The following is a 72,089-nucleotide window of genomic DNA, read 5'->3' as shown; positions in this document are numbered from 1 at the left end:
TTCTGCTGGTATATTACAGGATGTTTGTTTTAGCAGTGAAAGCAAAAATATTGAAACAATTTGGCAGGGGGATAATCCTTGCACTGAGTCCTGCATATGCTCGGATAATGTTTACTGACTGTCTTTCACAGATACTGTGCATTTGATCAAAGACTTAACTGACCTATTGTGTTTGTGCCGTTTACTTACGCTTTGTTAAATAGTCATTCTCGTGGTTTATCATGCCTTCAGTTACTGGCCCATATTTGGGAAAGGGCAAGTTTACATTAACCATATAATAGAGCAGAGTTCCCAGAGACCAGACACTGCTTGACATGGCGTGGTATCTGCCCCTGTTGCGGACCTCAGGTGGCCGATAAGCCGGTGCCCCTGTAAGCAAGACAGTTGTTGTGTGATAGAGTCACATGATCAATAAGTCACTACAAGCAGATTGCTTCACTACACTATGGTATGAAAAAAAAACTCACCCAAATACTCTTCATATGCATAGGCCGTGTCTCTTAATCGGTCACAGCACCCAAAGTCGATCAGCTTCAGCAGCATGTTGTTTTTATCCACGAGGAAGTTGCCAGCGTGGAGGTCAGTATGAAAAGTCTCATGCTTAAAGCAATGTTTTACAGCCATGACTGCCTGACGCATTAGGATGCGTGCTGTTGATTCCAGCAGACCTCGTTGAAGTTTAATAAACTCATTCAAGGTCATGCAAGGATCAGGCCGCTCCATGACGAGTATGAAGTAATCCGGATCCTCATAGCTGTCATAAAGTTTGATCACATGAGGGTTTGGATCCTCCTTTAATGTGTGCAACACTACTAGTTCTGTGAGAACCATTCCAGATCCAGGCTGAAGAAAAACATTAGTTGTTAATAAGTTGCTCTTTAGACAAAAACATTTTGTTTATGTATTGTACCTACAGTAGGCTTAATTTCCACTGCTTTTATATTTATAAACATAAACAATAAAGCCTTTCCATCTTAATATTATTTGGTGCTTATAGCATTTTAGTGTCTGTTAAACTGTGCTTCATGTAACCTACAGTTATATTATTACAGTAATAAGCACTTAAACAACTACTGTAACTTACCATGATAAAGTAACGGTTTGGTTGCCTTCGTTTCACAAATTTGATAGCAACCTGCAAATAGAGAAAACCACTGAGTTACAATCTGTTAACTGATTTAACAAATGTTTTGATCAAACCTGTACAAAGCAAAATGTTTGTTGAAATAAGTTTGAGTGCCCTACCGGTTTGCCATCGGCTTTACTGGTCCCCGGAAACACAGCGCCAAAGCTACCTTTACCAAGCGGATTATCTGTATCAATACAATAATCATGACACAAGGTTCCTGAAAAACAGACAGAAAACATGAAAATGTATGCGGTTGCTAGAACCTTTGATTTAGTATAAGAACTCAAACAGCAACAATGCCACATTTCATGTTTATGAGTTGACCAACAAGAATAAAGTTAAGCAGAGTTCAGAGCAATTCAGGGGTTTGTTATTGCAACCCATCCTTACAGTGTTGTTTCTAAAGGACAGGCCCAAAGACTTCCAAAGGGGCCATAAGATGACTTGAAAGGATTTAAAACATAAAACAAGCAATGAAATAAGCTAAAACATATCTGTATATTTCTATATGGTGAGTAGGGGATCCGTCAAATATTTCTGTGGAAAATAAGAGGCCATCAAAACGATTAAGATCCACCAATTTAGAGTAATCATAACAGTAGACTCACTGTGTGCCGCATTGATCTCCTCGCTATATGCTTTCACCTCGGTATCAGCTGTCTTCTTTGGAATGGCAGGTTTGGTTACTGCCTTCACCTTCTTATCACGATTATGAAAAACAGCCGTCTTTTTGGGGATGGCAGGTTTGGGGTCTGCCTTCACCTTCTTATCACGCTCATGAAAAACAGCCGTCTTTTTGGGGATGGCAGGTTTGGGGTCTGCCTTTAACTTCTTACCACGCTCATGAAAAACAGCCGTCTTTTTGGGGATGGCAGGTTTGGGGTCTGCCTTCACCATGATACCACAGGGAATAGCAATAGGTTTTCGAACTGGATTGCCAACAACGGTGCCAGCCTTTGCCTTGGGAATGGTGCCAGTCTTTAATTTGGCATTGCCTGGATTATTGTCAGCCTTCTGATAAAATTAAGATAAAATACATATCAATTATGTCCACACATTTCTATTTAAAGCAATAAGCACTATATTTAAATAAATAAATAATATAATTACATAAAACAATGTTTTTCACAAACTTGTTTTGATAACTTACAATATTAATGCAAGGGTTACGTGTCCATTTTGAAACTTGCTTGATGTTGACCTGCAAATACAGAAAGAAACATGAAAAATATGCTTGCGAGTTTATTTCTCACCTGACACTCTCCACATAACTTTCAAGCTTTGAGAATCTACAATCGGTTAACTCGGTTAATGTTTTGAGTAAACATAAATCTTTATGTAAAGAGCACACTGTTTGCTGAAAGAAATTTGAGTTTGTTACCTGTTTGCCATCGGAGTCTTCTCTTTCTTGGTACACCTTGCTGGTAAAGCCAATCGCCCCAACCACCTCATCTGAATCAATATTATAATCAGAAAGCACAGGTCATGAAAAACACAAAAACTTTGATTTAAATAAACAACAACAGCAGGAAGGTAAACAATGACAGTAGACTCACCGCTAGTAGATGAGGTTAGCTTCTTTGGCTTGGGATTGGCAGAGATGGTGTCCGTCTTCTCCTTGGGTTCACATGGATTAATGAAACCCTTTATTAACAAGTAAAATAAAAAAAGGTTTGAGTAGACTATATCAAAAAGTAGCCCTTCAGAAGGGCTAACACAATGTTTTATCCATTGTGGTAGCCCTTGCCACAAAAGGTTGGAGACCCCTGCTCTAGAATTTACACATCAATGATAATTTGAGTTTGTTACCTGTTTGCCATCAGATTCATGGCTTTTTGGGTACATCCTGCTGGTAAAGCCAATCGCCCCAAGCACCTCATCTGTATCAATATTATAATCAAAAAGCACAAATCATGAAAAACACAAAAACTTTGATTGATTTACATAAACTACAACAGCATGAAAGGGAACAATGACAGTAGACTCACCGCTAGTAGATGAGGTTAGCTTCTTTGGCTTGGGATTCGCAGGGATGGTGTCCGTCTTCTCCTTGGGTTCACATGGATTAATGAAACCCTTTATCAACAAGTAAAATAAACAAAAAAGTTTTAAGTAAACTATATCAAAAAGTAGCCCTCCAGAAGGGTTACCAAAATGTTTTATCCGTTGGAGACCCCTGCTCTACAATTTACACATCAATGATAATTTGAGTTTGTTACCTGTTTGCCATCAGATTCATGGCTTTTTTGGTACATCCTGCTGGTAAAGCCACTCGTCCCAAGCATCTCATCTGTATCGGTATCATAATCAAAAAGCACAAATCATGAAAAACACAAAAACTTTGATTGATTTACATAAACTACAACAGCATGAAAGGGAACAATGACAGTAGACTCACCGCTAGTAGATGAGGTTAGCTTCTTTGGCTTGGGATTGCCAGGGATGGTGTCCGTCTTCTCCTTGGGTTCACATGGATTAATGAAACCCTTTATTAACAAGTAAAATAAAAAAAGTTTTGAGTAGACTATATCAAAAAGTAGCCCTTCAGAAGGGCTAACACAATGTTTTATCCGTTGTGGTAGCCCTTGCCACAAAAAGGTTGGTGACCCCTGCTCTAGACTTTACACATCAATGATAATTTGAGTTTGTTACCCGTTTGTCATCAGATTCGTGGCTTTTTGGGTACATCCTGCTGGTAAAGCCAATCGCCCCAAGCACCTCATCTGTATCAATATCATAATCAAAAAGCACAGATCATGAAAAACACAAAAACTTTGATTGATTTAAATAAACTCCAACAGCATGAAGGTAAACAATGATAGTAGACTCACCGGTAGTAGATGAGGTTGGCTTCTTTGGCTTGGGATTGGCAGGATTGGTGCGAGCATTCAGCACAGTATCGACTGAATCGTCTTCGCTAAAATCCACAATATGCAGACTGGTATCTGCCCTCGGGATGACAAACTGAGGAATACTGACGGAAGAAGTGCCAGTGAAATGCTGGGGGGCAGACGATACATCCTCAGGCTTTGTAGTATTCAGCAGATCATAGTCTGCCTTTGCCACGGGATGAGAAATATCATCATCAGCCTTCATCCCGGAACTGGACTTCATCTCTGATTTGACCAGATCATCACTGGCCTTCCCCGGATTCAGCTCTGGGGAGGGTACGAAAGATACCACTTTGTTCCTACCGAAGCAGTGAACAAAAGGGCTCTTGATCTTCTTCCCCATTGTACAGAAAAATTTTGCAATTCTTCTTTTAATGGATTTTGCTGTTTTTTTCCCTAAAAACAAACAAACAAACAAACAATGATTCATTGTTCATTCAAAAGCTCTCTCTCATCCTCTCTAGACGAGTTTAGCATGAAAGCACGTTATATTGCAGATATCTTTATCTAAACTCCTGCAAAGGGCGAATCATTTAAAGAGATAGTTCACCCAAAAATGAAAATTCTGTCATCATTTTCTCGCTGTTGTTACAAACATGTCTAAATGTCTTTGTTTTGATGAACATGAAGAAAGATATTTTGAGAAATGTGTGTAACCAAACCGTTCATGAGCCCCATTCACTTCTATAGTATTCTTTTCTCCTATTATGGAAGTGAATGGGGTTCATCATTTTTTTTCCTACAATGGAAGTCAATGGTTACTGTAATGAGCTGTGCGCTTACCATCATTTCTCAAAATATCTTCTTTTGTGTTGGTCAGAAAAAAATACATTTATACAGGTTTAGAACAACATGAGGATGAGAAAATTATTCTATGAACTATCCCTTTAATGGTTTAATATCACCCAATTTTACTTTAAAACCTTATTGACCTTCATTAAATGGTTATCATCACATTTGCAGGTGCCTAAAAATCCACACAATTACTGTGCGTGTGCGTTAAAGTTACACAGTCCACTTCAATCTCACCTGATGAGATGTTTTCAGCGTTCTCGTCTCCTCCTTCTTCTTCAAAACAAACACTGTTTATGGCTTCTGAGGAGGGTCCAGGATGCTGAACAATCTCAGAAGACAACACACCATTTGGAAGAACAAAATCCATTGCTGTAAAAATAAATTATGGGTAAATTAGTGCTGTAACGATAAATGGCTTATTATGACAGCAGTAAATTGTTCAAAAATCATTTGTAAAATTGTAAAAATCATTACAAAACAGATGAACAACACGTGCTGCTGTTGGCTGCACTTACAACCTTGGCAAAGATTAATCTGTGTCTTAAAAACAAGTGCTACCTTTTTTTTTTTTAATTACACAAATGCAAGAATTATACAAATGTTTATACATAAATATACAACTCGCAACAAGTGGAAAACAAATAAACGTACATAAAAATGTAAAATAAAAATGTTCATGCCATTGGCAAGTTACAACAATTTAAAGTAACAAAATGCTTCATAGGTCTTTCTTGCTTTTTGTTCTTGATTTTGTCTAATGTTTAATTTCTTTTTTGGCTTAGCTTTTATCCATTTTTTCACATGAATGTGATATTTTCCGAGTAAAATAAAAAGTTGTATAAGGAAGCACATCGTACTTTTGGAATCAACAATGTCTTGTACAAAAAATTATCCACCTTATTTCTAACGCAGAAGTTAAGTGATGTGACGCATTTCTCATTTTTGTGCGAGACTTCTTTTTCAACTTCTTTCTCATTAAACACATTATTAATGGCTGGGAAACGATTTATCGCGATTAATCGCATACACAATAAAAGTGATTTTTGGCATAATATATGTGTGTGTGCTGTGTGTAATTATCTTGTATACACACATTCATGAATGTATAGAAACATTTACATGTGTATATAATATATGTATTTATTATAAACAATATACATTTCTAGTTTAAACAATGTTTGGGGGGGGTTTCCCGGACAAGGATTAGCTTAAACCAGGACTAGGCCTTTAAATAGAAAATATTACTAGTTTTAACAAACATGCCTTACTAAAATCATCACTGGTATGCATTTTGAGGCAAAACAAAGGGCACTGATGTATTTTAAGATATGTCAGTGCAAGTTGTTTTCAGTTTGGGCAGCTCTTACATTTATTTTAGTCTAGAACTAGTCTAATCCCTGTCTGGGAAACCACCCCGTTATGTCATTCATGCTTAAATTCATTTACTTTTACTTTTAAAACTGCATGAATGAAGACTGGACGATCTCAGAAGTCAACAACAGCGTTTGGAAGAAAAAAAATCTACACACAGACGATACAAGTGTTTCCGCTACACACAACTTGTAACGTTACACAATAAAGATGCGAACTGAGCTGCAAACGTATTTTTAGAAAATCCATTTTAAATCAAATATAGATAATCCATAGGATATAAGTATAAGTATAAGGAAAAGCCAACGACAGCATGAAAATTATAAAATACACGTATATATTCTACGTTTTAAAAATGATTATGTACTGCCGCCAAAGCTGGAAAAATCCCAGAGGAAACACAGCAGACCTAATTTAAGACGTGCGCGCTGCTCCTGTCAGCAACTCTAACGTTCCACCTTAAAATATGTGCTTTGCAATTAGCTTTTAAATACACATTCATGTACCACATCTTTGGATTATTATCAACCGTTATCATTATCATTATTATTAATAAAACATGTCCTGTACGGTGTAGCCTATATAATATGCATAAAGTTACATCGTCCACTTCAGACTCACCTGCTATGTTGTTTTCAGCAGCTACAACACTCTCCTCGTCTCCTTCTGTTTGTAACCAAACGCTGCTTATGTCGTCTGATAAGGATAACGGTCCAGGGTACTGAACAGACGTTTCAGCGTTCGGAACAATTACCACATCGGCGTGTCCTCCTAAAAAGCCCACAGCGGACAGTAGTAGTTCACCGGAAAGGTAGTTGGGGGTAAATCCACTTTTCCAGCTTCTTCTACATCGATGCACCTGGCGAACAACGATGAAGTCGAGATGCTGACAATGGTGATAGGGAGGGGGAAATCCACCGTTTCAACACCTCCACCAAAGTCTGTAGAAGACGGTGATGAAGACACGATCAAGTGGATTGTAGACACACTGTGAAAACTCGGTCTAAACAGAATAAACAGAATAAACTGAATGAACTGAATAAACTTTCTGTCCTCGAACAATGTATCTGTAGAGTTTTGAGTTTTTCGCTTTGTTAAGAGCAACCGCTAATTAATCCGTCCTGTGTCGTTCAGATCAACCAAAGGAATGAGCGCTCGCCGAGAGTCTTCGGTTTATATAGCCATGACGTCAGTGTACAACTCCGTTTCCATGGAGACGGTCTGCCGCCTCCCCATATAGGGGATTTCCCCTTACACCCAGTAGTGGCTGGTCACTAGGGGGCGCTGGGGCGCCGCACCCTTAAGCTGGCCATAGAGGAAACCTAAGGAAGGTGTTTTGGACTTTTTAAAATTAATTAATTAAATTATAAAATAATTAATTAAATTATAAAATAAAAAATAAAATCGCAAAATATGTCCCAAATTTGAAAATGAAATGCTAAAATAAAAATTAAAACATTATATTAAATTATTTCATTTTCATTTTTAACGTGATGAAGCATCATTCCGGCCAAATTGAAAAAATAAATTAAATTGATTATTTGACAGTTCATTTTCAATATAACCTTGAGACAAGACTGAAAATATTAAAATTAAAAGGCAAGCTTGAAAAGGAATCTGTAAATACATTTTTTAAAAGGCTTTTAATTCATGCCCAAGCAATAATAGGGACAAAATTAAAATGTAAAGTTCAGTTTTAATTTTATGTTCTGTTTTTCTTTTTCATTTTCGTTTTAATTTTCGTGTTCATTTTTATTTTCAACTTGTATGCAAATTCAATGTTAATAAGTGGGCGGGGCTTACTTGCTTAAAAAAAGGCGATTGGCTGAAGCAGTGTTGCCAACTCAGTGACTGTGTTGCTTGCCAACTAAGCAACCTTATAGGTCCTGCCCGGGTGTGCCTCATAAGCAGTGTTGAACTACTTCATATTTTGGGCGAACGTGAACTGAACGTACTGTATTACTGCCTGATGAACGCAAGGTGAACTCGTTCATTCTGGGGCTTGTGAACGGCACGTTCTCTCACTTTAACGTCATTCAGTAGGGTGCCAGATTTCTATAGAGTCTTCCAGGCGAAAACCCGTCTAAAACACACTGTAAACAGGCCTTAATGTGTAGCGGAAAAAAACACCCAATCTGGCAACACTGCCACCAGGCTGCATACGTCATCAAAACAACACTGACTGGACGCTGCTATCCAAATCCCTGCTGCGCCACTCGCATAGTTTAACATTAGATAACATAACATCATATTTGTCCTAAATCGTTAACGATTAACAAAGGCTGCTTACACATATTCTGGATCTTGAAATAGACAAGCTCACGCTATTTAACGTGCACGTGCGGTGTGCAATACCTGAGTTGTCATACACTCAACGCCTCGCAGCGCTTCTCGCCCGGAAAACCCCCTTGAAGCACCCGGCTAGCCTTTCAAGGTATGTGCAAGCAAATACAAAAATTAAAAGACAGTCAATGCTCGTAAACCCTGGTTGGATAAGGATTTAAAGTTGGATATGAATATGAAATCTGATGCATTTAGCTTCAGTGTTAAAACTGATAAAATCATTCCTGTCTGTGGTTCTATATGGGCTATATGGCAATATATTTTTTTTAATAATATGGGGAAAAAGAACTATAAATAAATTAGTTCATTTTTGGAACTGTGAACTAGTTCAAAATTTGGAAATATGAGCTATGAACTGAACTAGTTCATTTTAAAATTTGTGAACTGTGAACTGAACTAGTTCATGTAGAAAGTGAACTTTCCTAACACTGCTCATAAGCCTTGAAAAGTGAAGCCTCTGGCTCTGTGATCGCCCCCTGGTGGCTGGCTGCAGTACAAGTCATAACCCCGCCCTCTCCATTCAAACTAATGGGACTCTGCTCTAAATAAAAAAGTATTTACACTTCCAATAAAAGTTTCCAAAAGGTGGTTTTGGTACTTTCAGGTAGTTGTTGACTTTAGGGACCCTTAATGCGAGTCCACGTGGATACAACTTTATTGTTATTTTCGACGAGGCATTTGTTCAAGAGATCAGTTTAGCAACTAGTCAGACCATTAAAAAAACGAAACCGGAAGTAAGGTTCGGATCCAGACGTGTATCACGTGCGTCCGATGAAACCGTCTATTGCATAGATATAAAGGCTAGATGGCTCGTCCGCGCTGCTGGCCAATTGAGTGCAGCGTCCGCATTTTGGCGGCCATCTTGGGACGGGGCGCTCGCTCACTCGTAGCATTGAGTTTTAATGATGCAGGTACTTTTAAATGACCATAACTTGCTTAATTTTTTACCGATTTTCAAACGGTTTGGTTTGTTATAAACGTCAAAGATGTACCTATGACACTGCATACCTATACTAAAAATAAAAAATAAATTCATGAAACATGTTAAAGCATCCAGAATTATAGCCACGTTAATAACGTTTGTAAAAACCCAAACCGTTTGAAAATCGGTAGAAAATTGAGCAAGTTATGGTCATTTAAAAGTACCTGCACCATTAAACTCAATGCTACGAGTGAGCGAGCGCCCTGTCCTAAGATGGCCGCCAGGTGATGCCGTTAGGGACTCCGCCATCTAGCCTTTATACATATCTATGGTCTATTGCTCTAGCGACTTTTTGCGTGTGATGATTTTGATGTTTTAAATAGATACACATTTGAGGTAGTTTTTTTTCTTGCTTTATTGAGTAATTCCATTTTAACATGATAATCTTATAGAACATGATGCATTGCTATGTCTGTTAATTGCCACTTTTGGACAGAGATTATTTAGATTACATAATCCATTTCTAGCAATTCTGATATGTGTGTATATGTATGGAGCCTATATATTGCTGGGCGCTGGTGTTGCAGTGGTACGTTCTATTGGTTTTCACTTCTTGTCAATATAAGTTCTTTGATCACAGTTCCTGCACATGCCACAGATCCACCCTCGCACACAATATCACATGCATCCACCTGAAGTTCACAAGTGTGCTTTGGATGGACAAAAAAACCACAAGGTAGTGAAGATGAGATTAAGTTCACTGAAAATAAGTCCTACAGTGGTGCTACCTGTAGTCCCTACTTGGACAGATGAAGAACTTAAAGTGGATTTAGGACTGCTTGAGGAAAACCAGGAATAGGAGATAGACAAATGGAGAGTGAACATTTATATTGCAGAAAAGTATAGTCAGAGTATGACTATGTTCACAGATGCATCCAAAAGAACTGATAGTAGGGTGGGGGTGGCACATGTGGTACCAGAACTGGGTTTGGCTATACTGGGTTTGGCTATAGCAAAAAGGCTAACAGATGGCTTGGCAGTTTACACAGGAGAACTTATGGCTATGGTTTACCCTATTATAGGTAGATAGCTGGGAGTGTAACAGACAAGCAGTTATAGTATCTGAAATTTTACAACTGGCTAGTGGAATGCAAAAGGCAGGTTTTAAGTGTTCTTTCTTGTGGGTTTCAGCGCATAAGGGGGTGGAGGGGAATGAGTAAATATGCTGCTGCAGATAATGATTGTGTGGAGGTGGAGATTAAACTCAGCAAGGCAGAGGTTAAAAGTATAAAGCAAGAACTTATGAGAAATGGCAGTATATCTGGGAGAAAGGAGCATCTGGGAGGTATTTATTACTTTCAACCTAATGTGAGGAATAACATAGACTAAGTGTAAGCACTAAAAGATCCAGACATGAGGAAGTGGCAATTTCGGTGGAAAAAGTGGAATTTCTGAAAAACACTTTGGAAAAGTCAGGCCGACTACCAAAACACACTTGTAGCCAATCACCAGTAAGGGGCGTGTATTCTAACCAACATTGTTGCCTGGGTTGCGTATGTGTGGGGCGGGTCTATCAAAAAAAGTCCAGATTCTATTGGGGTAGGGGCGTGATTGTTTAGGTGATTTCAAATATCAACACTGGCTTTCAAACATTGTGCACTATGCCTTTAAAGCTCAGGTAGAGGCAAATTAAGTTGTTTTTGAATTGAGAAACATTTTACAGAAAAAAAACTGTAAAAATTTGTTTTTTTTTTTTGTTTTCCTTTTTAAGGGTTACAGGGCTTCTAAAAAGAATTTAATTTATAGTAAAACTGCGATTCCTGTTCCACCCTCCAGTCCAGCTGTTGCGGTAATACACCTAGTAGAGTCAACTGCCAATTAAAAACTAAAGAAGAAGAAGTTGTTGACAGTTGTGTTGGATTGAACGCAGTGTGATGGCGAAGAAAACATTCACTAACAAACTCGTACTGGCCGGGCGGCGGGCCCTGGAGGCGTGTCTATGTGTTTCTGTACTTTGTTTAACATCAAACATTCAATCAACAATCATAAACTTTGCATTATTTGAAAGCTTAAACACTCAAGATTCATGTTCTGAGCTTGTTTTTGCAATCAATACACTGGAGTGAAAAGGGTTAAATGAAATGCAGACGACCGCATATAAATAGGGATATCGGTACTCACATTTCTTTCTATATGGTTCTGATCATTTCTGACGAATCCAAAAAACTTCAGCGTACTTTGCAACGCAAGGGTCCACTCTTCAAATGGCATCCCACGTTTTAATCCAAAACAACGAAAAATAGTGAAAAATCATGCAATATCCTCCTTTGTTTACATTCGCGTCTGTTATGTATGATCGATCATGTTTATTTTCTAAATATCGATTTTTATCTTCTTCTTTTGTTTTTATTGGTGGTTGGCAAAAAACTTTCGGGTGCATTTACCACCACCCACTGATCTGGAGTGTGGACTAAAGATCTATACTAACATTAACTGTTAAAGAAAAGGAAAGAAAAAAAGCAGGGAAAAACTATAAATACACATCATCATCATTCTTTTAATTGTTTTTAATCTTCAGGATCTATTAATTAATCTTGTTGCTCCTAAATATTTTAATAGGAAATCCCAACTCTTGTCAAAATCCATCTCTTCCTGCTTCCTTAGACTGTTCCAATGAATATCCCGCCCAATTTTTCTGTTTTGTCCAATCAGATAAGGTTTGACAACTTAAAATGTCCTGGAAGCGCACATTGGATTAGCGAGGTGTCATTCAGCGCACCATAGGCTTTTGACTGGATTATGCCAAAACAAAACCAGCCAATGCATAGCCAGCAAAGTTTTGATAGGCAGGGGTAGTAACCAATCATGAAACAATTACAAGGATTCACTTTACAACTTCAAATCTGTGCAGTTCAAGATGACGCATGCATGCCCAAACGCAACAAGTTACATAACATTAGCTCACTTAAAGGAGCATGGTTTTCACTTCTTGTCAATATAAGTTCTTTGATCACAGTTCCTGCACATGCCACAGATCCACCCTCGCACACAATATCACATGCATCCACCTGAAGTTCACAAGTGTGCTTTGGATGGACAAAAAAACCACAAGGTAGTGAAGATGAGATTAAGTTCACTGAAAATAAGTCCTACAGTGGTGCTACCTGTAGTCCCTACTTGGACAGATGAAGAACTTAAAGTGGATTTCGCGTCTGTTATGTATGATCGATCATGTTTGGTGCCTATTTGACCGAGAAAAGGGGTGTTTGTAGTCTCACCCCCTCAACAAAGATATTGGACTTCCTGCTTTCAATGATGCAAAATGATGATTTTTACATCATCAACCATAGGCTTTTGACTGGATTAGCCAAAACAAAACCGGCCAATGCATAGCCAGCAAAGTTTTGATAGGCAGGGGTAGTAACCAATCATGAAACAATTACAAGGATTCACTTTACAACTTCAAATCTGTGCAGTTCAAGATGACGCATGCATGCCCAAACGCAACAAGTTACATAACATTAGCTCACTTAAAGGAGCATTTCACCCGTATTAATCTTTATTGGAAGTGTTGGAAGTGGAAATTCGAATTTGGTGCCTATTTGACCGAGAAAAGGGGTGTTTGTAGTCTCACCCCCTCAACAAAGATATTGGACTTCCTGCTTTCAATGATGCAAAATGATGATTTTTACATCATTGAAAGAAGGAAGTGCAACACTGAAATCTGTATTTCTCCTGTCTCAGTGGCAACTGAGGAAATGATGCACGACCAGTCAAAAACATGACTGGGGTTCTAGCTATACAAAACTTAATGCAAATGGGTGAAGTGTCCCTTTAAGTCGATGGTAAGCGATCCGTTTTCTCCAGATGTTAGATTATAAACATCTCCATTGTGAATCGTCGACTGCAGATGATCTTTTTGTGTTCGGAGTGTTTTTGGAGAAGGTGATTGCACGATCGAGGTGCAAAAAGACCAGACTGTATAAAGATGCGTTGCGGTCACAGAGAGATGCCGGAACAGTTTATGCTGCGCTCCGACAAAAGTTTTTCAGTAAGTTTGTCTTATGTACATTATATAGTTGTAGTTTTTGTTTTTTTAATGTTAGCTGCTTTTGATTATAAAAATAACAGTGGAGATGACTAAAAAACGAGTTTTGCATGGTTTCATTTTCTATGACATATGTAGGGATGGGCACGGATATTCGAATATTCGAATATTCGATCGGCAATAATAATTCGAATTTAAAAAATGCTATTCGAATGTTTGTTTTTAATGTGCCACCTTATTTAATGCTTTTTCACTTCATCTATACTCTTTTACAGACTTAAATGTAAGATATACATGAACATTAATTCGTATATATTTCTGATTGTTTGGCAATGCAGATTGCAGACGAATTTAAGTTTTTTCTTTTATCTCCGGGTTTGGCCGCGCCGCGCCATATTTGGCAACCGGCTCAGTGAGGGCTCACGTGTTATTAAACGTGCTTCTCCGCCGCCCGCATCAACACATCATGAGAGATTTGTAAGCTTTCTGTTATAAAGTCTACTTTATTTTGTTAATAACGAGACAGACACGGAGAACGAAATGAAACGGAGAACATTTATAATATGCGGTGCTCTTTCACAAATGAACCGGATAACTGCACATGGCTGTTTAAAAGCAAAGCTCCGTCTTTGTGAAATCTTGTTAAATTAAGCTAACGTTAGTAACTTTGCACAGTCAACAATAATCTATCGAGCCAGCTTACGTAATTTGTTAAATACAGATATTCAATCTTGTTCAATCCGTCGGTTGTTTTTATCCGATAACCATCATCACATGCAACACGAGGAAGAGTTTTCTCCGCAGCACTGGCATTGTATCTAGTCAGAAGAACGGGCTTTCACCGAAGCAGGTAGGGTAAAGATGGTTTCTTTATTCACAAATACATGTCAAACTAAACTGAGAAGATATTTATATGTTCACTGAGCAGTCGGTTATGTAGATGCGTTTTTTCGTTTGCTCCGGGCTCTTATTTGGAGTCTGTTTAAGAGTTTAAATGATGATAGCCTACTTTGTCAAGTCCGAAACTTTAAACTTCGCAAGTCCTCAAACTTCGCTTAGATTTGGGGTTATTGTATAATATTTGGTATAATATAATGTATGTAAGATCCAACAGTAATGAATTCATACTAACGACCGACTTGAAACTAAGGGTTTGACTGACTCAGACTTCGCTCCGCATTAAGTTTTAACGCCTTTTTTTCTGTAGAATATTTTTTAAGAAGAATTAAAAAAAAATATATATATATATATATATATATATATACAATTTACAATGTTTTCAACTTAAAAATACATACATACATATACATACAGAATATAAGTTTAGCTTGTTGTGGATATTTCCTAATTATAAGCCTTCTGTGAAATTATGACAAAATGAAAAATACAAAAGATGCATGTCTTAATTAACATAATTTAAATAAACGAATATTCGAATATTCGTTCTTTATGAGCTTAAATATTCGAATAGTAAATTACTGGAAAATGCCCATCCCTAGTAAATGTATCATATTTATGGCTATATGAATCTGAATAATATACAAAAACAAGACAATCAGCGGCGAGCGCAGCGCATACGGCGTCCTATGTGAAAGCTGCATAAAACCTATAAACTACATGTGCAATGATTTCTATAGAAAAAAAATCTATTATCTGAAATTACAACAACATCATTTTCATTATACATTATTTGTTTATTATGTAAATATAGGGACATGGCTAAAAAGGCTTTGCAGTACAATATGTAGGAAAGGTAGTCACACATCTGTGGCTATTCTGGGGACACCAAAGATTAATTTGACATCTTAAAAAATTCTTGTGAAATGTCAGCTGTAAATGCATCCCAGACCTCCATGATAGCCTCACTGAGACCACTTCTTTATCATAAAGATAAAGAAAGGTTTACACCTTTGCCCTAAGATTTACTCTTGACTCAAGCTTTGATTAAATCATGAACAAAAGGTCACCATCTCGCCTAACGGAATAAAGGCAGGAAAGCCAGTTATTAAGTATAATTAAGTGAACAGATACATATGAAAATCTTTAATAAAACAAAAACAATGACTTAAGTTATATTTTCACTAGTAAAACTGAATTTTTTCACTAGCAACAGTTTAGTTGAATTTTTACTTTACTTTGCTATTGAAACATTAGATTCAGTTGACATTTTTGCAACACTACTGTACATGCATCTAAGGTTTTCCAATGATCATTTAGGCCTATTCCCCTTTACTTAAAAAAAACAAAATACTATTTTGACACTTTGATATTAAGACATTATTTTTTCCAGTCATGTTTGGTTCCTGGTTCGAACATGTGAAAGGATGGCTGAATGCTAAGGAACCCATGCTGCACATTTTTATGAAGAGATGATAGCTGTAAGTACTCCAGAAACTACATGGACATGGTCATTGTTTGTACTCTCGCTAGTACAAACACATTTTTTTTGGTTTCTCTCTTTTCGTGCAGTAATTTGAAGAATACATACTGTTTTCTAACCTCAGATAATAAAACCTTTAACAGGATCTGAAGGCATCTGTGGAGTAAATCGGTTTCTTGGAAAGTCTCTAAGTGGAGAACTGATTGAGAAAATAGTTAACCAGTGTGTCTTCAAGAACATGAAGCAAAACAAGATGTCCAACTATTCTCTGGCTCCAAATCTCATAGACCAAAAGAAATCTGAATTTCTGAGGAAAGGTGAAATATAGATTGTAACTGTCATGTTATGTGACCGGGGAAGAATGATGGAGATTAGGATAAATGATAAACTTTAATATAATAATACAACAACTAACTGGCAGCCGGGGGAAAAACTCACATGTAACAAAGATGTATACAACACGAGATCCGACAAAGGGAGAACGCTTAAATACACATGGATGATAACAAAGAACATGTGGAGCAATAGTTAAACAAATGAGGAACAGATGATGATGATGAAACAATAATTAAATGATTAATTCCAGACTATGACAGTAACACAACCCATATTTTTGGCTTAAAAGCCTATTTGAAGTATTGTTTTAAGTGAATATGATTTTGCTGTATCCATTAAAATTCATTAAAGTTTTCTAGGTTTTGTCTTTATCGGGAGTTGCTGGTGACTGAAGAATCATTTCACTGAGGCCCTTGAGCAGCGATTTAATGCTGTATACAAAGACAAAACGAAAGATGTGAAAATCAAATTAATGTGGGATTAATTTAGCACTTCCATTCATAACATTACAGCACACATAACTATTTTGAGGGGTCAGTGAGTGTTGGAGCAAATATGAAAACATAAGTAAGAGATAATGTACATCTAGTCAGTTGTTATTGAAAAAAACAAACAAAGAAAACATGATGATCAAGTGCACAGTGAAATAGTAATTATATTATATACAGGGCTTGACATTAACTTTTTTGTTCACCAGCCACAGTGGCTAGTGGTTTTCCAAAGTTATTTAGGTTTTCTTAATGTTTTATTTGATTAACGTTTATTTGGGCATGCTAAAATGACTTTATTTAAAATAATATTACTTGATTTAGCTCAATTTAAAATTAAGACCACATATATCAGCTGGTATACAGGCCTATGGTATATCTCTACAGGTCATATCATATAGTTAACAGCAATTATAAACATGTAGTTTAGTAAAGCATAACAGCTTTTAATGAATATTATTGGGCCACCTTTAGCAGCAACAACTGCAATCAAGTGTTTGCGATAACTTAAATAAGAACTAACTTTTTAAACAGCTGGATTAAAAAAATTTAATTAAATCATGTAAGGGCAAGCAGACGTGCCCAAAATATAAAAGCAATGCGTAACATTAAATGTTAAGCATTTTTCTGCCACAGAAACCGTATATGGATATGGCAAGATAAAATTGGGTATGCACCTAATTAATAAAATGTTATACTTTAAAGGTGCAGTGTGTAATTTTTAGAAGGATCTCTTGACAGAAATGCAAAATAATATACAAAACTATATTATCAGTGGTGTATAAAGACCTTTCATAATGAACTGTTATGTTTTTATTACCTTATAATGAGATGTTTTTATCTACATACCGAGGGTCCCCTTACATGGAAGACACCATTTTGTGCCGCCATGTTTCTACAGAAGCCCTTAATGGATAAACCTTTCTATTAAGATGTCTCCAACAATGAAATGTTTGTCCTGTGTCGGCTACTGTAGCTTCTCTATGCGTTTCAAAAGCAAGGGGTGAGCTGTGAACTGAGCTGTTGGTTGGAATTTGCAACCTCACCACTAGGGGCCGCTAAAATTTACACACTGCATCTTTAAGCAAACTGTAATTTTAATGCATTGGCTAATCTGCTTGCTCTTGCATAGTATGTTTTAATAATAAAGTGTATACAGAATTTAATATTTTAATTAATGCGTTAAGCCACATAAAAGCTTGATTTCATAGACAAGGCTTAGCTTAAAACACAACTACTGTAAAACATGTCTTTAGAAATTACAGTATTACTGTGTATTACTGGCAACTAGCTGCCAGTAACTTACTGTAGATTTTACATTAATATTATTTACTGGCAACAGTTTGCTCAAAGTTAAATGAACATGAAACATCTTCAGACTTTTTTTCTACAGTAAGTTACTGGCAACCAGCTGCATAATTACAGCATTTTTTTACAGTGTAGGCATTTAAATTAAATTAAGATGTTTAAGCATCTTTAATAAACATCCCGTAGAAAGATGTTACTCGTGTATATCCGCGCGGCCAATAGAAATGGGGCATCCAAACAAGCAAAATGGACTAAAGCTTACACTTGGGATTCTCAGAGCTTTATAATACAAGTGTATGCTCCTACAGACACATCGGAAGGAAAACCGTGTTATGGAAACACGTAGCAGTTCAAGTTGGCATGTCAGGTGTGTTTTAAGTCAAGCAGCATTGTTGTAGGTAAAGTTACGTGAAATGGAGACGAGCAACAGTCTCTGTATTCCTCATCGACTATTTAACGCAAATATAAACACTGTAGTAATTTATTGAAAACCCCGCCTACTGTGGTCTGGCCATCAGAGCACAAATCGCTTGGCTGCGCGGAACCCAGCGGCGAGCGCAGCGCACACCGCATCCTATGTGAAAGCCGCATAAGTTTACAGACTTTCAACCCACTTTCTATTGTTACAATGTCTGTAATATATGTAAATTAACAATATTTAGATGATGCAAAACACACCAGTTTGCATTGTCCAGCAGAGTATTGTGGACAAACAAATGGGAATATAAAAGCGTAAACGTTGTCCATTCAAATATTATTATTTATTGTAAAAACTATGAGGCAGTGATTACAATATGGCAGTTTTTTAAGTCCATCTATAGTTGCCATCATCTGAAGTCTTTGGGGGCGTTGGCATCATCTGAAGTCTTCACATGTGAGGCTGGATCCATACTTGTGCTTCTGTAACCTGTATTGGGTATCCCGATATAGAAACAGGAAAGCAAAAGCAGAAGGGTTAGCAGAGCTGCTGTTCATATTATTTCAAGCAAAAAATTAACTTTCATTACTTGAGAAGTGAACAATAAGATGTGTTTTATGTGAACGCTTGGCTAAAAGATAGGATTTTTTCTAGATTCACACTGGGAGAGTTTAAGAGTTGTAAGGCTGAAAATAAGGGTGCACTCTGGGAAAACAGGAATTAATGGCACAACCCCTATTCCCAGATCTACCATCTGCATTCCTGTGCTCACTGACTATTGGCAGAGTTGTTTGTCAAGTACAGTGGGGGTTAAAGGTGGTCTTTTAATCGTCAGTTTGAATGTATCATGTTGGGTTTGGTCACATGGTCAAGGGGAGGGATAATGTTAGGGTATGCTCAGCCTTTCTGCCTTTTCCATTCCATTTTTCCATTTTTGGGCTGGTCTCCATGAGCTCTGCTCTTCTGTTCATTCTCTATGGTCTTTTTCTTGCCATTAAGGGGGCGTGCACACCAAAGCTTTTACGCCCACAGCCGGCGCATGTTTTCAATTGTTTCCAATGGAAGCTCCATGTTTTTCAAATAAGCCAGCAGCTAGCAGTTTTTCCGCGCTTAGGGATTCAGCACACCAAAACTTTTAAACGCGGGTGAAAAAGCCTGGACAACGTCTAATGCCAGCTGTTTTTCAGCTGAGTGCTAGCTTTCTTCAGCTAAGCGCTTTGGTAGCTCTGATACGTCAGCTGTGAGACGGTTGGTTGCTGTGATACTTGTCCCGCCCCACCTCCACTGTGATTTGACGGCCGCGTGAGAACTGACATTGACGAGCGGAGCTTTTCTTCCAAAGTTGAACATTTTTCAACTCTCGGTGCTGAGCGCGGAAGAAACCCACTAGCTGTTGGCTTATTTGAAAAACGCAGAGTTTTCATTGAAATGAATTAAAAACATGCGCCGGCCACGGGCGTAAAAGCATTGGTGTGCACGCCCCCTGATACTTCAGCTGTGAGACGGTTGGTTGCTGTGATACTTGTCCCCACCCCTCCTCCACTATGATTGGACGGCCGTGTAAGAACTGACATTGACGAGCGGGGCTTTTCATCCAAAGTTGAAAATTTTTCAACTCTCGGCGCTCAGCGCTGAGCGTGGAAAAACCGCCGGGCACCAGCTTTTTTTTGAAAAACGCTGAGCTTCCATGCGTAAAAGGCGTAAAAGCTTTGGTGTGCACGCCCCCTTAGCGCTGAGCTCCGACAGTTGAAAAACATTCAACTTTGGGTGAAAAGCTCCACTCATCATTGGCAGTTCTCACACGGCTGTCCGATTACAGTGGAGGAGGCGCGGGGCATTACAACAGCAACCAACCGACTCACAGCTAAAGTATCACAGCTACCAAAGCGCTCAGCTAAAGAAACAGCTGGCATTCGCCGTTGTCCAGGCGTTTTCAGCCGTGTTTAAAAGTTTTGGTGTGCACAACCCCTTAGGGGGCATGGACACCAAAGTTTTACGCCCGCGGCCGGCGCAGATTTTTAATTGATTTAATGGAAACTCTGCGTTTTTAAAATAAGCCGGCGCTCAGCGTTTTTCCGCGCTGAGCGTCAAGAGTTGAAAGAGATTCAACTTTGGGTGGAAAGCTCCGATCGTCAATGTCAGTTCTCACACAGCCGTCTAATCACAGTGGAGGAGGGGCGGGGACAAGTATCACAACAACCAACTGGCTCACAGCTCAAGTGTCAGAGCTAAAAAGTGCTCGGCGTTTAAAAGTTTAGGTTTACACAACCCCTTAGCCAAGATTTTAGTTCAATGCTGGTGACTCTCTTTCTTCTAAACTTTCTTTCTTTCTCTGTTCTCTATTGGAAACAGTAAATTGTGCATGTATTATTTAAATTTTGATGCATTTATACCAAAACAATTTCAATTGTAACCATAAGTCAGTACTGTTATTAAACATTTTCATTTATAAATCTCTTGTTTAGTTTGATTTAATGTTAATACCTAATGTTACCTATTGCAATACAATATATTTATATTCTAGCAATGCACTTGTCACACGGTGACGATTACATGGGGCGGAACCAAAACTCTAGAAGATTGGTTCCGCCCGGGGTTGAGTTCCACCCGGCGGGATAAGCAGAAATACAGGAACTTCCGGGAAAATGCCGCGAGCAAAATCAAGCCGATTGAACACAGGTGTGGCAAATAAACGCAGCGATCAAGGATTGGAGAACTTAAGGAAGCGAAGGAGTATAAAGAGGACACGAAAACCAGCCAGTAGGGGTTGTTGTTGTTTGGTTGCAGTCGGTACGTGAGTTCCGGTGGTGAAGTGGATATTGTGCTGCTGTGGCGTGGAAACGGAGGACTATACGAGACGCTGGTTGGAAACGGAGGAAGAGGATAATAGCGTGGCTGAGTATATTGGAAGTCTTTGATATTGTGAGAGTATTGACATGCATATCTTCAGTGTGATAGTCGGATGAGTACGACTGGATTACGTGCAGTGTAAAGGAAACCAGCTAGTGTGGATATCGCGGAGATAAAGAGAGGAAGTGTGATAACTTACCGTGAGTACAAGGAATATACAGCTGGATGTGCCCTATCACGGAGCAGAGTGGTGGGTGAGCCGGCAGCGTAGCATTGCCAGGAAGGAAGATCTTTGCAACAGCTACATTTAACCACCAGCTTTCCCCTACTACAACGCCCCGCAGGTTCTCAGCCGGCTCCGGGAAGATCATGGCCTGACCTTACTTTGTGTCACTTGAAGTGTGTCGTGGGTGAGTCTTGACTTTGCTGAGTGTGTGTGTACACTTGATGTCTTGCAGTGCAGTGCTGTGTATCTGTTGTCAGGAGCCATTATAGAGAGTCGGTCGTGAGAGAAGACGCCGTGCGGTGGGTGAAGTGCTTTTAAAATTATATGCTGTCCAACGATACAGTGTGGAGCCGGTGGTGGATTGCACAGAAGACCCAGACCTTTGCGTGAGTAGAATTTCAGAGTGCTAGTGCATATGTGAGGAACAAGTACACTGTTGTGGAAGCCTAGTGTGCAGTAACTTGCCTGTCGCAGAGCCTCTTCAAAGGTGCGCCCCTGTCCAGATCTCTGGAGCTACACGTACGGAGAGGAGAGGGCAGCGTTCGGCTCGACGGTGACAGTACTGAATCCCCCGGTCGTAACAGAGGCCTTGGAGGCAAAGACCACGAGTAAACATCTTACCACGGGAGGTCTGTGAGTAAACCCACCAACTGTGTACACGTTAGGCCACCAAAAGCCACATATAGCCACGAGCCTTCTAAAGAAGGAGACCACGAATCAGTTACCTGAGAAATACCTACCGTATCCACTGCTACCAGCCACCTGTAAGAGAGAAAAGTCACAGTGAGTTGTGAAAGTGTTGATTCTGTGTTTCAGCTACGAGCCTTCTAAAGAAGGAGACCACAAGTCAGTTACCTGAGAAATATCTACCGTATCCACTGCTACCAGCCACCTGTAAGAGAGAAAAGCCACAGTGAGTTGTGAAAGTGTTGATTCTGTGTTTCAGCTATGAGCCTTCTAAAGAAGGAGACCACAAGTCAGTTACCTGAGAAATACCTACCGTATCCACTGCTACCAGCCACCTGTAAGAGAGAAAAGTCACAGTGAGTTGTGAAAGTGTTGATTCTGTGTTTCAGCTACGAGCCTTCTAAAGAAGGAGACCACAAGTCAGTTACCTGAGAAATACCTACCGTATCCACTGCTACCAGCCACCTGTAAGAGAGAAAAGTCACAGTGAGTTGTGAAAGTGTTGATTCTGTGTTTCAGCTACGAGCCTTCTAAAGAAGGAGACCACGAGTCAGTTACCTGAGAAATACCTACCGTATCCACTGCTACCAGCCACCTGTAAGAGAGAAAAGCCACAGTGAGTTGTGAAAGTGTTGATTCTGTGTTCCAGCTACGAGTCTTCTAAAGAAGGAGACCACAAGTCAGTTACCTGAGAAATACCTACCGAATCCACTGCTACCAGCCACCTGTAAGAGAGAAAAGTCACAGTGAGTTGTGAAAGTGTTGATTCTGTGTTTCAGCTACGAGCCTTCTATAGAAGGAGACCACAAGTCAGTTACCTGAGAAATACCTACCGTATCCACTGCTACCAGCCACCTGTAAGAGAGAAAAGCCACAGTGAGTTGTGAAAGTGTTGATTCTGTGTTTCAGCTACGAGCCTTCTAAAGAAGGAGACCACAAGTCAGTTACCTGAGAAGTACCTACCGTATCCACCGCTACCAGCCATCTGTAAGAGAGGAAAAGTCGTAGTTAACAGTGCACAGTACGTACCCGGTGAACAAGGAGACGACGAGTCAGTTATCTGAGAAATACCTACTGCACATGGATTAAAGTTCTCCGTCGTAGCGACGGATTTCCGTCGATTGCAGAGAGTCTACGACGGATTTCCGTCAGTTGCAAAATTATTAAATTAACTTTTCATAAAGACGCTGTGTATTCACCTTGTTAAGTGGAATGTGATCAAAGCCTGGAGTGGAACGAAATCACGTTCCTCTCTCCACAGTCCACTGTAAGCGTTCTGTAATCACTACGCACAAGATCCACTCCGGGTTTTCTGGCTGTATCTCACGTTAAGCTGAGGTAAAACTTAATTTCTGCTAGCATGGACATACTTGTAATGCAGGAAGGATCCGATGTTTTGGACATCGATAAAGGTGTATAAGACCAATGGAGATTAACTTGGCTTAGCGAAATGAGGAAGATTGGCAAGCCTTTCAGTTCGTGGGCTAAGAAAATCAAACAGCCAGGTAATTTACGTGTCTTTGCACAGTAAGCCTAGGGTCCTGTATTTTGGGGGTAATTAATTTGTCTCATACGTGATCGTTTTTGACTGCTACGCTGATTTAACCAGTGGCTAATACAACGAGTTTGTTAAACTCATGGGTAAACTTCACGTGGCGCCACAAGAACCAAGAGGCAGTCAGATGACATCAGAATCCCGTGAGAGTGAACCGAGAACTCATTAGACGAGACTGCTTCCGAAATGCTCTCGCAGAACTTTGATGTCACCCACCTGTCAGTTCTTGCAGTTGCATGTGCGCGTGGTCAGGAAATCTTGATGTTTGTACATGTATCCGCATTCAAAAACAAGTGATTTTAAATTGAAACAATAACAACAGTCTTTACAGGGAACTACACTAACCTTTTCCACTGGTGGCACTTGCGCTACCAACTTTTTCAGTTACTGGCGCAAAATATGATTTGGTCGCACATATTTTTTTCAAGTTATATTAAGGCGCTCTGGATAATAATGAACAATAATGAAACTGTATTGCATACAGATATGCTTTTTATTTTACTTGCCATCTTTTCCACATGCCGCCTTGTTTTCTTAAACGTTGCAGTGTTTCCCACAGATCTGAAATTTACTTGTGGTGGTAGCCGGTGAAAAGGGCAATTATTACCCACTGACAAATAATGGTCTACTATACATGTGACGAAGAACTAATAATGTGTGACACAACACAATACTTTGATTTATTGAAAATTAATATTAATTTCACATTATATTTCATCAATCTAACCACCCCAAACTTTCTTTGCCATTAACAAAGCTGACACTGTTTGTCAAAGCACCACGAAAACACCTACTGTTTTTGCACTGATATAAGAAGCAATTAGACCCCTTTTATCAAACTCAATATAATACAATACTATGTATAGTATATTAATAGACAGTGCAGGTCTATATATTATAAATGTGACTGATGTTATGACTGATGTTATAATGGTAATAATTTCTATTAGATAGGCACTTTTACTGCTTCTGTTCTATCTTTCTATTTCTCTCTTGCCGATTTAAAAAGCTTAATCCACTCATTATTTCAGATTTAAAAATCTACTTGCTGTCCCGGTGACAGACTTTACATTGCTTTGCTCGTTCAGTGCAATTGTCTTGACATTAGCATTGCTTTTTGCTACAATCTCTGTCTAAACTCAATATGGATATGGTTTTAGAAAAGATATGGTTTATTAATAATAAGATTATTAAAAAAATGTGAGAAAGAAAAATGCTGCGCGTGGTCGTAACAAGAACCATCGCCATAGAAACCGGAGGCACGCTAAAACTGCACTCGAGCTTTAGCGCGGTAGCGCTCATGGCCGTTTTCCGATCAACTCGGGTTATAAACACAACATTAATCAGACTTGGGACCCAAAGTAATTAAACTAGGACCTAACCGGACCCGACAGACCATTTAAAATATAAACCCGGAACCATACGGGTCCCGCGTCGTCAGTGAAGAAAGACCTCTGCTCAAGTTCAGAAACATGGAAGACACTGACTGCGCTTGCGTCATGTCGCACCTAATTCATTGAGAAACAGCTGAGCACGCAAACGCACACTGATAGGGAGAGACACGACGTGCTTTCACGTAAAATGAAGCCAACGTGTTTGTCTTGTTCTTCGTTATATTATAACGATGTTGCACTGGACGTGCAGTTTGAAATAAGGAGACGTACAGAGAGTACTGAATAAACTTGGAGCTTTACTGACAAACGTGCAGCAGTATTTACATGTGACATACGACTGCCGCCAAGCGACCAGTCTCTTCACTACTTCCGTCATGCCGTAAATCAGTGTCGTAAATATTCAGTTCTTACATGAATATTACATCCCCTTTCTTTTAATAAAAACAAAGAAAACATTATTTATATAAATTATATACAGCATACATACTCCAAACATTACTATAACATAAACACAGAGTTTGCTGCATTTCACGAAACATCTCAACATTTCTGACACTTCATGTATCACATCATGCAACTGAATTGAACTTTCAACATGTCTGAAAAAAATGTCTGCAATTTTTTTTTTTTTAGACAGCTCATACCAGATCTTAGGTTCCTTTTCTCATAGGGGCAGCGATCCGCCTACACCCCAGACGAATCACAAATCACAAGTCAAGAATTGCTCTAGGTCGTACTGCTCGACCTGATCTGGTATGATATTGTATGGGCTGGATTTCACTGTCACTTGAACGTTGTGTTGATACTTCAGGGCATACCTGAGGTAAAGATGAAGCTTCGCTGTTTTGCTTTTCCTTTATGTTTTCAGAAACGGCAGCGTTCTCCACAGGCTCTGTGGAAGCTTTTGTGTGGAGGAGATGACGACGGTTTCTGCGATACATCCGACCGTCTGGGGTACAAACATGGTAGGATCTTTGAGAATTGGCAGGGTGGACAACAACAGCTGGCCTCCATAGGCCATGCTCCTGCATGCGAACAGACTGTCCAGTGTAAAGCTGTGATAGCGGACGAGTCGAACGATCATAGTACTTCTTCTGACGCCGCTGCTGTTCCACTCTTCTGGAGCGTGCCTCTGTGAAACTGACGGTTTTAGGCAGAAGCTGCTTGTTGGTGTTTGGCAGAATGGAACGCAGCCTGCGACTCATGAGGAGCTGGGCAGGCGATTTGAAGTTGTCGACAGGTGTGTTCCTATATTCCAGTAAACTAATATAGGGATCTCTTCGGTCCATCCTGGATTTTGTCAGGATCGATTTTGTGATCTGCACTCTGTCTTCTCAGCCAAGCCATTACTCTGGGGGTAGTGGGGACTGGTGGTGGTGTGTGTGAAACCCCATGTCTTGGCAAAGTCCTCAAACTCCTTGCCTCGAAATTGTGGACCGTTGTCGGAGACGACTTTCTCTGGAATGCCGTGTCTCGCGAAAATGGCTTTGAGTTTGCTGATGACGGTAGCGGCTGTTGTGGTGTGAAGTTTGTCCAGTTCGAAAAAACGGCTATAATAGTCTACTGTAACCATGTATTCCTCGTTGTTCCAGGTAAGGAGGTCGGAGGCTATCACCTGCCATGGTCTGGTTGGTATCTCGTGGGAAATGATGGGCTCCTTGGTGTTTGAGCAACGTCGCTCCAGGCAAGTATCACATCTCTCAATCATGCGCTCTATCTGTTTGCACATTCCTGGCCAGAATAACACATCTCGTGCTCTTTGCTTTGATTTTTCTATGCCCATGTGACCGATGTGAATGCGTGTGAGCATGTCTTCTCTAAGTGAGGTGGCAGGGTTTCCGCGGGGTTGTAAAAGGTAGTAAAAGGTAGTAAATTAAATTATGCCAAATTAAGGCCAGTAAAAAGTAGTAAAAAGTAGTAAGCGTCATCTGACGAGGTAGTAACTTTTCGATTGCTTTTTGTAACGTTATGATGCCTGGAAATTAGTTCAAATCACCTGCATATCTGGGCAAATAATCAAAGATCTTTCGTCTCTGGGATGTGATCAAAGCCTGGAGTGGAGCCGAATCACGTTCCTCTATCCGCTGTAAGCGTTCTGTAATCACTACGGACCGGATCCACTCCGGGTTTTCTGACTGTATCACGTTAAACTGAGGTAAAAGTTTATTTCAGCTAGCATGGTCAAACTTATAATGCAGGAAGGCTCCGATGTTTTGAAGATTGATAAAGGTGTAAAAGACGATTGACTTGGCTTAGCGAAACGATGAAGATTGGCAAGCCTTTCAGTTCGTGGGCTAAGAAAACCAAACAGGTAATTGCGTGTCTTTGCACAGTATTACTAACGTAAAGGGTCCTGTATTTTGGGGGTAACGTTAAATGATTTCTCACGTTACTGATCATCCGCAGCACGCTTTTTAATGCTGTGCTGATATAGCCAGTGGCTGGTACAACGGGTTTGTTTAACTCGTGGGTAAACTTCATGTGGCGCCACAACAACCAAAAGGCAGATGACATCCAAATCCCTTGAGAGCGATTGACGATGAATCATAAGAGGAGACTGCTTCCGAAATGCTGTCGCGGGACTTTGATGTCATCCACCTGTCGGTTCTTGCAGTTGCATTTGCGTGTGGTCACAAAAACGTAACATATATTTAAGCACAGCCGTTTAAAAACAGTTGATTTTAAGCCATTCAAACACAAACAACAGTGCGTCCGCTGTTTCTGTGTCAGAGGAGCACGCTAGCCGCGCATTCGTTTCTCATTGAGCTTGTGTTGTACGTATTTTTGCCGCTTTATTGGCCTTAAATAACACATATGCCTCAAAAATCCCGTCTTTGCAAATATCCTCATATAAACACGACCATTTAGGTCTTAGAAGAAAGTAAACAGCAGAAACATTGCGCATAAACTAGCACATCAGCGCTGCCTCTATTGTAACATAATAATTTGTTGATAAAGGTACAGTCATTCAATTAACAACTGTCACTATGGTTACAGACATCCTGTGCGAATTCTACACGAGTTTGACTCGAGTTACTCGTTCAGGGTTTATATTCATACTAGGGCTGTGAATCGATTAAAATTTTTAATCTAATTAATTACATACTCTGTGATTAATTAATCTAAATTAATCGCCTACATAATTTTTGCTGTGAAAGTATTAAATATTTATTTTTAAATAAATCAGTGAATAATCAGCATTAGTGACATCAAAGCTCAAAAACTCTTTTATTGTTACAGTATTTTCACTGTTCAAATAATGGCCATAACGATCAACAAAAATGACCTAAAGTAATATGCTAAGGAAATAAAGTGCTTCAGGAAGATTATTTACCAAAAGTTTAACAGTGCAATATCAATTGCAGGGCTTTTTTGTGCAATTGAACATAAACCTTAAATAAAGAACCCGACAGGTGGATGACATCAAAGTACCGCGAGAGCATTTAGGAAGCAGTCTTCTGTTATGATTTCTCGAACTGCTCTCACGGGATTTGGATGTCATCTGCTTCTTGGTTCTTGTGGCGCCACATGAAGTGTACTCACTAGTTTAACAAACCCGTTGTATCAGCCACTGGTTAGATCAACGCAGCAGTCAAAAACGCGACGCGAGTAATCACGTACGAGAGAAATCATTTACCCACAAAATACAGGACACCTATACTGTGCAAAGACACATATTAATTGGCTGTTTGGTTTTCTGATCCCAATCTTCATCATTCCGCTAAGCCAAGTCAATCTCCATTGGTCTTTTACACCTTTATCGATCTCCCCGAAAACCCGAAGTGGATCCGGTGCGCAGCGAACACAGAACACCCACAGCGGAGAGAGGAACGCGACTCTGCCCACTCCAGGCTTTGATCACATCCCACTTAAAAAGCTGAATACACGTCGTCTTTATGAAAAGTGAATTTAATAATTTTGCAATTCCGTGTAACGACGGAGAACTTTAATCCATGTGCTTTGTATGATGTGGTACTTTAGAGTGGACGAACTCTATGATATGCAAATTCTGTGCTGCAGGAGTTGCATACTTTATTTTTATCATCACTTCCATCAGGCCGTTTTTTATAAGTAAATGTTCCAGTCAATGATCCAGTCACCGCCAGCGCATTCTCGTCTACCTCCTTTATTTTACAGTCAAATGGTGGCTAGAATGTATCCAGGTTCAAAGGTCAATACGGAATGGATTAATCTGCGTTATTTTTTTTAACGCGTTATTTTTTCTCAGATTAATTAATCGAATTAATGCGTTAATTTCACAGCCCTAATTCATACATAACGTTACTGTATTAGAGCTGTAACTGTAAGCTGTTGTGTGAACAGAACAGACCCTGGATTATTCGTTTATGTGTACTGAATAATATGATATGAAAAAGTTGTATTTGTTCACATTAGTAAGTGCATTATATAACATAAACAAACAATGAAAAATATAGAGTATATAATCATTAATTAATTCTTGTTTATGTCATTACAGTAATTGACGGTGGTTCACGGTGTATTCACTAATGTTTACAGTTTCAACTTTGATTAAAAAATGATTAGTAAATGCTAAAATAAATACATCTACAATTAATAAATAATTAATAAAAGATTCATTAAAGGTGGTGATATTCATGTTTTCTTTTTATACGGTATAGTGAGTTATTTAGCAGTTTCGCCTTAATCTGAAATGCCCTGCAAACTACAGCTACCTATATGCCACATGAGACTTCAATATGGAATTTATGGCAAAAAAATCTCCCCTTAAAATGCTATTGGTCTCGCCTACATAAAGTGTTAGGTAAAGGAATATGACTTGGCCTGAAAAATATTTCAGTCAGAAGAATTTTTTTCACTTTAATTCTTTTTTGTGTGTTATATATGTCAAAATCTGTGTAAATAATAGAAAGGTCGCTGATTAACTCTTGCAATTGAGTGTCGTGATGGTTTTAAAAAATATTCTGAAGGTAGTAAAAAAGGTAGTAAAAAGTAGTAAATTTAACTTAAGGATTTCTGTATAAACCCTGGGTGGGTATGACTATCTTCTCACCTTTAAGAATTATTCCATTTGTCAGTGACAGTTCATCTCGAAAATTCCAGAAGTCACTGATGTCTGCGGGGCATTTTCTCCTTTCCCCAGGCCATCCATCCAGAATCGCCTGTCTAAGCTGGACAAGCTGGCTGTCTGACTCAGTCTCAGCACGGATCTGTAGGAGCTTTTCATCACTGACAGGTAAGCTTTTGTAAACCATGTGAACTTGCATGTCCATTCCTTCGCTCAGGTTGTCGTGCTCTGTCTCGATGAACTTCCTGGAGAGAGTGTCCGCCACCGGAATCTCCTTTCCTGGCCGGTGTGTGATGGTGATATCGTATTTCTGGAGCTGTAAGATCATTCTTTGGAGTCGCGGCGGAGCTGCTGCAGCTAGTGGTTTTTTCATCACTGATTCAAGTGGCTTGTGATCAGACTCCACTATGACATTTCGGCCATATACGTACTAGTGCTGTGTTCAAAATATCGATACGCCGATACATCGTCATAAAATCCTGACGATGCGCGCATCGATACAGCTGCTTCCGTATCGATTCTGTTGCCCCATTAGCCAATTATAATCACGTGACGCCATTTTAGCAACGCGTGAGGCGACAGCGCAGTACTTTAAAATGGACGAGAGGATTTTGTCACCGCCGGCAAAACTAAATTCAAAAATTTGGGAGAATTTTGGCTTTTTAGCTAAACCGGAGAGTCAGACGTTGGACATGAGCCATGCTGTATGCAAGCACTGCAAAATAAAAGTTAAGTACTGCGGCAACACTACAAATCTCCATCTGCATATGACAAGACACCACCCAGACCAGTCTCCTATTCCAACAGGTAGCAGCAGCACACACGTGTCATCTCAAAGGCAAGCAACGTTGCCTGAAACTTTAATATCTAAGCTCCCATCCACGTCTTCTCGCTCTCAAAAAATAACAAATGCATTAGTTCGTTTCATATGTCAGGATTTATGGCCGTACAGCGTTGTCGAAAATACGGGCTTCAGGCAATTACTTCAGGAGTGTGAGCCGCGATACACAATACCCACGCGCCAGTTTTTAACAGAAACTGCGATCCCCCGGTTGTATGATGAGATTAAGAGAGACGTCAGGCAGTCACTCTCTTCAGCAAACAGAGTTTCAATTTCATGCGACGCTTGGACATCAAGAGCCACACAATCATACGTTACGATAACCAGCCATTACATATCTTCACAATGGGAACTTGTATCGCAATGCAAGTAACATGTCAGTGGCTGCAGAGATAGCCAGATTAGTTCACGTGAGGTGCTTTGCCCACTGTTTAAACCTGGCCGCTCAACGGGCTCTTAAGTTACCGGCAGTTTCCCGTATTCTCGGACGAGTTCGGAGCATCACAACCTTTTTTAGAAAAAGTACAATTGGCTGCCATGTCCTGCATGAAAAGCAAAAAGTACTCGGACTTCCTAACCATAAACTAGTAAGTGATGTATGCACGAGATGGAACAGCGCCCATGATATGCTGGAGCGGTTCACAGAACAACAGCCCGCAATTTGCGCAGCGTTACTCTCATCCGAGGTACGGAAAAACGCCAAAGATATGTGGACATTAACAGAGGCAGACATAACCTGTGCCGAAGATGTTATAAATGCCCTGAGGCCGCTGAAAATCGCAACCCATGTTATGTGTGAGGAGAAGACCCCTACAGTCTCTATGATCGCACCCCTGCATGCTCAGTTAAAGGAATAGTCTACTCATTTTCAATATTAAAATATGTTATTACCTTAACTAAGAACTGTTGAATCATCCCTCTGTCATCTGTGTGTGTGCACGTAAGCGCTGGAGCGCGCTGCGACGCTACGATAGCATTTAGCTTAGCCCCATTCATTCAATGGTACCATTTAGAGATAAAGTTAGAAGTGACCAAACACATCAACGTTTTTCCTATTTAAGACGAGTAGTTATACGAGCAAGTCTGGTGGCACAAAACAAAACACAGCGCTTCTCCAAGCGGATTCAAAAGAGTAACTATATTTTATGGCGTGGTGGCACTTTTGGGAGTGCTTCGACTCGCCTGAAAAGTCTGCTCCCCTTCTCACTCTCATTATGGGAGAGGGAGGGTGTTGCTGCGCCGAGTCGAAGCACTCCCAAAAGTGCTATTACGCCATAAAATATAGTTCCTCTTTTAAATCCGCTTAGAAAAGCGCTACATTTTATTTTGTACCACCAAACTTGCTCGTATAACTACTCGTCTTAAATAGGAAAAACATTGATGTGTTTGGTCACTTCTAACTTTATCTCTAAATGGTACCATTGAATGAATGGGGCTAAGCTAAATGCTATCGTAGCGTCGCAGCGCGCTCCAGCGCTTGCGTGCACACACACAGATGACAGAGGGATGATTCAACAGTTCTTAGTTAAGGTAATAACATATTTTAATATTGAAAATGAGTAGACTATTCCTTTAAGTCAAGGGACACGAATTGAAGAAACCGACTCTGCTGTGACGCGCGACATAAAGAGCACAGTATCTGGAGATCTTTGTAAGAGATATGAAAGTGAAATGTCTCTTCTGTACATGGCTTCAGCGTTAGATCCGCGCTTTAAAGCATTGCCCTTTTTGGAGGAAGCCACAAAACAGGAGGTGTACACCAAAATAACAATGGAGGCATCAAAGAGGGTAAGTTATACTATAAAAACGTTAATGTTAATTTAATGTTAATAATATCAGTCAGTTTATTACATTTAATGTTTTCTTAATCTTTAACATTATTCTACACTTTCTAAAATGTGATATTCTTTTGATTTGTATTTATTAATGTGTTTCACAAAATACAAGGTACTTGAGTTCCGTAATTCATTTTACTGTTATAATGTGTGATATGTTGTGTATTTCAGAACCACAACAATGAAGATGGACAACATGCGGCTGAAGGACAAAATGCTGTGCCAGATCTGTCCCCACCCTGCAAGAAAAAGAGAGCTCTTGAGGACTTATTTGGAGATGCGTTTTCCACTCCCAAAAGACAAAATTCACCTCTGTCACTGCATGACCAAGCAGAGGATGAAGTTAGGAAATACAGAGACACAGAGCCATTGCCACTTACAGGCGATCCACTTAAATGGTGGAAGGAGCACCAATCTCTTTTTCCTTTACTTTCAAACTTGGCAAGATGTACCCTCTGCATCCCTGGTACAAGTGTGGCAGCAGAGAGAGTGTTCTCTGCTGCTGGAGATATCATTACAGCAAAAAGGAGTGCTCTTAATCTGTTTCTTAACAAAAATCTGAAAGTATCCTTATCTTAAAATGATTTCAACAATGTAAAGAAATGAAATAGTTTGAAGCATATTTCAACACTTGAAAAATATTTCAGAAAATTTTAAATGTGTGTAAAATGTGTTTATGATAACCAAGTTGTTAACCAAAGTTTTTACAGTTTATGCTTTCAGGGTATATGTTTTGAGCCTTATGTTACACTACAGCATTTCAGCAAGAATATTTGTCACTATGCAGTATAGTCATCATTGAGTCAGAATCTATATAAGCTAAATGTATTCTATTTTGCTACAGTTACTAATTTGAAGATGAAATTGTTTAAAGCACATTTCAACTATTGAAAATGTTTACAGAAAATGTTAAATACTTGAATTTTAAAATGTGTTTATGATAACCAAGTTGATAAGTGAGTTTTTACAGTTTAAGCTTTCAGGGTTGTGCTTTATGTTGCACTACAGCATTTCAGCAAGAATATTTGACACTGTTGTCTAGTCATCATTGTGTCAGAAACTATCAAATTAAAATGTATTCTATTTTTGCCACAGTTACTAAGTTAATCTCAATGTGTTTTTGATGTTTTCACATGAAATATTATTACACAGATTTTTTATTTAAACAATAAACATATTACTGTTACTAAATTCTGCTCAAAAGAAGGTTAATTAAAAACTGCCTTGTATCGCGATGCGTATCGTATCGTGTCATTGTTGGCGATACACAGCCCTAATACGTACTGATGAAAGCGCTTACAGCCGAATAAGACCGCATAGAGCTTCTTCTCTATTTGAGCATAGCTAACTTCACAGTCAGTCAGTGACCTTGACGCCAGGCGCGGAGCTATGGGCGGGCCTGGGCCCGCCCAGATTGACAGCTGGCCCGCCCAGTCAGAAATGTAAAAAATACTACTCTGTATAGTTAGACATGTATACTACTTTATGTGGTGTAATTTATCTATTGCATGTTATGTTAAAAACAGTAAAATTATAAGTAAGCCTGATAACTATTTAAAAACTATTAAAGCAGTTGAATGTTGCGTTATAATGAAATATTTCCGAGCAGCTTTCAGCCATGATCACTTTGAGAACTTTTTTTGCAAGCACGTAGAAAACGTATTTTGAATAACAACACGTTATAAATATGTGCTGCGCACTTTCCTCTCAATAACATAAACACACAACAAATATGACAGCGGGGTAAAAAATAGAAAGAAAACATCTGATCATAGTGATGTTGTTTGATATAGCGATATAGCAGCACTATAAGTCACGCCACGTTTATTGCTACACTTTATACAATATAGCCTATTGCTTTTAAGCAACAAATAGCCTATCATACCTACCTATAAGCCTACTGTGTAATTGAGACATTAATTTAAGAAATGCATTAAAGCAGAAAGACGTAGGCTGCGGAAATATAGTGGGTTCACTTCAATCCACACCACAGACGTTCTTGGTTTGCTTCTTATTTATTAAATCGAGGCAATTGTTTGATCAAACATTGATTAATATTAAGATACAATTTATACAAAACGAAATTCACTTTAAAGAAAGTCTTTCTACAAAACAAACCTAGCAAAATCGCTTGCCCGACGTCCATTACGGGCTATGGCGAATTCCTGTCGGGCTAAAAAAAAATGATGCGCCTTGGCCGTCGGGCGGAGGAAAAAATATTGTAATGTGTTTGCATTCTCTCAGATTTAGTTAATTATGTTGTATGTAATTCGGCGTCATCTTGTTAGCCATTACTATCCTCACTAACAAGTAAAACTGTCAGGAAATGAAGTGAAAGCATTAAATCCATTATTCCTTTCGTTCACGTCTGATATGCGCGCTCCTCGGCTCCGCTCTTTACGAGTAGGCTTGCTCTTGTGCTCATCAAAAAGTATATTAAATGTTTATTTATTTGTAATTTCGTTTAACCCCAGAGTCTAACATTATTCTAGCCATTCCCTTTTTCTTTCTTTATTTAGTAAGTTAACTTAAATATGTGAGAACGAAAATATATTTTTAGTGATTTGCATGAAGAGAATATGATGTTAGAAGCTTCATTTTAAGCATTTAGTAGCCATATTTATTTAAACACTTTAATAGGTTATTTAAAAAAGTATAAGGTTTTTTTGGGTTCATTTATATTTCCTGTCACTGTGTGCAGGTTCTTTTTTGTAGGCTATGAGAGCCCAATATTTTTTTTTACCAAAAAGGCTTAATAAATGTCACGTTGCATTACAATTTAAAGTATCAATAATGTCAAAAATGTGACGTGCAGTTCGGGTGTGTGTGTATGCTGTTTAAATTAGTGTTCTGAAGTTTTGACGAATTTTATAGACTTGTTATAGTTTCTTATTCAAAAGTGACACCCATAGATTCAGGCCCACCCGGACTTAATCCATGCCCACCCATATGTCACGTTCTGCATCCGCCACTGCTTGACGCATAGCTGAGTGGCTTCCCGTCCTGCAGCAGAACTGCACCGAGACCGTATTTCGATGCGTCCACCTGAAGGTGCAGATCTTTCTGTGGGTCATAGTATGCAAGAACTGGTCCCGGTTCTGTAGTTATGAGATCTTTCATTTTTTTGAATGCTGCATCGTGCTGGGAATCCCATATGAACTCGCTGGACTGTTTGAGGAGCTGCCGAAGCGGTGCATTAATGTCCGATAAGCAGGGTGCAAACTTGGACAGGTAATTTACCATTCCCAGGACTGTTTCGAGTTCCGCTTTATTCTTTGGTGGCTCCATGTGCTTGATCGCTGAAACCTTTTCAGGGTCTGGCTTGACTCCTTCAGCAGATAAGCAGTGACCGAAATAGCGAACTTCAGTAGCACTCACAATACTTTTCTCAGGGTTGAGCTTTACACGCCTTTCTCGCGAGACCTTTGCAACATTGCGTGTAAATTGTCGTCATGTTCCTTTTGGGTTCGTCCGTAAACCAGAATATCATCGACGATCGCAACAACACCACTTAGACCTTCATATGTCTCGTCGATTTTGCGCTGAAATTCATCCTGAGCTGAAATTATGCCAAACGGAAGACGCCGAAATCTGTATCGTCCAAATACAGTGTTGAATGTCGTCAACTTGGAAGACTCCTCTGTTAGTTTTATTGCCCAGTACCCTGAACGGGCATCTAAAACACTGAAGTGTTTTGCACCAGTTAGCTTGGGCGTGATGTCTTCTATTGTTGGCAAGGGGTAGTGCGGACGTTTAATGGCTTTATTGAGGTCGCGGGGATCCAAGCATATTCTGAGTTTGCCGGTTCTCGGTTTTTCCACGACCACAAGTGCATTTACCCAGTCAGTGGGCTCTGTTACCTTGACGATGACTCCTTGTTTTTCCATATTTTGCAGCTCTTCTTTCAGGCGGCCACGTAAAGCCAGAGGTATCCTTCTCGGTGGATAAACGACTGGAGTTGCATCGGGTTTTAGGTGAATCGTGCACTCCCCTGGAAATAATCCAATGCCATCGAATACATCTGCATATTCCTCCATGATGGACTTTTCTTCCGTTGGTGCATTCACTGAGAGCACTAGCTTAATTAAGTCCAGGTCCAGACATGCTTTTAGACCTAACACAGGCGGTGCTTGCGTGCTGACTATGTAAAAGTCCATCAGTGTTTCTCTGTCTTTGTATCTGCACAATAACGTGCATGTCCCTTTAACTGTGAGCATTTGACCACCATATCCAGTGAGGCGATGTTTTGAAGGTGTGAGCTTGCACTGGGCTTGCAGCTTATTAAATGTGTGTAGCGGAATGACATTTACCTGTGCTCCAGTGTCCAATTTGAAGCTAACTTCAGTTTTTTAATTTCCAAGCTGTATGTCTGCAAACGCTTGTTCGGTGTCACATGACTTTTTCAAAACTGCGTCCACGAAAAACTCTGATTGTGTGTCTTCCTCATCACACAAAGCCTCTTTGCCCACTGCATGAACGTTCCTTTTGTAAGCAGAGCGACACACTTTAGCGAAGTGGTTGCGCTTCCCGCATTTGGCACATTGTTTACCTCTTGCAGGGCATTTATTTGAAGCACTGTGAGCCTGGTTGCCACAGTAACCACAAGTTTTGTCGCGCTCCGCAACGTCATTGCTGCTCCAATGTAAGGCTTTTACTGTTCGCTTATGTGACTCTTTCCGTGTGTTGACTGCGTGCACTACTTGATCGTGGGGGCTGTTTGCAAACGTTTTGAGCTGAGCTTGTGCAATTTCGTGTGATCTGGCTATATCCATGGCCTTGTCTAGCGTTAACTCAGAGCCGACGCTCAGCAGCTTCTCCCGCACTCGCGGAGAGTGAATGCCAAACACGATGCGATCTCTGACCATTTCCTCGCTGTCTGCATAAGCACAGTCTTTCACTAACAGCCTTAGCTCAGTCACAAATTGCTCAAAAGTTTCTGTGGCTCCTTGAATTCGCTCATGAAATTTATATCTGGCGAAGATTATGTTCGTTTTGGGCATCACATACGCTTCGTACTTGTCGTAATATGTTTGCAGTACCTTTGCTTCCTCTGTTGTCAGCGTCCAGGTGTTGAAGATATCTCTTCCTTTCTCTCCTATCCACAGGAGCAAATAACTGCAATTTTCGTCTTCACCCCGTTTCTTTAACAGACCCGCGAACATGAGCTCTGCATGCTGTCTGAACTTACGCCATGCATCTGGTAAGTTAGACGATTCCCAATTCATGTGCGGCGATGGTACTCCTGCAAAATCCATTTATTACTTTTCTTCTGACACCATGTCTTGTTCTTCGTTATATTATAACGATGTTGCACTGGACGTGCAGTTTGAAATAAGGAGACGTACAGAGAGTACTGAATAAACTTGGAGCTTTACTGACAAACGTGCAGCAGTATTTACATGTGACATACGACTGCCGCCAAGCGACCAGTCTCTTCACCACTTCCGTCATGCCGTAAATCAGTGTCGTAAATATTCAGTTCTTACATGAATATTACAGTGTTGATGGCTCAGAGCACGTTATAAAACGTATTCTTAAAATCCACATTTCTGTTTTAATAAATGCTTATAGCAAATCATAGCATATTGTCTAAAACATTAGGTAGCACATTTGCGACCCATTAAAAATTAGGGTCGCAACGGCAGTTCAAAAGGTCGCATATGCGACCATTTTGGTCGCAGTGTAGCTCCCTGCATCTGGACTCTAATTGGATCTATAAGATAGTTAGGATGTGACTGTAATATGCTGCGATATTAAAGAGAAAGCAGACAGACACACTCATTGCAGGGTTACTTAGTTTACAGCTAACTTCCGGGTGTGCGTGGAAACCCCATACATAAACAAGTGGGCGTGGCTTAACGTGCCCATCACTCAGCACATCTATTACATTCCTTCACCTTAAGAATTAAACATAATCCCTCCTGCAGTGTGTGCAAACCTCTGTAACTGCAAACAAAGCCTTCTGTACCAAATATTAACATTGATTTTCTCAGGTGTTCAAATACTTATTGTCTTCACTGTATATAAATATGCAAATAGTCCCAGCCTCCACTCTTTCGCACCACCTCAGACAATCCAGCCAAATCAAATGGCAAAAAGTGAAAAATGTATTTTCTGGGATGCACATTGACAAACAATTAACACTTAAAGAATAAAACAAATTATTGTAGAAACTTTGGTCTATGCAATAAGGATGCAGCATTTTAAAATAAAAAGGTTTTACTTAGTTGGTCAAGGCAATGAGGCCATTTGTATAAGACATACATTAACAAATGTTTTATCATTTCAAAAAAACATCGATACATTTAATCTCAAAATTCAATTAATGAAACACACACACACACGTATAACAATAAAATAAAAGACATATACACATAAAAGCATTTGGTAAAAAATGTAGAAAAGTTGTTTTGTGGGAGGAATGTTATGCTTCTCTTGTATTTCTGTCAGATTTGGCAACTAGTAATCGGGGTCTGTCTCCTGATGTCTGAATGAGCTCCCTGCCACTGCAAACACACAAACAAAATACATTACAGTGATTTTATTGACACAGAAAATATAACAAAAGTGCTTTATAAATGACTAAGAGTTACAATAATACTTATTAACAAATTGTCAAATCCTAATGCATCACTTGTGCTTTCCTGGTAGAGCATTACACACTGTCAGAAATTAAGGTAAAAAACTGTACCTGGCTCAATCTATAGTCATTTTACTCACGTTTGGTAGTCCACCCCAACCAGACTGAGTCCATTCACTGCTAGAATACGATCCCCTGGTCTCAGCCGCTGGGACAAAGCAGCAGGAGATTCCGGCATTACGGATTTGATGTATATTCCATTGACTTTAAATGGTGTTTCCTGTTTAAATAAAGATTACTGTATAATATTTATATAATATTATGACATGCCCACCAAAAATACAATACTAAACAACGAGACAGTAAGAATTTGTTACATATTCATTACCACATATTGTCACTTTTAGTGTTTGATTTCCATAAGCAGTTTTTTGGATAAGACTGATGCAAACTTTTAGACATAATATCCTAAAATGGCCAAGTATTTATTGATTCCAATTTATTTTGCTATTAGTCAATAACACAAAACATCTGAAAGTGTATTTAAAAAAATATTGCATATAGAGGAATGATGCAAACATTGCCTACTGATCCACTGACCTGTCCATCTACCAATGCCAGACCCAAACCACATGATCCTCTCTGCAACTCCAGCACAAACACATCTTCCTCATCACCCTCACCTTCTTCAAAAACATATTATACACACCAAACACGTGTCACCATTTTAGCATCTTGACCTCATAATGGTTATTTACATTAGATGTATTTAAAAACAATGAAGACAAAATCCTGCTACCTTCTTGTTTGATATCAGTAAGGTATTTGGAGGTCTGATGGTGTGATATCGTCTCCTGCTGGTCTGTTTCAGGATCCATCAGCTCAAGGTTTTGCAGTGGGTTTGGTGGTGTAAGTAAAAATGGGGCCGAGCGCTCCACACTGCTGGGATGCAACCCTTTCATCTGTAACTCGAGATTTTGAAGCTTCTTTGTTAAAATAGTTTCACAAGAGCTCAAATCATTTGTTCCAGCCCAAGGAAAAACTTTCTCCGTGTGCCCAAGTTCAAGATGAGCTGTTGGATGAGCTTCCAGTTTAGTAAATTTGGCTTCTGTTGGTACAGCAGAGACGAACTGTAAAAACACAGAAATAGGCAAATTTATTATTCTGTCATTTACCATAAAGTTTTTGGCTGTGTACAAAATAGCCCCCTTTACTCTCATTCACTACTCCCTAGTACATTACTTCACGAATGTTGTGCACTTAAAGTAGTGAATTTAGACATCGAAAGGAACGTTTACAGGACTCCAAGTAATAAAATGGCATCTTTTGGCTGTTCATATACATTTTGGGGCTTTCAAAGTGCACGTTTTTTTAAAACTAAACCATTATCATATCCTTATAAACTACAAAAGGTGCATTTGTGAAAATGGTGACTTCATGCGTATTACGTGTTCAAACATCGCCAACTACAGGCCTGGTATGGGTAATACAACATGCTCATTTTTGTTGATCCATGTGAACAGGACTGTTTTGAAAGTTAGCCATCATTCTTCATTCTTCAAGACTGATCATAATTGTTTTAAGTGTGTTACATAGAAAGGTGGATTTGTCTAATTTAAATCCAAATAATAAGACTGATTAGCCCTAACTAATTGCTAGATAGTCAGAATCATTCTTAAGACGCAGTCTTAACGTCACGGCCATGTTTATGCAACCGGCCACTGGTTTCAGCTAAGACTTGTCTGTGAAATCAGGCCTATATGTTTTTGGTCTTTTTCGAGGGCGCATGATGCAAAGCTCATAAAAACATATATTGAGCCCATCATGTGTGTGGCTCGTCCTATCAAAATATGAGTTTGGCGCGTCATGTGAACCTATGAGCATTAGGGGTGTCCTCGACTAAGGATTTACATATTCGAATCAGAATTGTCGAATCTTTCCATAGTCGAATCATATCTATGTGTGTGCATGGGTTGGGAGGGGGCCAGACAAGGTACAAATTGGTAACTTTTATTTTCTTTCACAAGCAGCACACATAAACAACTTTCTGTTAAAGTGACCAAAACTGTCTTTCAAGTGATGAACGAAGACAAAACTGACGATGCATTTATATATTTATTTTTTTTGAGGTAAAATATATAAGGCAACATTTGTTTATTTATTCCTCATAACATTTTAAAGCCACGATCTACAGAACATCACACAAAAATACATTTTGATAACTAAACCTAAAACAATTTATTAAACGTTAATTTATAACATGAAAAACACTGAAATTAATGATTTTATAGACACTATGCGTTATTATTTAGCACAGAAATACCTGCTTGCTTGCTCTGACTTTGATAATCTCTGTATTCACTTTAGATACAGAAAGACCGGATGATATTATTTATTTCAGGAATCTCTTTGCTATCATTTAAAAGTGAACACCAACCAATATTAAATCACAAGAAAGACATTCGTGTCAGGCAGAAATAGGTTCGGTGCAGATAGTTTCCGTTTCATCACCGAAATTTTAAAAAACGGCTTACCTGTTATGTAGTTTAACTTTTGACAAGATAACCAAAATGTATGATAAATACATTTTAAAAACTTATACCCGTCGAAAAACATCCGTTTTTTAATGTTTAGTTTGATAAACTCCTAAATATGAGACGCAGAGCACCTAGCCCGTTCGGCTAAATTACATACGCAAGCATGGCCAGCACGCAATAGCGCAACATCGATACAACGAAAAGCTATCCAAAATGTACAGACTTAAATTAGATCAGAATGTACGTTTATAATAGATACATTTTTTTAATAAAATAAGGTCAGAAGTAACAAAGTGCAGAACAAATGTGCAAAATGCCTCAAGTGCACGAAAACAAAACACAAGCCAAATAGATACATCAGATAACCCAGAGTGATTTATAAATAAAATAAAATAAATTATTAAAAGAATAGAAAAGTATAGCCATAATATAATTGCCAGCTTTGTCTTTTAAATGTAGAAACAAAGAGGCAATGGTTTATTAACGAAGAAACCTCCAGGTGGGGCAAACCCATATTGAAATGTTGGCTGGGGCAGGCTCACCATAGATGTTAAAAATGTGTTTTATTTATATAGCGTATTTTATATAAACATGTTTAGATGTAGAAACTTACCTGATTTAGGATAGGTAACGGATAAGGATGTCATCCGGGCGGAAAGTAAAGTCCTCGTAGTATTTTAGACATTCAGGAGGGTGCAAGTGAGTTGGGACGAACACCCCTTTATATACAGAGTACAATTCTGCCTCTGTCATTTTCTAAACTACACAAACACTTAGAACAGATCTGAAACGTAAAAATGTAAAATCTGTAATGTAAAACCGTGAACAAGATGTATGAAGATCTCGGTTTATCACATCTGATAGTGATCGAGTAAGGCGCCTTAATCCTCCTCAACTTTTAGAGGTGCAAATAAAAATGCTTTGGTAGTGTAAATCGCGTGGTCGACAGGTTGCCCAAATAAAACGACGCGTAACCTGAAGCACCATTCAGTTCTCCAACACGAAGGGTCAACTGATTTAAGGTATGTGGATAAAGAAGCCAGGGTGAGGGTCTGTCTGCGTCCTGGACGACTACAAGAAATTAAATTCCAGGACTTTCCACGCCCCTCCAAAAAGCACACGAAATTCATCTGTTTGGTAAAAAAAAGGTTTTTTTTTTTAAATTAAAACTTTATATTTTTGTTGAAAGTCTTGGGTTTGTAAAAAAAAACCGTTAATATTAGCTAACATTAATCCTAACCGCTTTATCGATAAGTGGCTAGATTGATGCATACACTGCAAAAATATAAGTGTCGACTGCATGTGCCGTATGACATCAGAACTCCGCGAGAACGGTTCGAGAATATACTGCTCTGTATACTTTCGATTTGCTCTCGCGGTACATTGATGTCATGAGTGACCAGTTTGCGCATCCCTGCATGTAAGCAAAATACGTAATGTAAAAGTATGCGGTGAGGAATGTGCTGAGGGCAAGCCCGTTCAGGGTGTAATCTCCACTATCACGTGACGTGATCCTTCAAATATGCCGATTTACTTCTGCGGAAAAACAGCTGTGTTGCTTCATAGTTTAGTGGGGATTTTTAGATAAATAAACATTTACATTGAACAGCGTTATTTGAAACAGAAATCTCTCCCTCTGACAAACAGTGGTGCAAGTTACTATTCAAAGTTAGTGTCTATTAATAATGAATCATGACATAAAACAACTTAAATAACACTAAAATATTTATTAACACAACTGTTTCAACAGTGTTAATAATCGAAAAAGTTTATTGAGCAGCAAATCAGCATATAAAATGATCTTTGAAGGATCATGTGACACTGAAGACTGATGATGCTGAAACATTAACCACAGGAATAAATGACAGTTTACAATATTGAGACACGTAAAAAAATCTGAACGTGAACCTTTGAACGGCAGTGTAAATTATAGTTATGATGGCCTGTTTCTCACACTTAATGATATTTTTGCATTTAGTTTGTTCCTTATCCTCAAATTATAGGGACAAATTTACAAAGGGATCCAGAAACAATCTGATGGTGACTGAACCAGATAATTTTTGCTAAATAAGGTCACAAAATTATTGGTAGTACCCAGGATGTCGAAGTCTCCAAAAGAAGGCAAAGAGTTTTTACATTTTACTCCGTAAGGGTGGATTCACTACAGTTATTCAAGCTGTAGAAATGACAAAATGACTGAAGAAACATTAACAGCAAGATAATGTAAAACTGTCAGTAACAACCAACGGCGGAAATAAGCGCAGTTATGATAGCAAAATATGTGGGAGTGTGTCACAGGTCGGAGCGGACCCAGATGCTATTGAGTCACGCCCCTTCCTAGTTTCCCCCTCGAGGATGTTCCCAAAGCCACCCCAATGACCAGACACACAAGGTACAAGTAAAATTAAAATAGACTTTATTAAATTATTTAAAATAGTATTCAGGGAAGGGGGATTTAAAAACAAGGTTTTTTCTGGCTTCCAGGCAGAGGGGACGGGACTCTGGACTGTCCTTCTTGAACCCGTGGCGCCCTCCGCTTCTCCCGGAGGCGGAGTTTAAGAGGGGAAAGACTGCAGTCATGGATTAAAGTGAAAAAAATTCTTCTGAGTGAAATTTTTTTCAGGCCAAGTCATATTCCTTGTAAACAGGCGAGACCAATAGCATTCTAAGGGGAGATGTTTTTTGCCATTAATGCCATATTGAAGTCTACTGTGGCATTTATAGGTTTGACAACTGTCACTATGAAATACAGCAGCAGTGCGAGTATGTTTTTTTGTGAATTAACACTTAATTACAACATATGATAGGTTTATTAATAGTTTGTTAATTTACAGCTTTACTTTCCTTTAATTGAACCATTACCTTTAATATATGTCTAAAACAAAACACTTGTGACTCCTGCACTAAGGGTTAAAAACGTTATCCCGTCATGTTAATCTACTTGTGACAAACTAAAAAAAATGATTCTGTAAGATGTAGTTTGCAGGGCATTTCAGATTAAGGTGAAACAGCTAAATAACTCACTATATAAAAAGAAATACTAATATCACCACCTTTAATGAATCTTAATTATTTATTAATTGTAAATCTTATTAATTTTGGCATTTACTTATACATTTTTTTAAATCAAGGTTGAAACTGTTAACATTAGTTAATGCACCATGAACTAACATCAATTACTTTAAGGACATAAACATAGAGAGCTGAGGTGCTTTTTATGCGCAATGTTATGCACTTAAAACAACGCATTGTGCGCAACTTGTGTATATTACACAAGAACAAAATTCAAGCTCACTAAGGATAAACAGTCAGTGATGAAATAAGGATAATAAACAATATTTTAGTAAAGGTAAAAAATGTAACTTACCCTTTTTTCTGCTGTTTACTTTCTCCTAAGCCCTAAATGGTTGTGTTTGAGGATACTTGCAAAGACGGGATTTTTGACGCATAACCTTATGTGTATTTAAGGCCAATAAAGCGGCAAAAATACTCACAAGCTCAAAGAGAAGCGAATGCGCGACTGGCTTATTCCCCTCACACAGAAACAGCGCGCACATAAAGACTGTTGTTATTGTTTCAATTTAAAATCACTTGTTTTTGAATGCGGATACATGTACAAACATCAAGATTTCCTGACCACGCGCACATGCAACTGCAAGAACTGACAGGTGGGTGACATCAAAGTACTGCGAGAGCATTTCGGAAGCAGTCTCGTCTAATGAGTTCTCGGTTCACTCTCACGGGATTCTGATGTCATCTGACTGCCTCTTGGTTCTTGTGGCGCCACGTGAAGTTTACCCATGAGTTTAACAAACTCGTTGTATTAGCCACTGGTTAGATCAGCGTAGCAGTCAAAAACGATCACGTATGAGACAAATTAATTACCCCCAAAATACAGGACCCTAGGCTTACTGTGCAAAGACACGTAAATTACCTGGCTGTTTGATTTTCTTAGCCCACGAACTGAAAGGCTTGCCAATCTTCCTCATTTCGTTAAGCCAAGTTAATCTCCATTGGTCTTATACACCTTTATCGATGTCCAAAACATCGGATCCTTCCTGCATTACAAGTATGTCCATGCTAGCAGAAATTAAGTTTTACCTCAGCTTAACGTGAGATACAGCCAGAAAACCCGGAGTGGATCTTGTGCGTAGTGATTACAGAACGCTTACAGTGGACTGTGGCGAGAGGAACGTGATTTCGTTCCACTCCAGGCTTTGATCACATTCCACTTAACAAGGTGAATACACGGCGTCTTTATGAAAAGTTAATTTAATAATTTTGCAACTGACGGAAATCCGTCGTAGACTCGCTGCAATCGACGGAAATCCGTCGCTACGACGGAGAACTTTAATCCATGTGCAGTAGGTATTTCTCAGATAACTGACTCGTCGTCTCCTTGTTCACCGGGTACGTACTGTAACACAAGATCACACGTGCACTGTTAACTACGACTTTTCCTCTCTTACAGATGGCTGGTAGCAGTGGATGTAGCCTGTATTTCTCAGGTATCTGTCTCGTGGCCTCCTTCTTCCCAGGGTACGTACTGTAACACAAGATCAGCACTTGCACCGTTAATTATGACTTTTCTTCTCTTACAGATGGCTGGTAGCGGTGGATACGGTAGGTACTTCTCAGGTAACTGACTTGTGGTCTCCTTCTTTAGAAGGCTCGTAGCTGAAACACAGAATCAACACTTTCACAACTCACTGTGGCTTTTCTCTCTTACAGGTGGCTGGTAGCAGTGGATACGGTAGGTATTTCTCAGGTAACTGACTTGTGGTCTCCTTCTTTAGAAGACTCGTAGCTGGAACACAGAATCAACACTTTCACAACTCACTGTGACTTTTCTCTCTTACAGGTGGCTGGTAGCAGTGGATACGGTAGGTATTTCTCAGGTAACTGACTTGTGGTCTCCTTCTTTAGAAGGCTCGTAGCTGAAACACAGAATCAACACTTTCACAACTCACTGTGACTTTTCTCTCTTACAGGTGGCTGGTAGCAGTGGATACGGTAGGTATTTCTCAGGTAACTGACTTGTGGTCTCCTTCTTTAGAAGACTCGTAGCTGGAACACAGAATCAACACTTTCACAACTCACTGTGACTTTTCTCTCTTACAGGTGGCTGGTAGCAGTGGATACGGTAGGTATTTCTCAGGTAACTGACTTGTGGTCTCCTTCTTTAGAAGACTCGTAGCTGGAACACAGAATCAACACTTTCACAACTCACTGTGGCTTTTCTCTCTTACAGGTGGCTGGTAGCAGTGGATAGGGTAGGTATTTCTCAGGTAACTGACTCGTGGTCTCCTTCTTTAGAAGGCTCGTAGCTGAAACACAGAATCAACACTTTCACAACTCACTGTGACTTTTCTCTCTTACAGGTGGCTGGTAGCAGTGGATACGGTAGGTATTTCTCAGGTAACTGACTTGTGGTCTCCTTCTTTAGAAGTCTCGTAGCTGGAACACAGAATCAACACTTTCACAACTCACTGTGACTTTTCTCTCTTACAGGTGGCTGGTAGCAGTGGATACGGTAGGTATTTCTCAGGTAACTGACTTGTGGTCTCCTTCTTTAGAAGACTCGTAGCTGGAACACAGAATCAACACTTTCACAACTCACTGTGGCTTTTTTCTCTTACAGGTGGCTGGTAGCAGTGGATACGGTAGGTATTTCTCAGGTAACTGACTCGTGGTCTCCTTCTTTAGAAGGCTCGTAGCTGAAACACAGAATCAACACTTTCACAACTCACTGTGACTTTTCTCTCTTACAGGTGGCTGGTAGCAGTGGATACGGTAGGTATTTCTCAGGTAACTGACTTGTGGTCTCCTTCTTTAGAAGACTCGTAGCTGGAACACAGAATCAACACTTTCACAACTCACTGTGGCTTTTTTCTCTTACAGGTGGCTGGTAGCAGTGGATACGGTAGGTATTTCTCAGGTAACTGACTCGTGGTCTCCTTCTTTAGAAGGCTCGTGGCTATATGTGGCTTTTGGTGGCCTAACGTGTACACAGTAGGTGGGTTTACTCACAGACCTCCCGTGGTAAGATGTTTACTCGTGGTCTTTGCCTCCAAGGCCTCTGTTACGACCGGGGGATTCAGTACTGTCACCGTCGAGCCGAACGCTGCCCTCTCCTCTCCGTACGTGTAGCTCCAGAGATCTGGACAGGGGCGCACCTTTGAAGAGGCTCTGTGACAGGCAAGTTACTACACACTAGGCTTCCACAACAGTGTACTTGTTCCTCACATATGCACTAGCACTCTGAAATTCTACTCACGCAAAGGTCTGGGTCTTCTGTGCAATCCACCACCGGCTCCACACTGTATCGTTGCACAGCATATAATTTTAAAAGCACTTCACCCACCGCACGGCGTCTTCTCTCACGACCGACTCTCTATAATGGCTCCTGACAACAGATACACAGCACTGCACTGCAAGACATCAAGTGTACACACACACTCAGCAAAGTCAAGACTCACCCACGACACACTTCAACTGACACAAAGTAAGGTCAGGCCATGATCTTCCCGGAGCCGGCTGAGAACCTGCGGGGCGTTGTAGTAGGGGAAAGCTGATGGTTAAATGTAGCTGTCGCAAAGATCTTCCTTCCTGGCAATGCTACGCCGCCGGCTCACCCACCACTCTGCTCCGTGATAGGGCCGCTATCCTAGTTCGCTGGGGGCTCACACACACATTGAACAATACGTTTGCAATAAACACATCCAGCTGTATATTCCTTGTACTCACGGTAAGTTATCACACTTCCTCTCTTTATCTCCGCGATATCCACACTAGCTGGTTTCCTTTACACTGCACGTAATCCAGTCGTACTCATCCGACTATCACACTGAAGATATGCATGTCAATACTCTCACAATATCAAAGACTTCCAATATACTCAGCCACGCTATTATCCTCTTCCTCCGTTTCCAACCAGCGTCTCGTATAGTCCTCCGTTTCCACGCCACAGCAGCACAATATCCACTTCACCACCGGAACTCACGTACCGACTGCAACCAAACAACAACAACCCCTACTGGCTGGTTTTCGTGTCCTCTTTATACTCCTTCGCTTCCTTAAGTTCTCCAATCCTTGATCGCTGCGTTTATTTGCCACACCTGTGTTCAATCGGCTTGATTTTGCTCGCGGCGTTTTCCCAGAAGTTCCTGTATTTCTGCTTATCCCGCCGGGTGGAACTCAACCCCGGGCGGAACCAATCTGAGCGCCGGCTTATTTTAAAAACGCAGAGTTTCCATTAAATCAATTAAAAATCTGCGCCGGCCGCGGGCGTAAAACTTTGGTGTCCATGCCCCCTAAGGGGTTGTGCACACCAAAACTTTTAAACACGGCTGAAAACGCCTGGACAACGCCGAATGCCAGCTGTTTCTTTAGCTGAGCGCTTTGGTAGCTGTGATACTTTAGCTGTGAGTCGGTTGGTTGCTGTTGTAATGCCCCGCGCTTCCTCCACTGTAATCGGACAGCCGTGTGAGAACTGCCAATGATGAGTGGAGCTTTTCACCCAAAGTTGAATGTTTTTCAACTGTCGGAGCTCAGCGCTAAGGGGGCGTGCACACCAAAGCTTTTACGCATGGAAGCTCAGCGTTTTTCAAATAAGCCAGCAGCTAGCGGTTTTCTTCCGCGCTGAAAAACTGGTGCCCGGCGGTTTTTCCACGCTCAGCGCTGAGTGCCGAGAGTTGAAAAATGTTCAACTTTGGATGAAAAGCCCCGCTCGTCAATGTCAGTTCTTACACGGCCGTCCAATCATAGTGGAGGAGGGGTGGGGACAAGTATCACAGCAACCAACCGTCTCACAGCTGAAGTATCAGGGGGCGTGCACACCAATGCTTTTACGCCCGTGGCCGGCGCATGTTTTCAATTCATTTCAATGAAAACTCTGCGTTTTTCAAATAAGCCAACAGCTAGGTTTTCTTCCGCGCTGAAAACCGGCGCCCAGCGGTTTTTCCGCGCTCAGCACCGAGAGTTGAAAAATGTTCAACTTTGGAAGAAAAGCTCCGCTCGTCAATGTCAGTTCTCACGCGGCCGTCAAATCACAGTGGAGGTGGGGCGGGACAAGTATCACAGCAACCAACCGTCTCACAGCTGACGTATCAGAGCTACCAAAGCGCTTAGCTGAAGAAAGCTAGCACTCAGCTGAAAAACAGCTGGCATTAGACGTTGTCCAGGCTTTTTCACCCGCGTTTAAAAGTTTTGGTGTGCTGAATCCCTAAGCGCGGAAAAACTGCTAGCTGCTGGCTTATTTGAAAAACATGGAGCTTCCATTGGAAACAATTGAAAACATGCGCCGGCTGTGGGCGTAAAAGCTTTGGTGTGCACGCCCCCTTAATGGCAAGAAAAAGACCATAGAGAATGAACAGAAGAGCAGAGCTCATGGAGACCAGCCCAAAAATGGAAAAATGGAATGGAAAAAGCAGAAAGGCTGAGCATACCCTAACATTATCCCTTCCCTTGACCATGTGACCAAACCCAACATGATACATTCAAACTGACGATTAAAAGACCACCTTTAACCCCCACTGTACTTGACAAACAACTCTGCCAATAGTCAGTGAGCACAGGAATGCAGATGGTAGATCTGGGAATAGGGGTTGTGCCATTAATTCCTGTTTTCCCAGAGTGCACCCTTATTTTCAGCCTTACAACTCTTAAACTCTCCCAGTGTGAATCTAGAAAAAATCCTATCTTTTAGCCAAGCGTTCACATAAAACACCTCTTATTGTTCACTTCTCAAGTAATGAAAGTTAATTTTTTGCTTGAAATAATATGAACAGCAGCTCTGCTAACCCTTCTGCTTTTGCTTTCCTGTTTCTATATCGGGATACCCAATATAGGTTACAGAAGCACAAGTATGGATCCAGCCTCACATGTGAAGACTTCAGATGATGCCAATGCCCCCAAAGACTTCATATGATGGCAACTATAGATGGACTTAAAAAACTGCCATATTGTAATCACTGCCTCATAGTTTTTACAATAAATAATAATATTTGAATGGACAACGTTTACGCTTTTATATTCCCATTTGTTTGTCCACAATACTCTGCTGGACAATGCAAACTGGTGTGTTTTGCATCATCCAAATATTGTTAATTTACATATATTACAGACATTGTAACAATAGAAAGTGGGTTGAAAGTCTGTAAACTTATGCGGCTTTCACATAGGATGCGGTGTGCGCTGCGCTCGCCGCTGGGTTCCGCGCAGCCAAGCGATTTGTGCTCTGATGGCCAGACCACAGTAGGCGGGGTTTTCAATAAATTACTACAGTGTTTATATTTGCGTTAAATAGTCGATGAGGAATACAGAGACTGTTGCTCGTCTCCATTTCACGTAACTTTAAGCCTACCTACAACAATGCTGCTTGACTTAAAGGGGACATTCCATGAAAATCAGACTTTTTCCATGTTTAAGTGCTATAATCAGGTCCCCAGTGCTTCTACCAACCCAGAAAACATGAAAAATAGCAACCCTGTAACTTTGTTTTGGTAAGGCTCTCTCTGCAAGCATGTAAATAAATAGGTCATACGGATTTCGCTCCTATAGTAGTTTTTGTTGGGTAAATTACTGATCATATGCTGTATTAATATTATATTAGGCCTAAGGCCTGTTGTTTCTACACAAGGCTATAAGACACCCAGTTAAACTTTCGTTTTCTCAGTTAACTTTCGTTTCCTAATTAAAAGAGTCCAGGTGCGATCCTGCGACTATACCCCGATTGTTCTCGCCACGATTAGTTTGAGAAACAAGGTCGACATAAGCGATAAAGAAGAGGACGGCATTTCAGATTAGTTATCTTTCGTTTTCTCAGTTTCCTACTTAAAAGAGACCAGGTGCTATCCTGCGACTATACCCCGATTGTTCTCGCCACGATTAGTTTGAGAAACAAGGTCAAACAACCAATAAACAAGAGTACGTCATTTTAGATTAGAGAATTCGTCCGGCTGTACTTTGCTACATTAACAAAAAGTTGGTTATGTCAGGGAAAGCCAAGGCCAATCGAAATAATAAACAGAGAACGTCACTTTAAGATTTAAGAAGTCCAGCTGTCATTTTAGATATGAAGAAGGATTCAGCTGCACATAAAACAAACAGATTAATTGTGGCAGACTGAGACCAATGAGAAGAACATACGTCATCTCAGATAAGAAGTGTTTGATCTTACTGTATAAAAATGGAGTCAGATGTTGGGAGGGCAGATGATCTTTGTGCACCTCTTTGAGGGGTATTGATTGTCTCACTTTGTTGGCTCGAGCGAATAAAGTAATTTTTGTTTGGCACCTGGAACCTTTGTCTCCTGAGTATTTTTTCTTCTGAAGATTCAAGCTAAGACTTTTTGCCACAACATAACTTGGTGACCCCGCGACGTGATTGGACAGAGGCTACGGAGTGGAGGGCCGCAGACGGGCAGAGGTCGGCCAGGTCACACAAGGGCGCGCCACTATAGAGGTGAGCATAAATTTACTTGCTTATTCTGTATGGTGCTTGTGTGGTCTGCCGAAGGTAAGCCCTGAGCGGTGTTGATACTCCAGGTCTCTCCAAATTGAACACAGCAATTTGATACTTATAATATAAATTATTTGCTTCCATTAAGATAATGATAAAATACTGAATTGAAAAAGCAAAAAGGGTTCCAGATTCTAAACAGGTGTGCGTGTGAGTGCGGGTGTCGAGCTTCGTGCTCGAAAAAACCCTGCTTGGGCAGGTCACGCGAGAGGCGTGTCGGGCCTTGGGGTCCGGAGCTTGGTGCTCGAAAAAACCCTGCTTGGGCAGGTCGGGCCTTGGGGTCCGGAGCTTGGTGCTCGAAAAAACCCTGCTTGGGCAGGTCGGGCCTTGGGGTCCGGAGCTTGGTGCTCGAAAAAACCCTGCTTGGGCAGGTCGGGCCTTGGGGTCCGGAGCTTGGTGCTCGAAAAAACCCTGCTTGGGCAGGTCGGGCCTTGGAGTCCGGAGCTTGGTGCTCGAAAAAACCCTGCTTGGGCAGGTCGGGCCTTGGGGTCCGGAGCTTGGTGCTCGAAAAAACCCTCCTTGGGCAGGTCGGGCCTTGGGGTCCGGAGCTTGGTGCTCGAAAAAACCCTGCTTGGGCAGGTCGGGCCTTGGGGTCCGGAGCTTGGTGCTCGAAAAAACCCTGCTTGGGCAGGTCGGGCCTTGGGGTCCGGAGCTTGGTGCTCGAAAAAACCCTGCTTGGGCAGGTCGGGCCTTGGGGTCCGGAGCTTGGTGCTCGAAAAAACCCTGCTTGGGCAGGTCGGGCCTTGGGGTCCGGAGCTTGGTGCTCGAAAAAACCCTGCTTGGGCAGGTCGGGCCTTGGGGTCCGGAGCTTGGTGCTCGAAAAAACCCTGCTTGGGCAGGTCGGGCATTGGGGTCCGGAGCTTGGTGCTCGAAAAAACCCTGCTTGGGCAGGTCGGGCCTTGGGGTCCGGAGCTTGGTGCTCGAAAAAAAACCCTGCTTGGGCAGGTCACGTGAGAGGCGTGTCGGGCCTTGGAGTCTGGAGCTTGGTGCTCGAAAAAACCCTGCTTGGGCAGGTCGGGCCTTGGGGTCCGGAGCTAGGTGCTCGAAAAAATATATAATTATTACACGGTGAGATTTAGATGCTCAAATCCTGTAGGTCAGGTGGTTGTAGGTACGGTCTATGTGTTATTTGTCTTGTTGCTTTGTGTTGTTTTTGTCAGTTATTGTAGCATTAAGTTGGTGAACTGTGTTAAAACTGCAATCAGTTTGTGTGTTATATATGAAGGTTGGGCTGATGAGAGAGTGTTCTTCTATGGCTGTGTCTTATTCAGCGTGGGAAAATGTTTGCCTGCTAGAACTGTGTGTGTGAAAAGATAAGAACTAAAAGAGCAGAGGAAGGAGGGGCTCATGGTGCATGAGAAAGAGAGAGAGATTTTTGTGAATAAAAAACTGTTTTGAGTGAGAGCATATGAGAGATCAGTGTGTGTGTCTATATGTGTGTGTTAGTGAAGATAAAGTGAGGCCTCTGTAAATATAAACTGTAAATATGAGTGATTTTATCTTTAAAAACATAGCTTTTGATCTTATTTTTCATTTTCTCATTTTCTTTTTGCCTTAATATACCTGATGAAGTAATTATGGATGATAATAACTTAAAATATAAGAAACGTGTATTTATAGCAGCTAGGGATGTTCATATTGTATATAATAATAATTGTTAATGCATGGTGACTCAAAGTAGGCCCCTAAATGACACAAATTATTAAAACCAAAACTTTTTGAAATGCATCCTGCTTTAGAAATGACCTCTGTGGTAGATGCAATCTGCCCTTTTTAGATATTAATCATCTGGACTGATCACGTTTTCTTTGATGAGGTAATGTTGCCTGAATATCTGATAATGTACTGTATGAATCTTGATTCTGTTGTTGATCTGTCGCTGCTGTTTGCACGTTTAAATGAGATAAAATGTTTTGTTTTTTATCAGGTCACAGACAACCGTCAACTATTTTTACTCAATGACAATTTAATATTAAAATCTTATAAGTTAATGGTTAATATTCAGTTAATAAGATGCGGTTGTCGGTTGTGAAAATTAACTGATATGAACATCCCTATTAGCAGCAGAAAGAGTGTGAAATGCTTAAATTCAAATTGAAATAAGAGATATTAACAATAACTTCTGGAAAAGCATTTAGCAAATATTTAGCAGTAATATAAATAAACAGACTGATATCTGAGATAATTAGTGGAAGTACAAAAGTTACCAGAAGTAGAGAAAAAGTGGCCATAGATAACCTGGCAAGTAATAATTAGAATCCTGGAATGTCATGTTGATAGAATATTTAGATGAGGTTTGCTCATACAACCTTCAGAGATCAAGTAGGCCACATACGCCTGAAACTGGAAATAATAAAATTTTGGAAATATTATTTATGAGTGAAGTTGTCTATTTATTCATTGGTCACCCCTTTTTCCAAATTGACCTATGTAATTAATTCTAATTATGGTGAAGTGTGTTTACAGACATGGCATCCATATCATTGGAAAGGCTGAAGTCCAGACATCCTATCAGCACGGATTTGATTACAAGAACTTCCAAACAAATGGACCAAACAAATGGACCAAACATACCAAACACTTGAGGACAAAATGGCCAGAGGATGGGACATTTGAGGTAACAGTGTGTGAGGACGTGGAAAATTTGTAGAAATTACAAACCCTAAGAGCGAAATATGAGAAGAGATGAGAAAATAGTAATAATAATAATGATGATAATAATAAAATAATAGTTTTTAATTTATTTAAAAAAGGAGGGACTTAACTTTTTAAAATTTAGAGTAAATAGATTTAGAATAAAGAGATTCTAAAAGAAGATGATAAAAAGTTGTAGACAAAGGAAAAAGGTCTCCTCTAGGGATGAGGGATTTAAAAACCAATTACCAATAATTACAGGTGACATACAATTTGAGGACAGAATAGAATTGGAGCCAGACCAATCACAGGCTAGAGCACAACCCCTTTTACAAACCCCTAAACTCATCACAAACACAGATGAGCCCACAAGCCCAATAAAAAAAAAAAAAAAAAAAAAAAACAGACAGCAAACCAAGGCCAGAACCCAGTTCTTAACCCAGTTCCGATGCAACCAAAACATTAGGAAAGATGTTAACACCCCCTGAGATACATAAGGCATATGATAGTGTAGCCACAGCCCTACATCAGATAACACCCCTAGACGTATGCAGAACAGAAAGGCTTAAGTTAAGGATGGACAAATTTAGGAATGACATTTTAGAAAAAGTAAATGATACAACACCGACAGGAAGTGTAGAGTAGGGACCAGGCAGGCTGGAGAAACCAGAGCAGTAAAAGCTACAAGCAAGGATAATTCAAGCAAGCAGCCGGTATCTCAAGGATGGAGAGAGAGGGTGCAAGGATTTAAAGTTTGAGACTGGACGCTGGGTAAACGTTGGACAAGAACAGCAAGCTGCATGGATTTATGCCAAGAGACAATGTTTATGTTGATGAACCCAGAAATACATCAATGTGCCTGATTTTGATAAACGGACAACAAGGACAATGTAAACCCTGGGCCACTCAGGATTTTGATGGACTAGCTGCACGCCTTCCAGAAATACATGAAGGAGCCGGAAAATGGATACAAACTTTTGAGCAAAAGACAGCAGGGTGTGTCTCGGCCATAGGAGATATCAAGGCCCTGTTGGCAAAGTGTGTCGGTGGAACAAAGTTGAATGAACTTTTGAATAATGCTGGACTGAGAATTGCAATTGACAACATCAGAAGAGATAAAATGTCCTTTGTCCCCCTTCAGGAAGAGAACGTGGACAACAATACACAGAGAATACCCCATGCAGATTGACCCGAAGATGCTGAGAGGTGATCCGATTGGTGAAACAGAAAATCCAACAGAATATATACAAGAACAGCTGAAACGGTGATGTGGAGAACTAGAAAAAGACCCGGAAGAAGACTTTGTTTTAGCTGCACTGTTCAGAAAAGCAATAGTGGAAGCTGTGCCACCACCGGTTAAAACCAAACTCGAAGATGTAGTCGAACTGAACTCCAAATCACACAAGGAGTTCTGTGATCATGTATTACATGCAGTCAAGCAGCACCAAAAGAATGAGCTGAAGGCAACAACAACAGAGAGAGAGAGGGAGAGAGAGATGCAGAGGGGGCTGGCAAAGTTACAGCGGAACGACTTTGTGAGCAAAACTAAGAAAAAAGCACAAGCTGTTCTGAAGGAGAAACAACCAGCTTTAATGGTGCTCATCAACACACCTGCCCCCACCATCCAGCAAACACAGATAGCAACACCAGCCCAACCCACTCCGGGAAATGCTCAACAGCAAGCCACTCTCATTGTTATCTGTGCAAAGCCAAAACAGCAAAACAGCAGTAATGGACAAAAACACCAAGGAGGCAGAGGACAAGAAAGAACAAAAAGATCACGTGATAGATGCTGGGGCTGTGAAGATGCTGGGGCAGCATGGACACTTCAGAAGCGAATGTCCGAATAACCCATTTAATTAAGATCAACAAAACTGACAGCAGAATTAACAAGGCGGACGGTTGAACCAACAAGACTGGCAGCCAAACCAGAGACAGTAAGGCCCACCCAGAGCAGCAGCAGCAGTCACAACAACAATCACAGTGTGGTCCAGTGAATCTGTGGTGTGGGCCAGACCAAAGCTACTAAGGTTGCCCAGAGGATTCTAACGGGAGGGGCCAACATCCAATGATAACTGACAATGCTGACGACAGATTATTGACTCTGCAGGTTGAAGTTGAAGGCAAGTCTGAACCTATGATGACTGACACTGAAGCAAATTACACATGCGTAAGTCCAAATTATACCACACACCTCCACCTGTCTGAAAATTTTGAAAAACAAGCAGGATTTTAAGGAAAAAACCCAGCTGACACCTCTGACTGCTCCAGTCTGTCTGTAAGCAAAAGTCAAACAAGTCACTTTAGCACACACATTAATTATTAGAAATAGATGCCCTATGTAGATTAAAATAGCAGATATCTTGTTCCCCTGATGGAATTTATATTAACAGTAAGGCAGTTAGAAAAATTACAATGATGACACCGAAAGTAAACTTATGTTGGATAGGAAAATTTAGAATAGAATATATACATGATAATTACAAAATGGAAAAAGTTTGTGAAAGAGCAAATTAATGAACATAGAAGGTACAGTCTGAATTTTTACTGTATTATGATGTATGACCCCTTATGCAGAACAGATCTAGAAAAAGAGTGAATAAATAGGAAGAAAGGATAGAAAGTTCCCCTGATTTCCCCACATATAGAATAGCACCCCAAGTTACAGCTTCACAGATAGACACTTGATTGAAAAAAAAAAATAAATAGAAGGATTTTTGACTCTACAGCACATGTAACTATTTTGCAGGCAAATAAATTAAGTATTAAGATCTTAGCCATATGATGAAAAATAAAATAGGGAACGCAGTAAAATTCTATACTGCTCATTTTGGAAGAGAGGAGAAACAAGAAAGTTGTGTGCACCATGGTTCTGCCAGTAGTTGCAACTGATAAGATAGAGATGCTTTGGCAGTCATCCCAGAAATACAGGCAGGCCTATCAGAAATAGAGCAGCTGATTCAAACTAATTTCTGGACAAGCTAAAACATATGTAAGTTTAACAAAAATTAGCAAAATACCCATTGTGACAGGAAACAAGAAAATGTTAGAAGCACTATTGAGGCATTAGGAGTTTTTAGTAGAAACAACAAGCTATTGTAAAACACCAATATTTTCTGTAGCTAAAGCTTTATTTTTATACATGATTGGAGAAATATAAATGATGAATTTGAAGATTGGCCAGCACACAGTAAGTTCCGGATCCACACACACTGTTAACTAGTATCCCTCCTGAAGTTAAATATTTCAATGAAATTGACTTATGCTCTGCTTTCTTCAGTATTTAACTGGACGAGAAATGCAGAAACTTTTACCTACAAAGGTAAACAACTCACTTATTCTATATTACTGAAAAATGTCCTCATTTACTTTGCATTTTCAATTAATTAATTATTAAAAACAGATTTGAAAAGATCTAGTGTTGGACAATGCGCTGTTCCAATATGTGGATGACCTATTAATTTACTATCCCACACTTGACCCATGCTAGCCTGACGTTGTCATACTCAATTCTAGTCCCCGTTTTTCAAATTGTGGTGGGTGGGGCTAAGATCGGCTGGCACCCAGGCTAGACCCATGCTGTAAAGATTATAAAACTTTTGAATAAATTATCTGAGGGGGGAGGCACAAAGCCTCTAGAGCTAAATAACAACATTGTTAAACATAAGTTAAATATTTGATAAGATTAATTGCAACTATATGCAACTAAAATGACATCAATTGGTTTTGTAATATAGTAGTAAATGTTTCTTTTGTGAATTCTTCATTGACACAATTATTCAACCCCTTAAAGAACTACCACTCTGAAGAACAGAGGTTCATTGAAGTGTTTTCAATCAGGTATTGAAAACACCTATGGATGTCAGGGAACAGCAATAAAGCCTAATAAGCACCAATTAGGCAGCTTTAAAATGACTGTGATACTCAACTCCTTCATTGCAAATTCAAGGCAAAGGGCACTGTTGAAACGCTTCCTGGTCGTGGCAGAAAAAAGATGCTAACTGCGACTGCTGTGCGCTATCTGAAATGTAGAGTGGAAAAAAGTCCCCGTGTGACTGCTGAGGAACTGAGAAAAGATTTGTCACATGTGGGTACTGAAGTTTCTGCTCAGACAATACGGCGCACCCTGCGTACTGAATGCCTCCATGCCAGAACTCCCAGGCGCACCCCCTTGCTGTCTCCAAAGAATAAGAAGAGTCGACTGCAGTATGCCAAAAGTCATGTGGACAAACCACAGAAGTTTTGGGATAGTGTTCTGTGGAAAATTAGAACTGTTTGGGCCCATGGATCAACCCTATGTTTGGAGGAGGAAAAACAAGGCCTATGAAGAAAAGAACACCTTGCCTACTGTGAAGCATGGTGGGGGGTCAATCATGCTTTGGGGCTGTTTTGCTTCTGCAGGTACAGGGAAACTTCAGCGTGTGCAAGGTACCATGAATTCTCTTCAGTACCAGGAGATATTGGATGACAATGTGTTGCAGTCCGTCACAAACCTGAGGCTTGGGAGACGTTGGACCTTTCAACAGGACAATGATCCCAAGCATACCTCCAAATCCACTAGAGCATGGTTGCAGAAAAAAGGCTGGAACATTTTGAAGTGGCCATCGCAGTCACCAGACTTAAATCCGATTGAGAACCTCTGGTGGGACTTAAAGAAAGCAGTTGCAGTGCGCAAGCCTAAGAATGTGACTGAACTGGAGGCTTTTGCCCATGATGAATGGGCGAAGATACCCGTACAGGGCTCGACATTAAGGCTTGTCCGCTTGTCCGGGACAAGTGGATTTTTTGTAGGACAAGTGTAAGAGAAAAGTAGTTGTCCGACTGGACAAGTTAAATTTCAATCAACGTTACTTCACGTTATGTGCCGTTAACGACGCAGAACGCGCAGCGCAAACACCGAGCGGAATATTGAACAGAGAGCGCGGCACGCCGACACACACGTTTACATGTAGGCTACTGTTATTGTTACTAAACAAGCTGTGCGCGCATTAAACCTGATCGCCGAACACGGAGGGGCGGGAGTCGCGGGACGGCATGGAGTGGAGTGGAGAGTGATGTTTCTTCAGGCTCCGGCGTGAATATAAATTACTTCACTGTGTGTCAAAAAAGCTGATTTAAGTCCGTATTTTTTCTCTTCTAACGTTCGGTAAAAACACATAATGGGCTTAAAATCTTGTTTAAGAATCTGTTTTATAACGAGAATCTCTCTTTAGCGCGCCTATGTGTGTGCTGCGCGACAGCTGATTTGAATCTGACAGAGTTCGTCACTGTACATTAAAAATCCCACACGAACATTACAGCATAAATGCTAGGTTTAAGATTGATTTGATATGTAACAGATAATCTAGATACATTTATTCTAATACGTTTTTTAAAACATGGTAATGTTTTAATGTTTTGCAATCATTGAAAAATCATCTATTATTTTGCTTTAATTGCTAGTCTGGGTTTGGTTGAAGGCTACAGTTTGTCCGGTTAGAACAAGTATGTCTCACTCAAATCGTTGACTTTATTAAATGTGCATAGATGTGTGGTTAGTATAATGCACGCACACGCGCAGTCCACAAAACCTCCTTTGATTTGAATCAATCCTGCTTATTTAAACTATAACTATTTACACTATTCAGCCGATCTCCTTTCCCGTTATCATTCACCTGCTCTATTCTCCGACACTGCGCAGACTCTAGCGGAAAGTTTGGAACAGTCCATTTCGCACTTATTAACAGGGGTGACCGGATTAGTCCATTTATTAAAGGTGACACTTTTCTACAATCATTGAAATGTGGGGAAAATGAAGAGAAAGGCAGCAGATATAGCATCATTCTTCAAAAAGAGTAGCAAGAAGCAGCCAAATGAATCTTAGTAAAATACATTTCAGTGCCCTACAAAATTCATGTGATTTTCTGGTCTCTATATTTTCAGCAATGGGAGATAGAAATCCTGGTTTCAAAGTAAATTTCAAAAGTTTTATTTGATTAAATAGTTTAAAAAAAACATGAGGTTGAATTATGACTATAAATTGTATGTTAATCTCAATTCATTTTAATTAAATTTCAAGTATTGTAGCAATTGTATGTTACACATTATTCTGATTAACACACATATAATACTTAAAAGTATTTTAAGGTTGGATGATAGAGATTATATACAGAGGTGGGTAGAGTACCCAAAATCTGTACTCAAGTAAAAGTACAAGTACTTATACAAAAATTTACTCAAGTAAAAGTAAAAGTAACAATCTAATTATTTACTTGAGTAAGAGTAAAAAAGTATTAGATGAAAAAACTACTCAAGTATTTAGTTACTCGTTACTTCCAATCTGATTGAAAAGAAGCGTAAAATCCCTGAATTTCAGACTACTTGGAGGGCTTTCACAAACCTCTCCTTAAAAGTCTCATTGTTCTGCTTATATACTACTACCTAGGTTAAAGTAAAGCAGTCTATCTCAGTCCTCCAACATCACATAACGTGTCATTAAAAAAAATCTTAAACAAACACTGACTGTTTTCTGACAGTTAACTGTGTCTTTATTTTCACGTTCACAACAAAACGTTCACAAGCTTACAGTAAGCAAAAAAGAATGTGTGTGTCTGTTTGTTATCATGTTTTTATATTAATAGGTTATTTTCATTGCCATTAATGTGCAATTAATGAACATAAGGAGCTTGATAAAATGCTTATTTTAGAATTTCAAATGGAACTTTTCTGTTTTTGCAAATCAACTCTACATTTATTATAATATATAAAACATGTTTCTTTAAAAACATACTTTATTCTTTTATTTTTATTTTATTAATCCAGTTTTTATTCGTATGTATTTTCTACATTGAAGTAAGGTGTCCGGTTATGTGTAGGGGAGAAATTTTTCAGATTTTTTTAAAAGTTTTTGAAATTTTTAAAGATAATGTTTCAGACAGAGATATATTTTTGCTGTGGTCAGTAACTCACAAGTGTGGTCTATCAATACCAGGTGGAATTTTGAACAAATGTAAAATGACTAGTATAATTTCACTTTGAACATAAGTGGTGAATTGTTACTTTTTTTTAACACAACAAAACAATGTAGATTTTCATGTTACACTTGTTTTTATTAACTATACATGACTATGACCTCTTTAATATGTAACTGCAAACATATTTTGTAATTTATCTTTGTAAAAAAGAATGAAATTATATTTTCATTTTAAATTTCAGTTTTATCAAATGTTTCAAAAGCAACCAACAGTACAAACTTAAATTCAACAGTTTGAACACTATGAAAATTAAATTAAATTAAATTAGAATAATATAAATGGTTTAAAAGTAAGTGTTACTTTCGTCCTGACAGGATCTCCTCACATTTAAACCCGATTTACTTTTATTTTGAAAAACTCTTGAGAAGTCAAACTTCAGGATGTGTAAGAGCACTAAATAACCTGAAGATTGATGAAACGAGAAACACAACGCGTTATAAGAAAACAATGACCGCTTTTGGAATTTACTTATGGTTGAAAACAACTTTCTGGATCTACACCCGGAAAATGGTGAGTAAATAACGCGATATTTGTCAGCTCCTCTGTCAAGGGTTGCAAAGATGCTGTCATAGTTTGGAATGCAAATGGTATCAGTCCTCTTAGAAAATCGCTTTGTTACTTTCGTCCAGCGTTACTTTTGCCCCGGTTCTCACGTATTATATTAATGCAAGACTTAACACTATGCTGTTCAATTTGTTTAGTTTTATGAGGAAATGATATGGAAATGTGCAGATGTGAACGTTTGTTGTTTGTAAGGTTAGAGTAATTTTCATTGCTTGCACAAGAGCGCATATGACAAAAACAGTGCGTGAAATAATATTATAATAAGGCACTGCACAACGTGACACTTACCGCCGTGTTGTTTCAGGTTGGAGCTTGAATTCCTGTATGCTGAGATGTCAGTTCGTTTTGGTGCACAAAGCATACATCGCATTATGAAACTATTCTTTTTGACCTTTTGTAGTGTAAACATAGACCAAACTTGAGCCCACGCGTGATCTGCCTCCGATTGCTTGCATAGGTCATCCTCCGCTTCAGTCATCTCCTTTCATCTATGTTTCATCTACGCGCGCTAAAGGGTGATACGTAGCCACCCCTCGCAACGCACGCAGCCTCTCTAACGTCTCGCGAGACTTTCGAGCAAGCCATATAAACTTAAAAAATAAAATATATTCATTAATTATTACCATTTGAAAGTAGCGTAGTAACGCCACCGAATGTAGCGAAGTAAAAGTACAGTTTTTTCATTAGAAATGTACTTGAGTAAGAGTAAAAAGTACCCATCATTAAATTTACTCTAAAAGTACTAGTTACCCAAAAAATGTACTCAAGTAAATGTAACGAAGTAAATGTAACTCGTTACTACCCACCTCTGATTATATATGCCACCCCAGAGTAATTGCTGGCCCCTGCCTGGCCACCCCTATGAGAAATCCCTTGCTCCGCCACTGATTAGCAAAACACAAAAATACATTATATTATAAATCTTTACCCGGACAAGTGACTTTTGTGCATGGACAAGTGAAACACAAATTTACTTGTCCAAAGGACAAGTTGCTCAAAAAGTTAATGTCAAGCCCTGCCCGTAGATCGCTGCAAGACACTGTGTCAAGCTATGCTTCACGTTTAAAAGCTGTTTTAACTGTAAAAGGATGTTGTACTAAGTACTAATATTGAATGTCACTTGGGGGTTGAATAAAACTGAAAATGATGTGAGCACAGAAAAGACATTTGTGGTTATTTCATTATAAATTTTATGTTATATTTGTCTGACCTACACATGCCTCTTTGATGTAAATTGTAAGCAGGATGACTGAATGATCAAAATCAATGTCAAACCGGCCAAAACAATCAATTTCAGTTGGGGTTGAATAATTTTGAACACAACTGTATAGGCTCCATACATATACACACATATCAGAATTGCTAGAAATGGATTATGTAATCTAAATAATCTCTGTCCAAAAGTGGCAATTAACAGACATAGCAATGCATCATGTTCTATAAGATTATCATGTTAAAATGGAATTACTCAATAAAGCAAGAAAAAAACTACCTCAAATGTGTATCTATTTAAAACATCAAAATCATCACACGCAAAAAGTCGCTAGAGCAATAGACGGTTTCATCGGATGCACGTGATACACGTCTGGATCCGAACCTTATGCTGCGTTCCAGGCAGGTTTTTAAACCCGTAAGTTACGACTTCAAAACCACGACTCACGACCTTATGCGTTCCAGGCAGCCTGTAACTCGTGTTTTTACAACCTTCTACCGGTGAAAGTGCACTGGAACGGCAGTCAAACCCGTGACTTCCCACCCGTGAACTCGTACTAGATCGATGTACTCCCAGTTCAGAGTGGTAAGTCGTGGATTTGAAGTCGTGAGTTACGGGTTACAGGTTGCCTGGAACGCAGCATTACTTCCGGTTTCGTTTTTTTAATGGTCTGACTAGTTGCTGAACTGATCTCTTGAACAAATGCCTCGTCGAAAATAACAATAAAGTTGTGTCCACGTGGACTCGCATTAAGGGTCCCTAAAGTCTGGACTACGTGATGTCATCAAAGTGTGGACTCTGAGGAGGACCACAAGTCCGGAGTGTGCCATTTGGGACAGGACCATAGACTGTAAAAAAAGATGGATGACGCGATGTCGCCTCCCACCATTGTAATGAATTGAAGCCAAAAATGTCCGACCACGGTCGCCGCCATGTTACGTAAAAACGTCAGTTTGGAGCCAAGGCATGCGCAGAAGGAATCGTCCGTGGAGCCAGAGCCACGTTATCAAACTTCCGCCTAAACGCTCGCTCGACCAATTCAACCACGCCACTCATAACGACACGCCCCGTTTCTATAGCATCAAATTACTAGCTAAAATGAAACTTACCACAATAAGGAAAACACTTTTACATATATACGCGTGAAAACAACTACCTGAAAGTACCAAAACCACCTTTTGGAAACTTTTATTGGAAGTGTAAATACTTTTTTTTATTTAGAGCAGAGTCCCATTAGTTTGAATTGAGAGGGCGGGGTTATGACTTGTACTGCAGCCAGCCACCAGGGGGCGATCACAGAGCCAGAGGCTTCACTTTTCAAGGCTTATGAGCAGTGTTAGGAAAGTTCACTTTCTACATGAACTAGTTCAGTTCACAGTTCACAAATTTTAAAATGAACTAGTTCAGTTCATAGCTCATATTTCCAAATTTTGAACTAGTTCACAGTTCCAAAAATGAACTAATTTATTTATAGTTCTTTTTCCCCATATTATTTTAAAAAAATATATTGCCATATAGCCCATATAGAACCACAGACAGGAATGATTTTATCAGTTTTAACACTGAAGCTAAATGCATCAGATTTCATATTCATATCCAACTTTAAATCCTTATCCAACCAGGGTTTACGAGCATTGACTGTCTTTTAATTTTTGTATTTGCTTGCACATACCTTGAAAGGCTAGCCGGGTGCTTCAAGGGGGTTTTCCGGGCGAGAAGCGCTGCGAGGCGTTGAGTGTATGACAACTCAGGTATTGCACACCGCACGTGCACGTTAAATAGCGTGAGCTTGTCTATTTCAAGATCCAGAATATGTGTAAGCAGCCTTTGTTAATCGTTAACGATTTAGGACAAATATGATGTTATGTTATCTAATGCAGTGGTTCTCAAACTGGGGTCCGGGGCCCCCAGGGGGGCCACGAGATGGTGCCAGGGGGGCCCCAGTTTTATGACATTTTATAAAATAAATTAAGTTATCATGAATTCTGTGCACTTAAACCTAAAAAATATAAGACTACTAACCAACAGCACTACTTCGTATCATTTAAAATGTTTTATTTAATCAAAAGTTGAGTTTTAAAACAGTTTCTTGTCATAAATTTTCTTTGGGGGGGGCGCGAAGAAATGCACCATACAAAAGGGGGGCTGCCCGCTGAAAAAGTTTGAGAACCACTGATCTAATGTTAAACTATGCGAGTGGCGCAGCAGGGATTTGGATAGCAGCGTCCAGTCAGTGTTGTTTTGATGACGTATGCAGCCTGGTGGCAGTGTTGCCAGATTGGGTGTTTTTTTCCGCTACACATTAAGGCCTGTTTACAGTGTGTTTTAGACGGGTTTTCGCCTGGAAGACTCTATAGAAATCTGGCACCCTACTGAATGACGTTAAAGTGAGAGAACGTGCCGTTCACAAGCCCCAGAATGAACGAGTTCACCTTGCGTTCATCAGGCAGTAATACAGTATCCCAGATAGCATACGTACGTCGCGGAGACGTCTGCTAAATATCGCTTCATCTTCTGTAGATCGGCCGCGAACATTGAAAAGTAAGACGTCTGCAATATCTCTGCAAGACGTCTTGGCGATGTCTTGAAACATTCGAAATTTTTACGAGCTGCATACATCTTCTGGAGATCTTGAATCCGAGCAAACGCAGACGAATCAGCTGACCGAAATGCTCAACTCATTTCATTGTTTACACTCATTTCTTGTTTAATTGTATTGAACACAAACAAAAGATTGAAAAAAAAACCCTCAGCTGCATATAATTAGCCAGTTTTGCATTTAATTTGCATTCATAAAATATAATTATTATATACCCTACCTCATATCACGTGTAATATAACATGAAATCATACCCTTATTTGCGTTTAGTCCAGTTTCACTTGCATATTTTGCAGTTCTGACGAGACGCCTGCATATAAATTGCGTTCATGTTTTAAGTGCAGAATAAGACACATAAAGGTACTCAAAGTACCTTGTACACAGAAATAATCTTACTGGCAACATTTTAACAAATACACTGTAACCTGGACAGCAGTCTCTGCACCGTTCTTTAACATATATCTATATAGATGAAGAAACCTTATACAATGTTAAAACACATTATACATGTATTCATTTGACCAGGTATTATCCAGCATCACAGCATGAATTGTTTCGACAAGTTTGTTTACCAAATTCAATTTATGAAACCTATGTGCTGAATGTTCATTACATCCAGAACTTAAAGCTATGACATTTACCTGCTCATTTAATCACTGCACAAGACCCAGAGCTGATCATGACACTTTACATTTTAGACTTTGCATGTTCTACATAAAGAAGGAATTCTTTAAAAATGAATGAATTTATAATAACCCTAAAAATGAAAGCATTAAAAACACTGTGATGTAGTAAGTGCTGAAAGTACCATGTGACACTATGAATATAATCACAAATAATGGAGACTGTTACACAAGACTTAGATGCAACTTTAATTACAATACAACTTCCGGTACACCAGGGGATTTTAAATTGTGTGTCAGGAGGACCCACTTGTCCGTCACACAGTAGGTTAAGGTGTGTTGCACACCGTAATGATGCAACAACAGTTTGGCCAAATTAATAATTAACAATGACAATGGTTTTGAAAGAATATACCATAAAATATTTGGTATTGCAAATAAACTTATATTTACTTTACATTATGAAATATTATGAAAATAAAATGACTCCACTGAAAGAGAACAAATGTGTTTTACCCCATTAAAAAATGTATATTTAAAAATATTTTAGTGGGTCTAGAATAGATTACAGTTGTCTAATAGGTTTTGAAATGAGAAGTTTGGAAACCCCAGCTTTACACAATACTAGTCTCAATTAAAGTTAAAGGAATAGTTTACCCTTTTGCCATATTAAACTATGTTATTACCTAAACTTAGACGAATTAATACATATCTATTGTGCACTGCACAGCGCGTCGTGAACGTGCCAGCATCCAGCCCAGCCCCATTCATTCCTATGGTACCAAACAGGGAAGCCACCAAACACTTTCGTGTTTTCCCTATTTTAAGACTGTTACATGAGGAGTTATACCAGTAAGTATGGTGCCACAAAATAAAACTTTTTTGGTACCATAGGAATGAATGGGGCCAGGCCAAACGCCAACACACCCACAACGCGCTGCACGGCGCACGCATTGAAAAAAGATAGGTATGTATCAATTCATCCAGGTTGAGGCAACAACACAGTTCAATATGGCAAAAGGGCAGACCATTCCCCCAATATTAAGTTGTAATATAACTGAAATAAATACCATTTGCAATTGACAGACATTAAATTGAACTGATGGCAGATGAGGTATGGGGATGATGCTGGGCCAGAGTTGAATCTGTGCATCTTAGTAGATCAGGGTGGTTCATCCTTAAGTGCTGCATTAAAAAGAGAAAGGATCTAAAAAGAAAAGAAATTAAATATTTCTCCCAAATCAACATTGGACTATCAACACCAAATTAATAATGCAATTAAATGCAAACAAACCTGTCAACCGTCAATCTATAACAGATACTACACACCTGTGTCCAATACATCAAGATTCTCACAACATTTTAGGGCTAGCTTATTACCACAGTTCTGGCTATTCTTCGTATTCTGTGTGGTGGTTAGTTTGCAACAGTGACAAAAATGAACTTTTCATTAACATTACCATTTGTTCACTTAAGCTGACTTCCAAGAGCACAGTTATCTAACACAGTCTACTGTAAGTGTTTTTTAACATTAAATATAGATTTATTTTTTTGAGAGAGATACAAAGGACAAATGTCTCTGCTTGCTGCCTTCATCCGTGTGACCAATCAATGGTTGTGTTAAAAACATGATAATCAGGTGGTAACAATTAGGTGAAATATTGTGCAGTGTTACAGACAACTCTGATTTCTGATGTTATGTCATTAAATATCCTACCTCCGACCTCAATGCATTCCAGTCAATCACGTATCACATTTGCGTGTTTACCACATAATGAGACGCCAGGAGAAGTTTGTGCTCTTGTGCCAATTATGGCAGAAAACGGTTACTGGATAATTTAACATTCATGTTCATCTATATTACGTGCTGTTTAAAGTTTGTTTGCGGTTCATGTAAGGCTGTGAAAGGCTAGCCACCACCTTGTCTGCAATGTCAAATGACGCATCTCGTTGAGGTCGGTGTTGATCGATCTGGTCCAAGTTGAGAGGTCGGATACTCCACTTTGTTTCCTGTTCCTGACTTCTTACGGGTTTAAGGTCAATAATATCCAACATCCAAGTTGTCTCGAACACAGCATTAGTTAATAGACTCCAGTTCAGTTCTATCTGTAACAAAAGAACACAATGAGAACATCATCACATCAGACAAAGTATTTCATTTATATAAATTGCACCCAAAGAAAAACCAAAATATTAAAAACATGACAGATCAAAATCTTCATTTAAACCCAAAGGGGACTAGCCTGGTAATACCATTCTCTGCTACTTTGCTTGAGCGGAAGTACAAAGTCTGATGTAGTCAGGCTAAAAGGGGACATGGTCTTTAAATAAAACACCCAAAATGCCCCTCTTTTTAAGAGTTTTCAATATCTCCACCACAGTAAGAATTCTTTCTTTCTCAATACTTAAACATTAAAGGTCACGTTTTTTCCTGATCCCATTTTTCAAACTTTAGTTAGTGTGTAATGTTGCTGTAATAGCATAAATAATACCTGTAAATGATAAAGCTCAAAGTTCACTGCCAGCCAGGCGATGTATTTTCTTTAACAGAATCCCCCTTCCAATACAGCGAATGGCCGGTTTGTACTACAGCCCTCTAACTTCCCGGTTGAATGACGTCAAAGCAAGTGTGTTTGACTTAACTCCGTCCTGGCTAAGATAAGCTGCTATTGAATCACAACACACTAAACAAGCTACACAATCAGAACTCGTTACGTATTTCTGAAGGAGGGACTTCATAGGACAAAGAATACATCAGCCCGTTTTTAGGACAGTGAAAGGACTATATAGATATGTAGATTGTGTGAAAAATACCGCATGTGAAACATGTACACATGTTATATTGCGCACTGTAAACACAATCAAATCTTCAAAAAACACAGGAAAAACGGGACCTTTAAAGTTGTTCAGTATTATGGTTGTAATCAAGAAAATGACAATGCAATTTTATTTAAAGATCATATCCCCTTTGGGTTTAAATGCAGATTTTAATCTTTCATGCCATGAAGGCAATAACGCCGAAACATCTGCCCTTGTATTGTTTGATTAGAAAAACAGGTCTAAGCACCTAAAGCTGGGAGAGCATGGTGAGGGTGTTGATGGAACTAGATCTATTGACCCCTAGATAAAATAATTAATAAAAATAATGTTTTTTTCTTATCTGTCCTGTCCTATTTTGTACTGCAAAATAAACAAAAGCAAGTGACCATAGTATAAAGAGGATAAACTATGGGTAATAAGGTATTTAGCAAGGCTTACATTTAAACATTTTTGTTTTATCTCATAGACTATGTTTACACTGTCAGTTTAAATCTGATTTTTGTGTATATCCAATTTGAATGACTGACTGTACACACTGTGTATGACAACTCTTCGTGTTTGATTTGTGTGACCTGAGGCACATTATCTTTTATCCAAAATAGCTGCATTGGTTTATAGCAATGACGTTGCGTTGATGTGTTTGAAATAAATGTGCTTGAGTTTATGCAGCAACAACCAGTTTTCATAAATGAAAAATAAAATATTGTCTTTTTATCCAATTCATCCGAGAAATCATTTGGTAATTAAAATAATGTACCCTAAAAAACCTTTCATTAGTAAGACCGCATTCATTACTTTACTAAATATGGGAAGAGACTCACAGGTGGAGGTAGAAGTTTGGTCTGCACTTTCCATAGCTGGTGCACAGGGATTGTGGTAGGCTAGTGACACAATTGAAGAAGACTAGTTAAAAATCTGCTTTACAACAGAGGTTGAATTAAACTTTTTCATTTTGACAGATAAGGCTGTAACAAATCTGTCATAATCAATTAGGACTAAAATTAGGGATGCACGATATATCGGCCGACATATCGTTATCGGCCGATAACTGCTTATTTTTATTATATTATCGGTTATCGGTCTGATAGCAAGATTAGGCAGATAAATGAAAGCCGATAAATGATGGATTATTTTGGTTTGTTGAACCACTTCACTTGCTCATTGCTGGCCATGTGGAGTTTTGATTGGTGCTTTCTGTGACATAGCACGAAGATGACACATGTTGCGGGCTTAAGAAGAGTATGCTAGTCTAGCGCAAAGACAAGATGTCCGCAGTCTGGGAGTTTTTCATTGTGAAATTAATAGGAATATTTATCGGCCTATATATATATATATATATATATATATATATATATATATATATATCGGTTATCGGCCCCTAACTATAAAGAGTTATCGGTTATCGGTATCGGCCAAAATTTCCATATCGGTGCATCCCTAACTAAAATATCAACAAAACACTTAGAAAATGAACAAAACCAACTATCTGAATCTGTCTGAACTCTAACATTGAGGTCTGTATAGACAAAGTGAGTGTTTATCTGTGTAAAAGTCAAACCAACATTGAAGACTGATGCAGTTGTCATTAAGGCTAATTTTGTCAGACCTACCCCAATGCCTCTACACAAGTAGGCTATGCGGCACTTTTCATTTACACGTTTGCGTCGTTGTTCGCATCGATGTGCATTTACACGTGCAGAACGCTAGTAGCCAATGTCCATAGGCATTTACAATGTAAAATACAACATCAAGGCAAAAGCTGAAAAAAATAAAAAGTGCCAGAAAAAACCCTTGTTGGGGGCCAATCACACCAAATGCGTTTTAAAGACGTGGAAACACAAGGTGCACCTTTATTTGGTCACTTTATAAAAAACAGTGCAGTGCAGCGCAGCTTTTTATATTGCTAGGCAACCACCGAGGCAGCTGTCCTGTCAATCAAATATTTAAGCGTGAGCGCTTTTTTGCTCTTAACTGTCATATAAGCAGAAACTTTAAAAAGGACTCTTGCGCTGACTTTGATCGAAGGTGAGAGGTGCATAAACACACAGGAGACAGTAAGTAACTGAAGTATGTTTGTTTCAAATAACTGTAAACATCGGTCTTACAACGGAAGGCCTGCCT

The 72,089-nt window shown here is 39.5% G+C and overlaps 1 protein-coding gene and 1 long non-coding RNA gene across 6 annotated transcripts; both read right to left on the bottom strand.

Annotated features, from left to right (window-relative positions):
• Positions 1-5,048: 5,048 nt before the first annotated feature.
• LOC129421375 (uncharacterized) lies at positions 5,049-7,063 on the bottom strand. Its single transcript, XR_012369105.1, has 2 exons — positions 6,808-7,063; positions 5,049-5,184 (listed from the first exon to the last, which is right to left on the bottom strand). It is a non-coding gene; the product is annotated as an uncharacterized lncRNA (long non-coding RNA).
• Positions 7,064-35,413: 28,350 nt separating this feature from the next.
• LOC129420523 (ras-associating and dilute domain-containing protein) lies at positions 35,414-65,797 on the bottom strand. 5 transcript variants are annotated; one of them, XM_073866599.1, is made up of 5 exons: positions 65,599-65,797; positions 40,244-40,574; positions 40,045-40,130; positions 39,585-39,724; positions 35,414-39,370 (listed from the first exon to the last, which is right to left on the bottom strand). In XM_073866599.1, exon 5 carries the CDS (start codon positions 38,117-38,119, stop codon positions 37,214-37,216), a length of 906 nt encoding a protein of 301 aa, XP_073722700.1. In that variant the 5' UTR covers positions 38,120-39,370; positions 39,585-39,724; positions 40,045-40,130; positions 40,244-40,574; positions 65,599-65,797; the 3' UTR covers positions 35,414-37,213. The 5 variants fall into 5 exon arrangements, with proteins under 5 accessions (XP_073722700.1, XP_073722699.1, XP_073722701.1 ...); XM_073866598.1 differs by lacking the exon at positions 65,599-65,797 and adding an exon at positions 42,595-43,047; XM_073866600.1 differs by lacking the exon at positions 65,599-65,797 and adding an exon at positions 42,595-43,047 and having other exon boundaries at positions 40,045-40,127.
• Positions 65,798-72,089: the final 6,292 nt, after the last annotated feature.

The sequence above is a fragment of the Misgurnus anguillicaudatus genome, chromosome 4 (assembly GCF_027580225.2).
Source record: "Misgurnus anguillicaudatus chromosome 4, ASM2758022v2, whole genome shotgun sequence".
Classification (NCBI taxonomy): Eukaryota; Metazoa; Chordata; class Actinopteri; order Cypriniformes; family Cobitidae; genus Misgurnus; species Misgurnus anguillicaudatus.
The sequence above is the reverse complement of the archived record's forward strand: the minus strand, read 5'-3'. Positions and strand labels throughout refer to the sequence as shown.

Excerpts from the sequence above, each read along its gene's own strand:
- LOC129420523 (XM_073866599.1), bottom strand. The coding sequence starts at position 38,119 with ATGGATTTTGCAGGAGTACCATCGCCGCACATGAATTGGGAATCGTCT.